Here is a 70,511-nt window from a genome sequence, read left to right as displayed (position 1 = left end):
TTTCACAGACGTCTGTACCATTACTCCATTATTACTTTTACGAAGGTTCTTGATACGATCTTGTATAGATGAGTATGATGATGTGTATGACATACTTATAATTCAACAACAGCAAAAAGTAAACATGGGCGAAATTTTTAATTAAAGATGCATATTCAAAATTTCTGCAAACAATTTTTTCCCTTTTTTTCAAAAAGGTCGTAGAAACACGCTATCACATTTGCTTCATAAAATTCACAAATAAATATCGCCAAATGTACTCAATGAGATGAGAGTTTTGCGAATGATCAATACAAAAAATCTGAGCGCAACAAGAACTTTAGAAATAATACTCCACGAAAACTATAAAACTCTTCATGTTGAATTCACTGTGAAAAGAGGAAACAGTGATATTCTTACAAAACAAGAGTGTCAATTATCGACAATATAAAAGCTGCTAACACAAACATTAAAGCAAATGAAAACAATCTTTCACTGTTTCTTTAAGAGTACACAAATGCGACAAGATTTGCATTTATTCGAAAACTAAATTAATCATTTTACTGTTTATCACTTGAATAAAATTTTGTGATTTTTTCGATAGCATATAATTACATTAAAACCTTTTTTTTTTTTAAAAAAAAAAAATAATAATAATAATAATAAGAAAACAAAACATAACAAAATAAAAAAAACAAAACAACCCACTAAAACAAAACGAAAATTAAATAGAGAAACGCTAAAATTTGTTTTTACGACTTAAAAAGCAAAACGATTCCAATTCTATACCGCATATAAGTGTCAATATAATTGATTCCACATTCCTTAAATATTTATTTAGTTAGTGGGAAAATATGCTCAAATAAACAGATAGAAAGCAAACAGTATCATAAAACTGAAGTTTTATTGGATTTCTAAAGCGTAGATAAACCTTATGCAAAGCATCATAGCTATTTAATATACGGCCCTCTTTATTTATTAACATCTAACCAAATTACTCGTCAATAAGTAAAACGGATGACGTAACTACTCGCCGTTCACTCATCTAACTTCCATAAAACATTTTTAATGATACGCAATGGTTGCATAGCAACAGCATTAAAACAAATACCCTTACTTTTTCATAATTTAGCAAATAGACCTAATTAAAAACTAAAATATTGTAACAAATAATAATCATTAATAAAACCAAATTATGAAAGCAAAAATTTTAATTCACTTTTAATAATAATTTTAAAAATGTATTATACTAAAAGCATAACTCACTTTTTCATTTGTGCGAATTCTAGATGGAACTTCATCCCTTTGATAGCGTGACAACGGAGTTGATTTTTTATCTGTATTGTTTTCAGTAGTTGACTTAACATCAATGTTATTTTCAGTTGCTCTTTTTTCCCTCCATGAAGAAATGCGACTAGCAGCAGAATCATTTTCATTTTTCTCTGTTTTCAAAGATGATGGTCGATTAGATGTCTCATTAGTGTCGACTTTTTCAGTTTTTAAGGAACGAGATGGGGTTTCTGCAGGGATATCTGTCTTCTCAGTTCTCCAGGAAGAACTACGTGTTGAATCTTCTCGTACTCTGTTACGTGATGAATAGCTTGAAACAGAACTATCAGTCTTACTTGATTCACTTTCAACTGCAATCGATGTAGATCTTGGAAGCTTTGCTGGTGCATTTCCAGTGTTTAACACAGGGTCTGAATTTTCTGATTCAAAATTTTTTAGTTCCTTTGTTTTCTTAATGTCATTAACTAAATTTGAACTACTATTATTATTAGTTTCTATACTCTGCTGCTGCTTACGCCCCCCTTTAATTGCAGGACGTGGTGCTTCTTTCTTTAACAGTTCAATGGCATACATTTCTTTTTCAATTGAAAACGAATAACTGAAAAGAGATCATGTTAAGCTTTCTGAAATAATTTGAAAACTATAAAAATTTAAAAGACATGAAAATAAATTACACAAAAATTTATACCTTGTGCCTTTAGATTTCTAAAAAAAAAAAAAAAAATGAGAAGGAAAAAAAGTACATTAAAAAAACCTTCATAGCAGATACATAAAATAATAAAAAAAAAACACTTTTTGTAAAATGTGTTTTTGGTTCATTAAAATGTTACACATCCTACACAGTTTTGTCCCACAATTATTGCAGAAAAGGCATTTGACACGACTTTTGTCCAGTTAATAACAGTTGAAGACCACATGTTACATAAATAACCTAATATTATGATAATGAATCTCCTAATCTTAGAAACAAGTTATAAAAGTACTTTAGTCAAACAAAAAAATGTTGAAAGAACTTTACTGAAACTTTTACAGTTAAAAACTATTGAAGCTGAACATTTTTCTTTTTCTTGCACATAAAAAATAAAGAGCACTGTGAAAGTTGTTTTACTCCATGTGACTTGGAAGCTGGTTTATTGTCAGATAAATAGCTTTCAGATTGATAATACAAACATAAGTATGATCATTCAAAAACTTCACACCCTTTCATACCTTTGTTTTAATAGATTTAGATTTAAAACAAAAAATAAAAAACAAAGTATTATAGGCTAAAGGTATCTGAAAAGTTAAACGATGGGTGTACAGCTATATATACAGAAAATTTTATTACTAAAACACAGGTTTTTAAAGAAAAGCGATAAAAAAATTTTAAAATTCTTTTTTTAAATTAGAATCAAATTAAGAAGATAAATTTGAATGAAATATTAAACAGAGTATGCAAATATGTCTTGCCTATTAATATTTTGATAGTTTATTATAGTTACCTTACCCACTTAAATCCTAAGTTATTTGAATTTTCTTTGGCTTTCTTATAAAACAACTGTTTTTTTTTTCCTCTTTAAATTACATTTAAATGCAAACTAATTGCTTATTAAAGTATTTTATTTTAAAAAAACTCTCTAACACAACATTAACTGTCTCTAGGTTGTATATTTAATAATAAAGACTAATACTACTAATTTAAGACAAAATCACTCTCCATCTATTTTAAAATTAATTTGGAACTGCAATTATAAGCAACAAGCTAAAATTATATTTCATTAGCTTTTAATAGATACTAAAAAATTAATTAAGGCAACAATAACAAAATGTGATTGCATCAAAATGCCTCTACATTAACCAAATCAACCTGTTTTTAAAATTTCAAATAAACTTAGATTTTGTTATCAATATGTAGTTTATTAAATTCACTATGGCAGTTTTTGGTATTTTAAAATATTTTTTTCAAAAAAATTTATTATCTTTATAAATTCTTCAATTTTTTATTAAAATAATTATTTTAGAAATTTGAAGAAAAAGAAAAAACTACCTTAAATCTAAACTCTATCTACTTAAATCTTCAAGGAGAATAAAGAGAATCTAACTTCTTCAAAATTAATAAAAGTTGCTAAACTATATATCAATAAATAAAAAACCATGAAGTACCTTTGCAAGACCAGCATCAATTGATCTTTTTTTACAAGCTTCTGCCGTTTTTTGAAACTCTTTGTCAGCCAAGTCACATGGGGTTTGACCCTAAACAAACACAAATAAAAATAAATAAACAATACACCAAAAATAAGCAATCTACTTAGCAAGGTTAAAATAGTGTAATAAACAGTGTACATAACTAACATTATTATTCATAATTTCAAAGTCTGCTCCAAAATCAGTAAGAACTTCACAAGCTGACTTAGACCCCCAATGTACTGCAGCATGTAAGGGTGTCCAGCCATCACAATCTTTAACATTCACATCTGCTCCAGGTATCTTCAAAATAATGCTAAAATTCATTCATAGAAAATTATGCTGTTAAGAAAAATACAGAAAAGATACTTAACTCAAGCTACTTATAAAATAGTCATTAACTCTAACACCTTAACAATAATAATTTATCACAATAATTATAAAAAATTTCAGAATAGATCAGAAATTTGCCAATAAAAATGAAGAAAAATTGTTTACTTAATAACTTTAGTGTATCCCTTTGATGCAGCTACATGCAACGCTGTTGCTTCTATAGAAAAATATAAAACTCAATTGTATTTATTGTGAAATAAAGTGTATCTTTAAAAAGAATCAGTCTAAAAGTATTTTGAACACAAAAAAGAAAAATAAAACACGATCTCTACCTTGCCAGTCTAATACTTCATCTATCTTCTTCTTATTCAACCAACTTGTAGCATCTTCAACCATAAGACGCTCTTCCTCATTTCGAGCCTCTTCAACATCAAGCTCTAAAGACAAATGATATTTGCCCATTTATGAAAATCATTTATTTTTGGTCACTTTTTTTTGAGAAAGTTGTTGGGTAAAAAATTTGACTTTTTACACAACAACTTTTTTTTCAACAAATCATCTTACTATTCCTAATCTTTGAATCGATTATTAAATTAAGAAACATAAAAACTCCATCACCTTCATGATAAAATTCGAGGTAAAGAAGAAACATGTGGCACAAGACACTAATTATGTTTCAAAAAGGAAAAATTTAACACAAAAGGAAACAAAATTTTAAAATTTTGTTTCCTTATATGTTAAACATTGAAAAACTATACAAAGAAAAGCAGAAATTTTTAAAAAACTTAATAAAAGATTACACACAGACACATAGTAAAAAAAAAAAAAAATTACTTTCATGCTCAAATTCAAAGTTTTATTCAATATAGAGAGTTTTTACTTTAGTAAATCTCCTTGAACAATTTTTTAAAAACAAATTTAAATACACATATAATGTCTTAACAAATACAAACAATTCTTAAATATTCTAAAACTTTCAAAGAACTTTTAGGTTTACTATGTTTTCAGTAAACATTGCTGAAAAATTAAGATATAAAAAATGAAAAAAGTGTTGATTAAATGTTGATTGGCACCTTGAACATTTTGAGATTTTTTTATAATGATCTAATAGCTTTTGTTTTGTTGTTTGTTTTGCTTTATTACAAAGAATTATCAAAAAATTGTCATAGTTTTGACCTGATTTTCTGATTAAATAATTTCTAATAATTTTCTAATAATTCAACTATATGATTAAATAAATGTATATGCATTAAAATAGCTAAATGTTATATTAAATATGGAAACAATAAAACAAATTCCAATTTTAGTAATCATGCATGAAAAATGGATGCTGCTGCTGCTGCAAAAAAAAGGATGCTGCAAAGATAATGGGGAGAAATTCTTTAGATTTACTATTAAAAATTTTCCTTCTCGTCTTATTAACACTGATTTTTGCATCCTCTTTGCAAATTTTAATTTTTCTTCAAATGTTTTACCAACCTTGACCTTCAATTTCCTCGGTTAAGAAATCCACCATCTCTTGTTCATCTGCAAGATCAAGTGGAACTTCCCCCTCATTATTTACAGCTGCAAGATCTGCACCATTTTCAATTAGTATTCTAAATTAAAAACTAAGTTAACACCAATAATAGTGACACAACCTAACTACTTTTTAATATTTTTAAATGAACAAAATCTTTTTAGTTCATTAAAAAATCAACATTGTTCATTTAAAAATACTAAATGCTTCAAATTATTAAAGCAATTATTTATGGCATTCAGCACTGATTAGCTTGAAAACATTACTTTGCTCAGGATATGTAACAGATGCTGGTAAAGAGATTCTTACAAAAATGTATACAAATTTCTTTATAAAATCAAAGCAAATAACTTGTAACAAGTCAATGTCAACAAATCTATCTGATGAATGATAATAAAATTTTGATACCAAAACATTTATTTTAATTGATTGTTTTCATAACACAAAACTAAAAAAATATTCCATTATAAAACATACTTTGCAATATCAACATTTCCTGCACTTGCTGCTGCATGAAGTGGTGTCCAGCCCTCATTGTCACGTGCTTCTATATTAGCACCTCGCTCCACCAGCAGACTAACCATTTCTTCGTTCTCATCAATACAAGCCTGAATTTAAATTTAATTAAATATTTGTCATTAGTTTCTAAATTAATCTAAGATTTTTTATTTAATATACAAAAAATGATGAACAGTTTATTTAACTTGTTTTCTTTTTACTACATCAAGTAACAAAATATTTGCAACAATCGTATTTATATAATAATAAGTATAATATATAGTATAAACAGTAATAAATATATCAAACAATATTAGTAAATAAATATTGCTCAAAAAATATCACATTTAGTTATAAGAGTCTAGTGAGAACTTGGATAAATAAGTTTTGCTTTCTAAATATTTCATAAACTCCAACTTTAATATAAATAAGGTGCTTTTGAGTTACTTGAGCATGATGCTTCACTGTAATAAAATTTTGACAACTTTGGCATTACAGAGGTTTTATTTATAAAGCAAAAATATGCAGGTCAGATAAAGTAGCAAGCTATATTTTTTAAAAATTTGCAAGATTCAAGAGCAATCTCAGCCTAGCTAATGGAACTGTTTACAACATAGAAAAACATAATTCAGCATTGAATAGTACATAACAACAACCTCAGAGAACTTAAAGTAATTTGATTCAGATTTTTTTTTTGAAATGATAAAATACCTCTGAACAGATGTTTTTCAAAAACCTCATTTTGCAAATAAAAATAACATAACAAAACACTTCATCTACTTGGTGTTATATAATATGTAATGATATGTAAATAATAGGTACTGTTAATATGCTAAAAAAATTTAAAAAAGCTTGTTAATTGGCATAATTACCTCTGAAATACAAGTTTAATTCTATTTTATTTTAATTTTTATATTTTAATAGTGGTACAATTTTTATAATTTCAATATGCTAATTCTTAAATTCCTGAATAAAACTTTCTGTAAATTTCGAATCTCTGTATGAAAAGTTAATACTTTATTATATTTTAATATATGTTCATATAAATAAATATATTCTAACACAACAACATTCATTTGAATATTTATAAATTAGTGATACAAATGAACATATACACCATTTATATAAATATGGTGTTAAATCTTTTTTTTCTTTCTTTAAATCTTATGCTGATAGCAAGTCAATTTAAATTAATTTGTTATTCTTAGAATATATATTTTTTTGTTTCAAACATTTTTATGTAGAAAATTCTTTTTTTATAGAAACATACTCCAACCCTTAAAAGATGTTCAATTGTAGTTTCACCAGTAATAAATGTATTTAGTAAATATTTCTTACTACAAATGGGTTTGTTATTTGGTTTTTAAAACAAATTCAACTGTCATATTTAAGACTGGTACAGCTAGTTAAATTAAAGACTGTGAATACAAATCCATTATAAGAAGAAATAATAGCTAATACGTAAAACATTACTAGGGTTCTTATTCTATGAAGAACAATAGTTAGCTTAGCTTCTGTATACCAGGTCATTGTTTGCACCTAAAACTTTTGTAGTATAGGAGTGAAATATAATAGCCATAAATCATATAGAAGTATTTTTTGCTTAAAATACCTTAACTGGTACTACTTCTATTTTACACCACAACACAATATACCCTAAACTTTTGGAAAATACTTAGCCTATTTTAATCTCTTATAAATAGTGTTTGGGTTTAAACTTCGTTTAAAAAAATATCAACAACTTTGAAAAAATAATTCTTGATATGTTGAGGTATTTTTTAAAATCATTTTTTTATCCTGATTGTTGTCAATTATAGGAGTAACCAATCAACTGAGGTTTAAGTACAGATATTTAGCTGACACAAAAAGATAAGACAATTTGAGACAAACTCATGGTTTAATATGAAATTGGTACCTGTAAGATGTCCATAGGTTAAAAATTTTTTTTTATTGGTTATTAATAGAGTGTAAGTGTTTGGTAACAATATCAGCTGAAACTTAGTTCTCTTACCTGATGCAATGCTGCAAGGCCATCTACATTAGTAAAATCAATATCAACTCCTTCATTAAGCAAGCTTTCAGTCTCTTCCAAATCACCAGATGAAACAGCAGATAGGAATAAAACTCCTTTATCAAATTTGATCTTAAATTGCTCTGGAAGACGGACATTTTTTTCCTTAGCTGTCTCACTTTTATTATAGTTTGAAATAGATTTTACTCGATCCGAAAGAGCTTTAGAGGCGCGTGAATTTTGACCAAGATCGCCTGACATTTTCTCAACCATGTTCTACGAACGAATAAAAGAGTAATTACTTCTGAATATCATAAACAGCTCCATATAATATTTCCTCATAAGAAACTTTCACATCATGGCGGCTGTTAACTTCTTTAATAGTAAGATTCTAGAGAGAAAGGGTCCGGCCGAATACTATTCCCTGATTGGTTTAAAGCTGAGAATAAAATAACATTACCTTATTGTTTTCATCAACGCAGAGGTTTAGAAAGTTACTTCTTAGAACGAACTTAAGAAAGTATTTATACCAAAAGATATTTGGACTGAAGAGCAAGACGTTTTTCTCATTTTAGTCTCTTTTTATCAATAAAGATTCAATAATAATACAAAATTCTTAAAACTCTAATATCTTTCCATCAAAAATGCTGCATAACAACGAAGCTCTACGAAGAGTGCAGGAATATAAAAAAAGAAAATCTAGATTTATTTAAGTAAATCCCAGACCAGACTAATATAAGTTGCTGTTTTAGCGAGCGTCATTAAAGTATACTTCTTTGCTTTTAAAAGATTAATTAGTCACTGTAAGCATATTAATCGTGCAACAAAATGAATTTAATAATTTACAGGCTGATTAAGCAGATTAATAATATTACAGAGAAAAATTAGATGGCAAGAATGTTAGAGGGTAAAAGTCTGTTCCGACGAAAAATTTACGGAGTTATAACAGGGGCTAAACGACACTTAAGAAGTACCAACAGTGCGGTCGGAACTACATTTGCTCTTAAAACAGGAAAAATGGAATGCTCAAAAAAAATTGATTAAAAATTCAGGTATTACTTAACATTAAATTAGTTTTTGGGATAAACGTTACAAACTCAAAGTCCAAAATAAAGTGATGCAAAAAAAAGAATAAGGGGAGAGGGTAATTTCAAATAAAGAAATAGCTATTTACTTAGGGTTCACTCCTTCTTTTTTGGTTTAATTATAATTTATCATGCACATAATTATAATAATTAATCACGCACATAATTATGATTTTTTTGTGCATATTAACTTTTGGTTAGTAACTTTTTGTAATTTTAAATGAAAGAGATATATTTAAAAATAATCTGCGAAATACTTGTCCACAAATGTTTAAAGGAAAAAAAAAGTCCGGTAAACTTAGACTATATTTATCATTGGAAATAAAAAGAAAAAGTTGGCATAATTTAGCTGTAGCTGCTGGAATACATTCCCATGAGACCAAGTCTTGTGTAACAGACCACTAAGCATTATAATAATCTGTTGTGTCTTTCACAAAATATCCTCCTTCTAATTTATAGACTGATAAAAACAATATACAACAAGTTAAAAAAAAAAAAAAAGAATGCGATAAAAAGACTTAAGTATTATAGAATAATGAGTCCTTTAAAAAAAAACGAAATATTAAAAAGATGTGTAATTTTTAAAAATCGTTAATGTGTTATAAGATTATTATCCCCTGTAATTCATTCTTATTATTGCAACGCTACTTCTTCACAATGTTTTTGTTTTTTTCACTACTTGTTTATACCTTTCTACATAAGGCTACCTAGGATCGCAGTTAGTCAATTTTCAAAGCTTGTCCCATATCCCAACTTGGCTGGTTCTCACAAATACCATTGCAGAAATCTCACACAAAAAAAAAAAGAAACCAAAAATGCAGTTTGATTTTAATAACTCGTGAAGAACCGCATCACCCTGACACAATTTCACTTAACTTTATAACAGATACTCCACAAAAACTTCGCTTCACTTTATAACAAAGAACTTCTCAAAAACTGTAACTTCAATTAGATTTAGTCCTATTGTCCGGTTACAAAAAACTGATTTAGGCCTTTTGTCCGGTTACAAAAAACTGATTTAGTCCTATTGTCCGGTTACAAAAAAAACCAATATGTTTTTAGTAATCAAAAATTCGAAATACAAAAATCGAAATCAAATGTAAAAATGTGTTAAAGTAAATAAGTGTTTTGTTTAAAATGTATAATGTTGCATAAATAAAATAAGGTAACAAAACGCAAACCAAGTAAAGGGAGTTTTCCGCATTTAGGAAATTTTCTATGGAACGCACAAGAAAACACCTTAAGACTTGCGTAGCTTAATTATTACTTCACGCAAGTTAAAAAAATTTTCTGTTCGCCCTTAAGAGTAAATTTATAGACGGCAAAATGACAAATTTAGTAACTGATAAGAAGCTGCGTTGATTTGACTAACGGATCGATAACAAATTTCCCTCTGATTAAGGGGAATATCATACCTTACAGTGAATGAAACTCAAATAACATAAACATGCAAATCTTGTAAATACTTGTTTTGACTAAAAAATGTTTGTCAGCAGGTCAGAATTAACTAACGTTGTTTAATATAACAAATCTGTAAATAATAAATAAATGTAAATAAATCTATAAATAATACTGTCTGAGAAAAAAGGTTTCTTATAATAATAAAACAAATAAATCAAGTTTTGTTTGAATCCGAACAGATAGTTTTTTGTCTAGGGTAACTAGCTTTTATTATTGCATTTGTAATAAATTAGTTGGCTGTTTTTTACAACTCCTTTATATGCGCTTCATAAATCAATAACTAAAGCTCACAGAACATCCGAATATATTATGTCTACAGGTTAAACTAGAATAAGTCGACATATTTTATGATTGTCAAATAGTTGTCTGATGCACCGATATTGTTAAAACCCAAACAAAAAGTTTGTCCTCTGAGTGTAAAAGCTCTGTAAAAGTATCATTTATGGCATGGGGATTAAGTTTTAGTGCGCAAAATATATTTGTGTTAATTTGCTACAGTGCAAAATTTTAATGATCATAGTTTAAGATCAAGCAAAGATGCACCATGCACGTCGATATTTAGTTTATTAAAATACAAAATTCTTATGAGCATAATTAAAGATCAAGAAAAAATACGTGATGCACGCTGATATTTTATTAGGATATATACAAATAATTCAGAATTCGTATGAACCCAAGATTAGATTTAAGCGCGGACAGTTTTTTCTTACTGTGAGCGTTTTTAACATTCCAGCCGGGAGTCATAGCATGACATGATATTTGTATGGATCGGTCTTCAACTCGTTTAACTGGAAGTTTATTTAAGACTTAATGTTTAATTCCCGTTTAATCGAGAAGTAGCAAGTTTTAGCTGACTTCGAGTGTGAAAAGGCACACCAAGTCATTTACTTTGAAACTACGCTCTCGTACATACATATTTTTATAATACTCATAATTATCGTACCCGTTGTGAAAAAAATTGAAAAAAAATCCGTTTTAAAAGTTCAATGCTTACTTAAATTTTGAATAAGTAAAAAAAGCAACGAGATGCCTTAACTTTAAAAACTCGTGTTTTGCCTGGCTGATTGACCCGCTGAACTGGAATTCTTTTTATGGTACTCGTTAAATTTGAAATTCTTTATTTTTACTGTGCTCATTAAATTTGATTGGCTGTCTCAGTTGATTAAGAGTGATTTTTTTTAAGAACACTTAAAAATTAAAGAAATTTAAACAATGACTAACTATAGCACTTATTTTTTAGTTCTGCATTTCAAGAAAATCTTTTTCATATTACAAATGAGACGGAACGAAAAAGCAAATATTACGTTTGAACTCACCAGCTTTATTAATACATGCAAGGAATTTTAAGTGCAAAATACTAATAAAATTGTGTTTACAAAATATGCATCATGATTTCAAATCATTTTAGAAGGAAGTATAAAGGCAAAATTTTACATATTCGATAAAAAATGTACTAAAAAACGCCATTAATTCCTATTATATTGATTGATATTATTAGTGGTAGTTACTCTCCTTCTCTGACAAAAAAAAACAACTGAAAAACAACAAAAAAAAAAAAAACAAAAAAAAAAACAACTGAAAAACACTCTGAGATTTGAAAGTAGTAAAAATCAACAAAAACTTAAACGTTTCAGGGTCAGTGAATCAAATTGAAATAAAAACAACCTAATCTCAACGTGAAATATAAAACACGAAGCAATCCATTAAAAATAATAAAGATTTAAGCATCTAATGTTGAAACAGTTTTAAAACCGAAGCCAACACAAATTAAAAAAGATTGTTCTTACTATGTTAATACCAAATTTAGGCAATTACAAATTAGAAAAATATAAGTTAATAAAAACTACATACAAATTCCCTGCAGTATAAAACCTGAACAGCCTGTTAACGTTGATTGTCTGTCAGGTGACAAGGCACGTAAAAATGGATATTCTGTGGATGTTTTTCAAGCATGTGCTTGTCTACAGGTGCGGTATTAAATAAACACAACAAAAAGAAAGCTTTTTGTTACATAGAAAAAGTTTTTCCTATCTTGGCCCACCATCCATTTAGTTTATTATAATCGATATATCCCCTAATGATTTCCTATTTACGCCCTCCATGCGATAAAGAACCTACCACACGAAGCAATGCACTATTTTCATCTTTCAAACGGGTGTTATCATTTCTAAGCGACTCAATTTCCTATTTAAAAAAATATAGTTATCTTAATAGACAACCAGAATGCTTTCACAACAAAACACACACAATTAAGTACCTTTTTAGCTTAATAGTTAAAGTGAATAAGGCACTTTCCTTTAAAACACTTAAGAATTAAAGCATTATGAAACACAGCAAACTGTATAATCTCTGGAATTATACAAACATTAATCAGCTACTACTTAGAAGTCTACCTACAGGTAAAATTGTTTTTGCCAGTTTCTGTATGTAGACTAAACATTAACTATGATAATAGATTAGCCAACTATCGGAACTTCTTCCCTAATATTAAAGAGAAAGATTTTATTAATTTACTTACTCTTTTTGCTTGAGATAAGGCATCTTTCCATTCTTCTACAACCTGTTCATACTTTTCAATTTGTTTGAGAAGCTCTTCTCTATCATCCCCAGAGCTAATGTATCAATTGTAAAAATTTTATCAACATTTTTACTAACGCTCTTTTTTTTTTTTTAAAAAAAAATAACATGATTTTTTTATGTTAAAACCCAAGAGTAAAATCCTAAAATTAAAAAACATACCTTCCGCCATCAACACTCTAAAATACAAAATAAAATATTTTTTGCACAAATTTATTTACATCCTGACTCATCTCTTACAATTAGGTTAGCAAAAACCACTAATGAATTTTTTTCTAATAGCTATTTCTTCATACAACCTTCTAAAACAGAACTATTATAGAAATGCTTACAGAGACAGTACTATCATGCATATTTTTGGCTGTATTCTCCATCACTATACGCTCTTCCTCATCTCTTGCAACATTCTATAAAAACAAAATTTCTTTGTTTAAATTGTAAATTTTAATTATTAAACCATTAAACAATGAAATATAAACAATTTGAAACTCTGCTATTTAAGATTTATAAATTGTCTTCTAGAAATAAATTAGAAAAAAAAAACAACTAGAAAAATGAAATAAATTGACTTAACAACTGATACTATAATTAAAATAAAATGATATAAAATGAGTATTTTTATTTCAGACACAAAAATGTAATTAGTATTAGTTTCTTTTTTTTTTTAAAGAAATGTTTTTTAAAAAACTTCACAAATAAACCAGTTTTAAGCATTATAATAAAAAATGAAAAAATAGTGCAGAAAAAATATTTAAACTAAAGAAAGGTAAATCCTTAGACTTGAACAGCTCTATGTGAGTTTGATTAAATAAATTTGATTTTTATATAATCTCCTTCATGCTTCATAACATTCTGTATAAACCAGCAATTTTACTTTTCAAATTTCAAAAACTTGTAAGAGAGAGATTATGAAATTCATTCTAAAGAATATATAAATTATACATTTAAATGTGTACTATAAGATTTGAAATTGCATTCTTAATATAAACATCTTTGTATTTATAATTTTATAAGTCCAAGAAATAACTGATACAACAGCAAATACCATGTAATTTTGAAATATTTAGTCATTATTGGTTCAAACACTGCTAATTATATGCTTGACCAAAAGTAGATCTAAATATCAGAAATCCAATTATTTTAAGATGAAAAATAATTAATTATATTCATATACTGTAAAAAATACCAGCTTTATCTTCAATAAATTTAGTTTCTTAAAATTTAAATGTTGTGAAAAGTGTGCATATATACAATAGCTTCTATAAATGACTTCTTTGTAACTAGTTTTATTTCCACCTCAATAAATTTCATGAGAAGAGTTGAAAGGAAAGATGGGAGAGTTAATATGCAGCATAAATACTATTGGATGATGGTCTTAAATTTCCATGCTACAAACCTTCAATGAGTGTTTGCTAACACTTAAAATATTTTAAAAATTTAAATGTAACAAAAATTAGTTGCATTAATTCTTGCTATAAAGTACACCCTCTTTTCTTAGAGTAAAAAAATTTACTCTGAGAAGAGAGGGTGTACTTTATAGCAAGAATTAAGGTTTTTACAACAGAACAAAATGTTACAATAGCTGACTTACATTTTCACTCACAAAAACTTTGATACTAAAATTTAGAAAACATAATTTTTACCAAAATGAGCGATTTTAGTTTGATAAGAATTTTTTTTATAATACAATCATGATAAAAACTTAAAATAAATTTTTTTTAGAAAACCATTTCTTTTAACTGCTTTGTGTAACATCTGTTACAGATTTAGTGTTTAAAGAGATGAATCCAGAAACTAATTGCTAATAAGAATTAATAATTATGAGCAGGTCCATGAGACCCTTTACTAATTGAAATTATCTTAAAGAACAGACCAAATTGTCAAATTTCAAATATAAAATATTTGAAATTTGACAATTGAATGATAATTGAATAAAATGATTATTATTACTTTCTGTTAAAATAAGCTACATAAAACTATTTATCTACATATAACTAAAAAAAAGAACTCAGAGAGAATTAGTAAAAGGGCAGAGTTGTAAACGCCAGTAGTCGATCTTTTTAAAAAAGGATCTAGACGAACACAGCTATTCTACAATAAATTTTAAAAAATTACCGGTTGTCCTGGCATTATAACAACACCAGTAGATTTTCTTTTCTCTCTTATATTTTTTTTTGCTCGGCGTTTATTTGTTGAACTTATGCTAGCACCTCCCCTGTCTTTTTTCATTGGTTTTGTTGAAGTATCTTCTTCTTGCTCTTCATCATCTCCTTTATCGTCTTCTTCATCTTTTACAGGAATTTTACTGATTCTTTCGTTTATAATTGTTTCATCATCTTGTTTACTTGGAGATAATGCTGCAGTGTTCTGACTAGAAAAACGACTTCCAACTCTGCTTGATGCTACACTGCTTGAAGCAGTACTTCTGGCTGTAACAGTGCTACTTACAGTAGTATTACTAGTTTCACTGGCTCCATCTTCAAACATTCGCCTTCTTCCAGCAGTTGTTGCAACAGTCCTTGGCTCCCTTGTTGTTGCTGCTGCCGGTTCACGTCTGAACCTTGATTTATACCCATCTGTTTCTGTGCTGGCCATAGTTAAAAAGTTTAATAGTTAAAGTTTTGTATAAAATTCTTGTTGATAAATTTTTGAAGAACAGTTTATAAAATACCACTGACTTGAAGATAATGTCGTTAAAATGGCCCTAAAGAGCCAACAAATTTATGCTGCTAGTAAACTTTTGGTAAACTATTTTTTTTAGCTTTATTTCTATTATTTCTCACTATAAAAATAAAGATAAGAATAAGAATGCAATAACGAAAAGATATTAATAACAGCAACAAATTTCAATAAGTTATTTTTGATTTAGTAACCCACAAAAAACGTAAAACGAATCCATATTGCAAACAAAATCGTATTTCCAACATTCCGACTTTCCCTTGACTGCTTGTGAAGTGTCCGAGCATGCGCACAAATGACGACCTACCCTTCGCGCTGAAGTCGTACGATTGGTTCAATAAAAACAAAAGAGATTTTACTTAAATGCAAACAATCAATTGGATTCAAAAACTTGTACTCGAAGTTTTTCGCTTCACCAAAACGCACTTTAAAAAGCTACTCTAAAGAGAAAAGCTACAAAAGGTTTTCTGCATGTACACGTAGATGGTAGTATTTAATATGCATACGATATTATGTATTTTTCGCATGAAAAATGTTAAAAATAAAGTGAAATGACATTTTACTCTGAGCGAATTTCAACGGAGAACGAATAAGAATGCAAAATAGAGAAGGAAAACCATTCGCTCCTGAAAATTTAATTGAATTTAATTTGATATTTAAATATAAATTCAAGTAAAACGAGTTCTTCACCAAGACCCGAACAACTTTATAAACGTTCAATTGAAAATAAAGATTTTCCGTTTAAACAATATGATTTTAGTTATCGGTATATTTGCTTTTATAGTAACACGATTGCTATTTTTCTATCGCTGAAATCACGCATTATTTATTGATACATTTTAACGACTGAAATTTCTGTGTTCAGATTGCTGACCAGTATATCGCCACATTTAAAGTTGTCTTTATGTCTAGATCGTCTAATTCAATAATAGATTTTCTTTTCATATTGGAAAGGTCATTTTTTAATATTTGACTGTATAAATTTGGTTGTATGAAGGAATAGCTCTCACTATCTTTTAAACATAATTTCCAATAAACATTTTCATGTTTATATTTTTTCCAAGTAAGCTACTAAAGTGGGATATTCATCAGAATGCCTAAAACTCTAAAGCAAAATAGTAATCTTTCAAACGTCCAGTTTCTTGTAATAATTATTAATTGCTTGTTACAAAGAAATCGTTGTTAACATAATTGTATTTTTCTAGCTTTAATTCTTCCTAACTCATGCGCAGGAGGAAGCACCGATATCGTTTGATTTCAATCTTACAGATTTAAAACCTCATACCTCATTTCGCATGACAATAATGAAACGGTTTTTTTTTTCTTTTCTTTATCACTAAAACTTAGCATGTCAATTTAAAGAGGGGTACTTTACAACGAATTCTGCCTTTTTAAAAACATTAGTATAGGGTTGACATAAATTCTGTAAATGCACAGTTAAAAGATGTTCACCTTAAAAAAGCTGATTGTAACCATTAAAAAGATGCTTGACTTTAGACAGCACTTTAACCTTTAGAGGACTTTTTAATTTTCAGAGCGCACATTAATCTTTAAAAAAATATCCTAAAATTACAGGTTTATATACTTTTCAGCAAAAAATTCTGATTTTTTTGATTTAATTAAATTAAAAAAAAGAGAGGTTATTTTAATAAATAATTAAATTAAATTTCTCAGTAAAAAGTTATTAGCAAATTTCTTCATTTTTAAATAAGTTTAGAAAAACAAAATTTTCGTTTAGAAATTAAAGTATTCATAGACTTTTATAAAAAGCTTAGACGTTAAAAATCATCGCCACTGTTAAAAAAATGCATATTGATGAACAATTTCATTACCCTAAAATTATAACAAGGAAAACAGGTTACAACATCTTAAACTTATTGAAGTTCGTGAAACCAATGCAACGTTCCGCTTATGATTTAATGAAATATTTCAAAAGTTGTTTTCATCGAGAAAAAAATAACGAATAGGTGACTTGTTAAAAGTTCATCGAAAATCATTTTCAATTTTCTCAAGAACCTATTTTAGTAATCTAAAGTTAAATTATAAATTTCTGGGATTTCAAAAACATAACTTAACACTTTAAAAAGACAATCTGCAATTATAAAAATTGTCTTAGATATCTCTGGTAAGGCAAAGAATCAGTGTTGATTCAAGTCAATTCAAAACAGCTAAAGTGTTAGATCTGTGATTGAACTTACGCAAAGGTTAACGCATCAGTGAGTTTTATTGACAATTTCGTTTGAAAGTTTTAGATCAAACCGGAACTTATGAGAGAAAGTAAAAAACGAACAGCAACATTAGGTCGTTAACTTTAATTGCTAAAACTAACTGAAGTACAAATAGATTAATATGTAACCACCTGTTGGTTTTACACTTTGAGCTGTTTCTTTGTTTATTGAAACATTCAAATATGGGTATTTCTACATAATTAAAAAAAATTGTCAGCTGAGAATGGAACAGCGTAAATTCTATTTATGGTGAATAAAGAACTAAAATCCATTAATTCTTTTCAGACAAAAAAAGAAAAAACAGCGGGTCTCCTCAACATCCCAGCTTCAGAAAATTAATAACCAATGAGACAATTTCTTTAGTTAAACAGCCTTTTTTTACTCAAATCGCCTTTAACATTGAAAAGCTTTATTAAGAGGCTGGTCTTAGCTTTGCAGGCAATAACGGTATGATTGGATTTCCTGCTTAAAAACATTTTTAAATACGTTTTAACATTAAAATTTAATTAACAAAAATTAAAAGATTAAAAGTAACGTAAAAGAAAAGATTTTTGAGTTATATTTACTTATACTAGTAAAATATGTATTAGTTATATATATATATATATATATATATATATATATATATATATATATATATATATATATATATATATATATATATATATATATATATATATATTTATATATACTTTTATGTATTAGTTATATATTTTAAAAATCAGCATAAAAAAAAAAAAACTGTTTATTTTGATTAGGTCTTTAACAGTATTTAAACCCTGCATCTTCAAGGCATTAAAGAGATTTGTTTTGACAGAAAATCATCACGTAATGAAGTTACTGTGTTTTTTTTCTTTCATTCAGACAGGTACCGAGTGTAATGGAAGTTAAAATTTTAAACGGTTATAAGATAAACTGATGTTACACTTCAAACGGGTTTTTTCCGTTTCGAAAGTAAGCTCATAAAAATTAAAAAAACAAAACAATTTTTAAAAATTTTCTCCCTGCCAGAATTGATTTCGATTTTCTTCCTCGACGAAGAGATTAAAAGATATTGGTTTTCTGGAATTAGTAATTTGATTTTCTATAATGACTATTTACATTTCTAACTTTTTTTAACTTTAAATATGAGAACTTTTGTATAAAAGAGATTCTATGTAAACAACATTTTACAACCAACTTTGATCATCACTTTCACTGTCAGCCGGTGCATCTGAAAAGCGGGATGTTTGAACTTTATCAGGACCAGCTGATGAAGCAGGCGAAGATACTTCATCTCCTTTATTACTGTACTCAAGCTCTTCGTCTAAACAAAGTTTATCAAACTTAATTTTTTCTTGAGATTTGATAAATTTAATTTTTTCTTGAGATTTGATAAAATCTTAGCTTAGCATAATTGTTTAGAACAACAACAACAACAACAAAAATCATTATTTTCAGTCGATAACATATTTAAAGAAATAAAAAAAAACAAAAAACGAACGCATAGTACCATCTGAAGGGTTTTCGGTTTCAGGTGAAAGCGGTGTTTCGTAATTTTCTGCATCTAGATTAGTTTCATCATCTAACGCAATGTCTTCATCGCCGTCATCTAATGGAATGTCTTCATCCCCGTCATCTAACGGAATGTCATCATCAGAATCATCATCATCTTCATCACTGTGAACAAGATCTTGCAGTAACAACATTCCCAGATCCATATTTTCAGAACCGTCTTGGTTGTTCGGCGGATTATCAACTGAGAAATTATCGTTGTACATTTCAGATCCAAACCCTGAAAAGTATAATTTTAGCCAAAAAATATAAAAGATGCTTTTCTCACATAATATTTAGATCATTTCTTAGATTTAATCCCACAAGATACCCAGTTGTATTCGATTTTTTGTATGTGCAAATTGGCTCAACCACGTGACTACCATTTTTTCTGGATTTTGTAGGCACTAAACAACTCAACATACGCTTAGTTTAGAGACTTAGCGTGATTAAAAGTTCACCCTTAAAGGATAAGAAGTTTTTAAAACCAAACACAGACTTTTTCAGTCAAACAATAATACCTTCATAAGATTCGTAGTTAGTGTTTTGAAAGTCCATTCCATCGTAAATTTGCTGATTGTCATAAGTAAGTTCTTCTCCTTCAATGTCTACATATTCGTCTTCATCACCTGCTGTAACTACTGAAATACATAGATACATACATAGATACATACATACATAGATACATAGATACATTCATACATACATACATACATACATACATACATACATACATACATACATACATACATACATACATACATACATACATATGCATATGGATGGATGGATGGATGGATGTATGTATGGATGGATGGATGGATGGATGGATGGATGTATGTATGTATGTATGTATGTATGTATGTATGTATGTATGTATGTATGTATGTATGTATGTATGTATGTATGTATGTATGTATGTATGTATGTATGTATGTATGTATGTATGTATGTATGTATGTATGTACATGCATGCATACATAAACTATTATAATAAATTTGATATGAGGACTAGCTTAATTCTATGCAAACTTATTTAATGCAAATTCATTTAAAAGTGAAAGTAAGTTTTGTTAAATCCATTTTCTTGTTCAAAGTCGTAAAAATGCTAGAAGTGATTTTTAGGAAAAAAATTTTCAGTTGGTTTTGTAAAAAGCTTATTGTTGATTTTGGTCAAATACCAAATTTAACCATTTAATCTTTAGAAAAATCTAAACTTGCAAACAAAGTAGTCACCTTGTTTGGTATCAACACTTTCTGCTAGCTTCCGTAATGGGTCTACATAACCAGATAAATTTGATTCCTCTTCATTTGCTTCAGATACACTTGGGAGATTAAAATCTTCTGGTTGTTGCATGATGGAGATTTCTAACTGTGACAGTTTTTGAGCATTCTAGCAATATTGTAAAAAACTTTTTACCAATAATCATGAAAACAAAAAAGTGAACAGATGAAGTAAAAATATATATAAAAAAAGAAAAAATTCTTCAAAACTTTCCAAAAGTTAAAGAAAACAACAAAAAAGGAATGCTTGTTAAATATTGAAACCAACACAGAATTTTTCCCCTTCAATTAACTAAAAAAATTTACCTGAATAATTAGTTGTTTACATTTATTGACTAACTTAAGAGCTGTTTTTGTAAACGTGTGCTCCATTCCTAATTGAAGAAAATAAAATTTTATTTCTATGAGATTTAGTAAAATTTATCAGAGAATCAGATTATATCAGGATTATATTCACCATTATAAGTAAGACTGTTTGAATATAACAAGTTTATGTCTGCCATAAAACTTTCTCGTGATTGATAGTAATGCTCTTGACAACGCTAAAAAAAATTTCAGGTATTTTCAATCAAATATTTGCATTACTTTAAATCATGAAAACATTTAATAAACAACAATAAAATGTTAAAAGACCTGCTTTATAGTATCCATATCTATAGGAGTTTGTATAACATCGTAATAATCTGGAACAACTTTCACAGGAACAGGTTGATGAAAGGGCCAAGACTTAAAAAAAATTATTTTCCAAAATTGCTGTGACTAATAGAGATTTTTAAAAATCAACAAGTATAAGTTAGATAAAAGTTAGATAAACTTACTTCAGGCAGTGCTTTCAGTTGTGAGAGAATAGTTTCAAATATCCAAGAGAGACCAACCTTCATGCAATAGAACATTAAAACTAAAAAATGCCTGATATTAAATCTTTGAGTTAATACCTTAAAAAAATTTCTATACCTGGGGATCATCGTCTAAAAGAGGATTAATTTCTCGTTCTATTTGGGTTAGTTCTTTCTCATTCTAGGAATAAAATCTTTGAGTTTGATTCTTAGAAATCATGAATGTGTTAAAAAGTTAACCAACTTAAATTATTACAGAAAATTTTTACCGCTTTTAATTCTTCATTTGCAAGGTTGACCATGTTCTCAGCAACCTTTGTCAAGGGATGATGCAAGCCTTCACGACCAAAAAATAAAAAAAACAAACTGCAATACAAGTTTAAGATGCATATAAAAAGAATATTTTTTTGTAAGCAATTTTACTGTAGCAATAAAAAGTTTAAAAGTCTAAGATAATAATAATAATTAAAAGTCCCATGAGCTAACCGTTATATAACACGCAATTTGAATGAATAATTGTGACATCTTGAAGAAAAGCATCACGGGTGCGATAACAATTCTTCTTAATGTTCTGTAAGGAAATCCAAAATATTTTTTTTAAAATAAAAAAATATCAAATTACATATAAAAAACACATACTTATTAAAAAAGAATAAAAAACCTCTCTAATAGTTTGTAAATCCATTGGATTCTTAACAACATTGTGGTAGTCAGGTACAATTTTCGGTAAGACAGGAGCATGAAAAGGCCAGCTCTAAAATAGATAGTCTTGTTTTTGCACTTGAGACAATGCAATTGAACATTATTTTTTAACTCACATGAATTTAAAATAATGAGTCTGTAAACATCTAATTGTGTTCATATTGTGTACATATTGTTTTCTATAAACATTTAATTGTGTTCATGTTGTGTATAATAAAAGTGAATTTAAAATAAAAAGTTCTTACATCAGGAATTTCTTTCAGCTTTGCAGCTATCTGCTCTAAAACAAGGCTGAGAGCAACCTGTTACAAATTTGATTAGTTAGGAAAACAATACAAAAAAATGTTAACTGGTTACAAAAAAAAACTACAGATAGGGAGATAATTTTATCTGAATAAAACATTTTATTGTGGAAAATAAACTTTTGTGAGCTATTTCACAAAGGCCAGATCAATTAACTCCAGCTTTCGTATTCCATTCCAAGTCATAGATCCCCACACCATAATATTGCCTCCATTAAATTTTGCTGTTTCTCAAATGCAACTGAGTTTGAAGGGTTTACTTTCCTTTTACTTTATGGTTTCTTGTGTGGAACTCTTGCATTAAATCCACCTTCTTTCAACCGATTTAGAATAGTAAACAAGCTCACTTGAATTCCTAGTTCTTTTTCAATAAGGTTTGACACTTTAGTGATAAAAATACATTTTTCATTTTGACAATTTGTCAATCAGTTTTGAGTGTCATTTTACGTTTTCCTTCTGATCTTCTGGATGATTTTTCACATGACCAAACCGTTTGTACTTTTTAATCAACTAACTGTTCCTAGTGCCATTCCAACCACTTTTTGTATCAATCTAAAAGGTTTTACCTTGTTTGAACAAGTCAATAACTAAGTTGTGCTGAGCTTGTGACCATGCCTTGGTTTTCATTCCCATTCATGATGATTTCAATTACAAATCAAATACTGTTGAAAAACAGTTGATTATTAGCAGTTACTCATTATTTAATAACAAAATACTTTGAATTATCATTTAAAAATGTTTTTTTAATTATCACTCTCAAAACTTTGTTTATGTTCAAATAATTATCTTTCACCAAGCTTTTAACTCACCTTAAAGATTCAATAAATTTTGGGCAAAGAAAGTTAACGCAAATTAATTTATTATCTGTAATCTTGATTAAACTTGCTTTCAGAATAATCATAAAAGCTTTCATCAAAAACTTATTTTTTTTCTGAAATAACTTGCCAAAGTTTATTTTCCACAATGAAATTTTTTATTCAGATAAAAAATCTCTAACTGTATGTTTAATGAAACATGTATTAACAAATCAAGTTTTAAAGCAACAGAAAATTAACTTACTATTCAACTGGAAAAACTGGAAAAATTTACAACAACAACAAAATTAACTTACAACAGGGTTAGTTCGTCTTCTGTTTTTACTTTTATGATGTCTCTGTTTTTTTTTTAAAAAAAAACAAAATCAAAGTATGATAAGAAATCTGAAACGACAATTCAAATCTGAAAAAAAAAGTTGCCTACCTTCAAGTAATCTGCATTTGTTTGTGTACTTGTAGTTGGACGCCTTTTTTTCTTAGGTGGAGGAGGTGGGTGAGGTATTACTAAATAATAACAGATTTGTGAAACAGATAAAACAAACTGATTGAGATAAAGAGCATTTTAATGTATCATATATTATTACATAAACATTTCTTTATCTAAACAAAGAACTTAACAAAGAAAATTTAATCAATATTTTTTTTAAACATCTATGTAATCTTCTTCATCATCAGGGCTAAACCTTTTTTTTTAATATATATAAAACTGCAGTAAAAACATTTCTCTTGGTGCTGCTCTCATAAAATCTTTAAAGCTTGTTGATCTGTCTTATCTAGGATTAAATTCTTTTTAAATCAAGATTTTTATACACTAATCCCACTTACAACATTTTAAATGCAACAAAAAATTACAAAAATTTTATTTTACCATTTTCCTTTGGAATTCGAATTGTTAATGCTTTCCTCCTCATATCTTGATGGCTAAATCATAAAGTTTATAATACTAATGTAAAATGTAGACAAGTTGTTTAGAAATAAATTTGAGATCATCAAGTCACTTACGCCTCAATTAGTGCTTTACCAAGCGTAATTTTTGTTCCCTCTACTTTGATGAGATCATCTTGAGAAATGTTCGACATTTCCTCTGAGTTTAAATCATCATCACTGAAGCTTACATTTTCAGAAGAGATCTCTGAGTATTTGGGACACATTTTATTAGTTTTCATATGTCCAACTCCACCACACGCACCACACTTTAACTGTAAAACAAACATTTTTTTAAAATAACTACTTTTTATCATAATTTCTCATATTGAAGACTATAAACACTGATCTAACAACTTATATTTACAAGTAAACTTAATCAGCTTTTAAGTAGTAAAGTTAACAAAAAGTAATGATGCTTATGAATGGTAACAATGGAAATGAGTTTTAATTATGACAACAAATTGTCAAAAACAAAAAATCACTACTGTAAAGAATTATTACAATGTTAACAAAGTACTTTGTGTAAGTGGCATGTGTTAAAACAATTTTATGAAAACTCACACTTTTGGTTGGTTTATCACACAAGGCATCCAACTTTGCTTGGTCTTCAGCAGTAGGCTGTATTGTTGCACCTCCATCTTCGGTAATTTGTTGCTGCAGCTGACGAAGTCGTTCACGCTCTTCATTTCTTTTAATACGACGCAATTGTTCTTGTATCCTGCGAGAATAAAAATACTTTTACTGTTTTTTTTTTGTTCCGCTCTTCCAGTTTTTATCCCCTGCAGAAAAATTCTTGAACTAGTAAGCCATGTACATAATTATATTCATCATCATCATTCATTCATCAGAGTGAAAAAGGTAACAAAAATGACATAAAAACAGGAACTACCTTCTTCGCTCCCTTCGCATATCTTCTTTATGTTTTTCATCTTGACTTGCAAACACTTCCCTGTATGCATTAATGAAATATATAATCACAAGACTGCTTTAACATGATTTAAAAATCAACATTTACAAAAATTGTATACAAATTTGGACAAAGATATCTTTTTCTACTCATTATAACCTGTAATTTTTCTCTCGCGTAACAATACGCAGATAAGAATCTATAACAAATTGGTTTTTCACAGTTTCTGAACGACTAAACTCTCTTCCACCTTCTCTAAAAGTTCTATGAATTATCAAACGCCTTCCTACCTACCAGTTAAAAAAATATAATACTTAAATAACAAACATAGACATAAAAGTATGCTTTTAAAAAGAAAAAACTTTATAAGAATAAAAATTAAAAAAAATTTAATTATGCTTACATGATGTTCAAATGATACTGGATCTTCAATTTTTTCAGAAAAATCTGAAAAGTATCAAAAAATTTAATAAAAAATGAGCAAAACATAGTTTTCTGCTTCTTACCAGTAATTTATTTCTGGTAAAAAAAAAAAAAAAAAACAATAAAAAGACAACATCTTATACTTGCTGATAGAGATCTGGTAATGTTTGAAGCAGCAGATGAAGGTCTACTGAGGTCTTTCTCTCCTTTCTCATGACTTAATAGTTTTTGAAGTTCACGCCTTTCAACTTCTTCATGCTCCTGAGAAAAAAAAAAACCAGTTAAAATCAGGTATCAGGTAGGGATAAAGTTTTAACTTTTATAAAACAAAAATTGAAGTGGTATAAAAAATTATAATTAAGTGTAAAACTTTTATCTATCATTTTTTCTCAGCAGACAATAATAATAATAATAATAATAATAATAATAATAATAATAATAATAATAATAATAATAATAATAATAATAATAATAATAATAATAAAAATAATTGATCAGAACTTTTTTTTATTGAGCGATTTGGCTGTTTTATTTTTATTTTCATTTTTTTTAACGGATAAAGTATGAAAAAATTATCAAAAAATATCGATTTGTTGCTGATCTTGCAAATGTCTATTTTTAAAAAGACATGTGGAAGCAACCAACTGCTTTTAAAAAAGATTCCAACCATTAAAAAGCATTAAAACAAAAATGTTATTTTTTTTCCCTCTTTGAGAAATGGTTTTAATTTAAGAATTCAAATTTTTTCTGTAGAATGAAAAATCATACTTTTATAAAATCTAAGAAAATAATTGGAAATAGAGTGAGACAAAGATGTTTGTTAAAAGAAAAGCAACAAACTGACTTTGCAACATCTAAACATATATTTGATGCATTTTAACTCTGAAGAAATTTTACCTCTGAAGAAATTTTTTTGTTCGACAACATACTTTCAAGATCTTTTCCAAGATCTTCCATATCACTCTCTTCATCCCCACTGCTTTCTTCGTCAGTTGATAATATTGCTTCAGATGATAACACTCTAACAAATGCAAATTAACTTATTATAGATAAAAAAAAATGTAAAAAAAAAAATGTAAAAACTTAAACTTATATTATTTTAGCACTATAGATATTTGAAGAAATGAATATAAATTGCTTTACTTGTTTTGCAGGTCAAATATTCGTTGGCATTCATCTTTATATCTTTCCTGATGCTCAGCAACTGTAAATCGTGAGCCACGAGCAAACTTGTTCATCGCTGCAATCAGATTCATTTATTAATTACATTAAAGGAAAGAAAAAGATTGTTTAACACTAAACAAACTTTTAATTAATGTATTCAAGTGGACCCCTGTTGTATTTTCACATACCTACTTCAGTAGTCCCCTGTTTTGCAGCCTCTGTAGACATTGTACGAACTTTATCTATTACTTCCCATCGAGAGAGTTTTTGAATCTGAATAAAAAACATAATAGCAAATTTTGAATTATCTAAAGATTATAATAGATAAAAACCATTTAGATGATTAAGTGCATTAAAAAAAGCAGTTTCTTTTATTGTTAATACATACAAATATAAAAATCAAAATTAAAACAAGAAAAATTTAAACTACTTAGCTATATTTGTTAATTATATTTATATATTTTAATTTATAATTTATATAATGTATTTACAGAAAAGTGCCAGTGGAGGAAAAAATATTCAGACAAGAAAGTTACTGAGTTATGCAATATATAGCTCTTACTTTTATGTATTCTGGAGGAGCCATATATTGTGTATAAAAAAACCAGAGTTTAAGTAATTCAAAGTTTGTTTAAGACCAAGGTTTTAACTAGTACAAGTATATTTTAAAGTAGATCTCATCTTTTGAAGTCATATCTGAATATGCTTTTAAAATTCACATACAAATTTTAACTAAAAAACCATTCTAACTGGACATTTTCATAATTCTGTAATTTTGTAGTAGTTTACAAAAGTAATTTTACAAAATTACTTTTGTAAACCACTAAAAATTAATTTGATAAAAAACTATATTTTCTGACAAAAGGGAATCAAACTTAAAACCAAACTTTTATAAAGATATAAAGAATAAGTATCTATATAAATGAAAAATAATCATAATACCTATAAATACAAATAATGAAAAAAAAAAAAAAAACAAACAAACAAACCTCTTCCTGGGGCACATTAAACTCTTTTAAAAGATTACGAGCCTGCTTAAGATTGAGCCTGCGAAGGTCAGCATCAGTTCCAGTGACAAGTTTCTGCTTCTTTGCTTGCTTTTGCTCTTCAGTCTCATCCTATAATTATTTTCATATTTCATCCTTTCAAAAAATATTAGTTAACATTTCAATACTTACAAAAAAATTTTAAGTTGAATGACTAAGCACTTTGGACCTAATGAGATCTGAATGATGTGGGATTAAATCAAATTTCAGAACTTCACAATTTACAACATAGTTTGTTAACATCTGAAGAAACAGAAAAAAAAAGTTGATAAAACATCATAACTGTTGAAAGTGCTTCCATAAAATGAAATTTATTTTACTTTGCCTGTTATTGGTTTATTAGGTATTCGTATATAAGAGAAGCCTTCGCCACAACCAGTAGGATCGGCTACTCCAGTAACTTGTAATAAACACTTTCCTTTCATGGCTTGTATGTATGCACGTGTAGTGTTCCATGGCGCAATTTGTATTTCATCATCTATCTTTTTTGCATCATTTTCATTATCATCATCATCTGGAGCAAACAAGGATTTCTCCCCAAAACCTGCATCCTTAATGAAAAATTAAGTTCATCATAAACATCAAACAAGAATTACATTTTCTAAAAGTTATAGTTTTACATTAAATTTAATCTGTTCAAAAAAAATCTAGAATTTTTCTACTTTAAGTCTTTGCTCAGCAGCTAACATCATATAATAGCAACATGTTTGCTCTGGTGTAACATTTGCACGCATTTCTTCTTCTGATGGTAAGCGAAATTCAGGTTTCAAAACCCACCAATTACAATCAGCACCTAGAAACAGCATTTCAATTAACTCTCCAAAACTTTGAAACTTAGAACATCTAAATTTTATTTTGAATTGTTTGACATACCAGTTCTTCTGAAATCAGCACATAGCTTTAATCTTTTACGAACACTACTCTCAGAGTGTTTCGGAAAAGCTTTTCTAATATCTTCCATTTTTATGCGTCGAGGCTTGTCAGGACTCTTCCAAAATAATCGATAAATGAAAATCTGAAAAAAAAATATCAAGAAAAAAAACGTCACAAAAGGAATTTTAACATTTAGAAATTTTAACATTTATTTTATTTTATGTTTACCTAAATTAAAAAAAGAAAGAATACATACAGTTTTTAATGTGACACTGACACAAAAGAAGGGAGTTTAAAATAATCTTTTTAATGTTTTATTTGATATTGAATTACAATAATGAAAAAACAAACCTGCAAAAAATCTCTAATATGATTGTTTGACCTTTTGGAGTTGGGTCCAGGTACTTCACATTTTGGACAAAGTTGACCAACTGTAAATATTACTGAAAGGTTCCGAATGTAATATCTAATTAAAATAAAATTAAAAACCAAAATTAAAGAAACTACAGAATACAAGCAGTACAAAAAACCCAACTAATAAACTTAAAAAAAAACTTGCCCTTGCGGTATTTTAAAAAGTAAAAAATCTGTTGAGTATATTCGATGTTGGTAGATTGGTGCACGAAATAAGTTGTTTTCTAAAGCCTAAATATGTATTCCAAATTTATTTTTAGACATTTAAATCTTGAAATTAATTAATGATAAACAGATAGAAATTTTAAAAAAAACCATACATTTTCTGAAATTTTAGCTACCTGAACAATTTGCCCTGGATGTAAATGACCAAGAAAAGGAGAATGATGAATATAAGAAATTTCTCCATAATCCAAAGAAGGTGGTTCTTTAGCATGTTTCTGAAAGTAAATGAAAAAATGTAAATTGATTGTCATTAAATAAAAATTCTATCAAGTAACATTTGATTACACACCCTGTTGAAGTAGTTCTTGATTCTGCTGTTCATACCAGCTTGGGAAAGTAGTGGAGGCATTTCTTCACAATATTCCATTAAAACAATATCACCATCCATACCACTTAAATCTTCTGGTTCACGCATGAAAAACATTTCACCGCCTCCAAATGTTTGTCTCTCCTTCTCACGCTCCTAGTATTTTGTTTAAAAAAAATTTTTTTTTTACAAATTTATTATCAAAGAAAAATTAGTTAATTTTATTTTTTTAAATTTCAACCTTAAAATATACCTTTGCCTTTCTTTTTATTCGTTTATACAAAGAATGTACCACATGAAAACCTTCTTTCATGCCAAGCTTCTTTTTACTGAGCCGGGGCCTATGAAATAGGCGCAACTCACTTGGTGGAAAGAATGTTGGAAAAAATGGTCTTTGAAGTTCAACAGCAGGTGTAGAATGCTAAAATTAAAAATGAAAAACAATAAAGAAAAAACAAAACTCAAAAAAGAATAAGAAGCAAAATTTACTAATTTGATTAAAAATAAATAATTTAAGCAATAAAAATTAAAACCTGAATACACAAGTTTCCAATATCTGCTTGTAACTGATTTTCAGCCAGATCTGTGTATAAAAATTAGTTATAAGTTTAAGCCATGTTATTGAGAGTTTTAATACAATATTTTTAAAGTAGGAACTGGGGTTAGATGCAATAGACTGATTTTAGACAAAAAAAACTTAATTTTATTTTAAAATATTTGATTTATATCAAAATTCCTAAAGGGGTTAGTTGGAATAATTATTTTGATGCTAGTTAGTGGTATTACTTAATTAACTGTATGGGGAATTTTTCTGAAATAATACTGTAAATATGTAAAAAAAGATATAAATTCTAGATTGTAGATTCTAAATTTTAGGCACATTTGTTAGGTTTATTTCTTTTTGGTACTGATAACCTCTTACAACAATCAGATGTTTATTTTGGATTGTCTGCAACTGAAGCACACAAAACTGCATTTAAATGATACATAAAGACACTAATCAGTTTTTTTCGCATCATTGCTTCTTTCAATTGCTGGTCTTAATTAGATGAGCATATTTTTAAACCTTCATCCCCAGTTATCCATTAGAAGTCCAGCTATGCATTTAGTCTGTTTAAGAAAAGTGTATAAAAGTGTAAAATTGCACAAGATACATTTATGAAGGATAATCTAAATAAAACTGCTTAAAAATCTAATTTTCATTTTCGCGTTCTCTATTACAGCAGAAAATAATTGATTTTCTAACAGACAGATTATACTTATTTAATTGGGATATAATTTCAGATGTAGGTTTTTCTAATCAAAAAGATACACAACTGTGTAGCCTAAACTCTGTATGCACTGCTGTCAACTGCATATTAAAAACAACATGTGAAACCAATAAAAGACTGCTATATCCTACAAACACTTCCATTGACTTTCTATTAAATTAATTTCCCTTCTATTAATTTCAACTCAATGGAATTTGATGGAAGGGTTATTGATGTGTAATCTATGAACTTTTGATTCTTTTGATTTCAAGACTTTCATCACTTTTATTTGACTCTTGTTCTTTGTACTGATGACAACTTTAGTTTTGTTTGGCTATCAAACAATAAGACAAATAGCAAACTCTTTCTATTGTTGAACCATTTTTCTATATTTTTATAAAATTACCTTACATTTTTTATATAAAATTGCCTTATGTTTTTTATGGCAAAATGTTATGCTATGAACTGTGCCTTTATGCAGTATGCTCATATTTCACTGTTTCATCATATTTTTTTTTTTTACTCTAGAATAAATAAAAAATATTGATATTTGTGTTGATGTAATTGTTGCAACTTCCCTGTTACTGGGTAAGTTACAACAATTTTTTCTAATTTAATTTTAATTATTGCAGGCTAACTACATTCTATAATAGCAAATGAAGCTATGCTATTACCTTACTAAGCACAATGCTATATTACCTTACTAAGCACAATACTATATTACCTTACTAAGCACTATGCTATATTACCTTACTAAGCACTTATGCTATATTACCTTACTAAGCACTATGCTATATTAACTTACTAAGCACTTATGCTATATTACGTTACTAAGCACTTATGCTATATTACCTTACTAAGTGTTATAAACCTTAAAACTTTAAAAAATGTTTTCAGGAATAAAATAAATACAAATTTATAAATTTTGCTACAACTAGCCCCAGTATTCTTTACATTGGTAAAAATTTTGTAGTTTTAAACAAATGAAACCTTGTTTAGGAAGATAAAACTCATCATTTGATAAGTTGAAAATATTTTTCTGTGAAGTTTGCATGACAAGCTCCTAAAATGTAATAAACAAGATTTTAATTAACTTAATAGTGGATGCTTAATACATTTTGAACATTACATCATACTTATAAAACTATTTCTCATAATAAAATAAACAATAGAAAGTATTATAAAAAAGTTGTACAGACACAACTAAGGTGTAAAACATATCAATAATAAAAGTAAAAAATATCTTAAAGTAAATATAGATTTTCTATTGATTCAATATTATCGATGAAATGATTCAAAAGTTTCTTTAAAAACTATTATGGACTACTTTTTGAAATAAAATTATTCATTATTTTCATAGGTTTAAGAATTTAGTTCTCAAGTATAATTTTTAAAATTTTCTATATAAACCTCATCATTATTTGATCTTTTAATCTTTGTCTTGCTTTTATATTCTTTTTTTGAAGTTGCCTCTTCTTGAAGCTCTAACACAGGTTCTTCATCCTCTGGAAGATTCAAAATTATGCTTTCATCATTTGGGTCAAGACAAAATGATTCCACAGATGGAATTTTATCAACAGCTTCGCTATCCCAAATTATTTTATCTTCCCATTTTCCATACACAAGTTCTTTATTTTCAATAGGAAATATACTATACCAGTCAGAGACTTTATGACTGTTTGGATCTTTATTTAACATTGGACCAGCAGGTGCTTCAAAATTTTTCAGAATGTTAGTGCAGATAAGAGATTCCAATGAATTATCTAAACAAACAAAAATGCTTTGTAAAAATAACAACTTGTGTTCTTTATTTTTATTTAATAATTTGTGTTTCAAGCAAACTATTTAATCATTATGAAAAAATCATCATGAAAGACTTAACCTGAAACATTAAAAATAAAAACTCGGAAGTTTACTTACTTTTATGAGGAAATTTTTTCTTTCATAATTTAACTTTATTAAGAGAATCATATTTTTAATGCTAGTAATAATTTGATCATATTCCTAAGACATTTTAGAAGACAAACAAACTTAAGTTATGGTGAATGAATTGCTAAAATTCAGGTCATGGTCACACTACATGAATTACATACTAAATGAACATGGTACTATTTTTTTCAGTGTGCATAAGAAAGGACAGTTGGGAGTATCTCTGTTGTATGAAAAAATAGGAAAAAAATTTTTTACAACCTAAAAATAAAAATCATTACAACCTAAAAATAACAGTAATAAATAAAAATATCTAAAAATTGCCAAGTTTTAAAAAAAGTTTAGAAAGCTTTTAAAAATAATTTTTTTAGACTTCTTTTAAAAAATTCTAAAAACTTTTTATGCATAATACTTTATTTCAAAATATAAGAAGCATGAAGAAAAACATGTTAAAATTCTAGTACAGAAATGCGAAACTTCTACTAAAGATAAAAGCAGCTATAATGATAGCAACAAAAGAAGTCTTTTTAAAAAATGAAGTTATGTTCAAAAACTCACTTAATTAGAACATTCCAATTTCACATAAACAATACTGCTTTACTATGAAATTAAAAAATAATAAAAAAAAACAACACTTTTAACACAATATATTGATATACAATATATCATATTAATATACAAATATGTATATTAATATAATAACAATTGATTGTAGTAGTAATTAATACTAATGTTATATTTATAACTTAATAACAATATGTAATATAATAAAAATAGTAAAAACAACACAACAAATAATAAATTAAATATTTTTACCTTTATTAGCAAATTGGTTAAGATAAGCTTGCATTGTTCTTATATTTCCGGATGGAATCCATCCTGCTTTCATTTGATTCCACCAAGTATTGCTCTCAGGATTATAATCCTGGTCAGTCCAGATTATTTCATCCTCCCAAGATTTTAGAGCAACCATATTGAAAAGATCATCAGAAGGTAACTTGATGCTTGCCTCTTTTTCACGTTCTTCTTTTTTCTGTTGTAACTAAAATGTTTTTAAAATTAAATACTTTGCAAATGATTTAATTTCCTTGCTATTTGAAACTTCTACCTTCCTATTCAAAGCTCACTTTAGTGATGTAGCTTTTTATGGTTATGACAAATTTTTAAAAAACCTCACAGATTTCTCTTTGTAGCCATAGTTGAAGGTGCCATTTTCAATAAGTTCACTGTGCTTTTTGTACCAATAATGTGCAGGTCCAGTCAACCATTCAGTAGTACATCCTTCTGATGATTTGGCTTCTGCAGAAGAACTTTGATTCACTTTTAAGTGCCTAAGATACTGTTCACCATACATGTGTAGAGGAAGAGGCTTAACATGAAGAATCTAAATTAAATAAGATGGCTGATTCAAATTAAATAAGATGGCTGATTCAAACTTCTTTTAAGAACTTTCATTTCTAAAATTAACAACATTAATCGGATAAAAAGAAAATTGATAATAACTTCTTAATAAGTCTTTTGTAAATTTATTATGCTGTTTTAACTAATTTAAAATCCTTTAGATAGAACTTAAGTAAATGAACTAAAAGGCACAAAACAGAAAAGAAGCTTTTTTAAAAGAAGGCTTTTGAATTGTTACTTATAGTTCTGATCCTAATAAATAAATGCTGCTTTCAGAAGTTTAAATTTTAAAAGAAGTGTTTCAAAGTAATCCTTTTGATCAAGTGTCATTGCTTTAACGTTTTTCTGTAACTGCTATCTTAATAAATGCTGTGTGCAAAGATTCACTTTTAGAAATAAGTTGACCGTCACTAAAACTAAACCTGCATCTTCAAACGAAACAAAGTTTGAAGCATAATTTGCATTATAGGTCAAAAAAACTTCAATTACAAATGATGCAAAATTATTCAGAGGTGTGAGACACTTAATTTTATAAATTTGAAGGATTTATGTACTGAAAATATAAATGTTCTTTGTATGTATGACTCCTTAATTTTTAATTAACCGTAATAGTCTATCCATAATTTTGAAGACTTTAAAAATAATTTTAAGCGAGAATTAGAGGTTTTAGTAATAAATTTATAAAGATGTAATATTTTAACAACTAAAAAAAAAAAGATTACTAATGATTAGCACTGGGCGCAAATGATAAGAGGCAATCAATCACAGTGATAAACGATGCTGATAGAAAATAATAACAGCAGTGCAGAATGATTTTTAAAAAAATGCTAAAAGAGTGGCAGAAAAATATTGACAATAAACAATTGTCACTATTTTTGATGAGAGGTGTTACAGTTATGATTATAAACAAACAATCTTTAATTACAATTTTTAGTGAACAATTAAAGCTTCAAGTTAAATCAAAATAAATTTAAAAATAATTTCAGGAATTTAGTAATAGTTCTAAGAATTTCAAATTTTTATTTTATTATTTAAAAAAAAAGGTTGTCTTTAAAACTCAATTTCATGTAAATAACATTAAAAAATTATATAAAACAAAATGTTACTGCATCATCAAGTTCCAGGTCTTCAGGTTTTGGGTTTTGACCAAACTTCAGTTCAAAACCTGTTGCTTTTTTTGTTGTCTCAATAGAAAGCAACTTTCTCTTTCTTTTCTTTTTCTTGTGTGCTTTCCATTGGGCAGAAACATACTTTCTTGGACCAAACAGACGAGAAAAGCGTAAAACTTTATTTGGTCTAAAGTCTGGAAACAGATCTGTAACAGACTTGCCTTCCAATGAAGCTAAACCAGTGACAGGACACGTTTCTAAATATTTGTTATTAAATGTTATTAAGAGTTTAAATATCAAAAAATTATTGATATTTCCAGTAAAAATATGACCTAATACTTGTAACAAAGCTATAAAAGGGAGTTTTAGAAAGCAGCTGATGAAAATTGCCTTTCATAATCACCACATGTAATATGTTGCACATTAGCCCGTATTTTCATAAAGAATGATTTTAAATATATACATTTTTAATTTTATGGATTGTCAGTTTAAATGTTTAGTAACATAATTTCTATTAGTTAAATATCTAAAAAAATCAATGCAATTTCAAAATTAAACTAAAAACATTCATATACAGTAGCAAAAACATTTCTATTGATTTAGCATAACTACTTTTTAAGCTGTGATTCTTCTCATACTTTTTTTTTTTTGTGTATGTTTTTTTGAATTAGAGGATTATGAAAATGAAATAATAAAATAACAGTTTTATAAGAAAGTTGATTATACAAATAAATTATTTAAAGACTTTTTTCAAAGAAGACATTCTGTTGCAGAAAGTTTGAAATGCTTAATTCATTTACAGAATTACATAAATACTGAAGTAAAAGTGTTTACTGTTCCGTAGGAAACCCCCAAAAGAAAAAAAAAGAGAAAGTTGCTTAAAAGTGTTTTCTTGATTTTGAAATTAATATCTTTAAAAATTATTTTTTTAACTACATAAAGTATTCAGTTGTTTTTTTTTTAAAAAAAGAAAAGAATTCTTAAGACTAAAAAGAAAAAAATTGGGAGTTGCAGAGGTACATAGTTTAATTTTTGGGTGCAAGCAATTTCTATTTTGTCATACTCTAAGAGCAGTAGCAGTACAAAGCATGCATTTAAAAATGCTTAAGCATGGTGTATTTTAAGCAAAAAATATAAAACCTTTGTAAATATAAAATTTTTTTGTTATGAAAGTTTGAATAATACCTAATTTTGAACCTTATGGAACTAAATAACAATTTTGATCATTCACTACAATGCATACATATTGTATATACATACAAAATAAAAATGTTCATTATGTAAAAAAATTATATACATATTGACATATAGAATAACCTTCATGTAGTACGTTTTCTGAGGAAGATTCATTTTTGATATCAATATGATCTAAAGGTTCTAAAGGACTGGAGGGAGAGAATAAATCATTGACTTCATCATTTTCTTCAACATCCAACGTTTCAGCTTTAGGCACAATTGATGGCAGAGGAATATGGAGCTGAGGGATTTCGCTCGAAACTGGAGAATATATTAACAAATATAAAAAAACAAGTTTGAGATATGTTTAAAAATTTTGTTCAAACCAAAAAAAATAAATTTTCATCCAATTAAAAACTTGAGTTGAATGGAGAATTGCATTTAATTTTACACTTAATTACAAATTTATTCTTACAATCATTGGAAGTTTCTTTTTCCAATTCATCATAATCATCATCATCTAGAAATAAGTAATCTTAAAATAATGAAGCATTAAAAATGATACTTTTTTATAAAAAAAAAAAAAAAAAAAAAAAAAAAAAAAAAAAAAAAAACAATAAAAATTTACCTTCTTCTTTTTTAATATTAAAAAAAATTTTTGAACTGGAGCTTGACTGCTCAGAACATTCATCAGCAAGCTCATCAATGTTACTGTAATCAATACAGTCAGATGATTTTTGGACAAACTCTATAAAGTTAAAAAAAAATCAATACAGTCAGATGATTTTTGGACAAACTCTACAAAGTTAAAAAAAAATCAATACAGTCAGATGATTTTTGGACAAACTCTATAAAGTTAAAAAAAAAATTGATGCAAAAAACTTAAACAAAACTTAAACAAAAACTTAATTTAAAAGACATCTTTAGTTTAAGTAGTAAAGCTATTTTACTAGAATTATCTTAATCTTTTTGTAGATCTTTGCCACACACACAGAGACATCCAGAATTTTTCAGGGAAATTTTTTTTTTTTCTTCTAAGATTGTCACTTTATTGTCACAGGGGTTAGGGCTAAACTATTTAAATAATTTCGACCAAAAATATTCCTTAAAAATGCTTTTAAACTTTGTTGGGACAAAAATGTTACTAAAATTTTTTAAAAATATTTTTAAAAGTTTTTTGTCAAATTATACTATAACTAGTGTTTGCTACAGTAGAAAATTTAGTACCTGAATTATATTTAAATATTTTTCTTCTTCATATGTACATTCTATTTTTTGTGGGTTCACTATAAAACTAGTGCTTATGGTAACTATTGGAAAAAACGGGCCTGGTTTTCACTGTTTATAACATTACCACGGAGATTGGCATCACCACCAACATCAAAAACACATTAACTTAAAAAATGGCTTTGTTAAATTAAAACCTTGAAAGTATCCAGATTCATCATGACTTTTCTCTTCACTGATGTCACGAACTAAACTCTTTAGAGCACCAAATTCAGCAAGCTGGCCTAGCTGACTAGCTGCATCCTGTAAAATTTGTTAAATCATTTAAATCTTCTTTTATAACCAAACATTTAAGACTTTTTTTTCAACAAATATGACAACTGCATGCTCCTCTTACAAAACATGACTATTGTATTGTTAATTAAAAAAAATCAAATATCTACTGATTTAAAAATGATCTACTGATTTACAAAATACTTGATTATTAATTTTTGAATATAAAGACTAAGCAAAATCAAAACAAAAGGAACTTTTAATTTACACTGTTCTTTACAAGGCAAAATATTTTGATCTTTTGGTGTCATTTTGATCAATTTTCAGCTAAACTTTTAATTTTAAGTTTCAAAATATTTAAATCTCAATTATGTCTACAGATTGCCATAGCTACTATAACTATAACAAAGATTGCAGAGATTACATGCTCTCTGCAATAGGAATTTTTGTAGTTGCAATCACTTAATTCCCTCTGAAGTTGAGTTACATTTATTTAGTAGCTTTTTATCCAAACTTATTATTAGATACATAGTTTATTACTTGTAAGTTATGTAATTAATAATAAGTTTGGTTGATTTATAACAATCTGTGAAATAAGCAATGTGAATATGTAGTCAATTTTTCTGGTTTGATTTTTTTTTTTTAGTGAAAACTGATATCACAACAGATCATCTAGTTAATTATTTTAATATGAAACAGATTTCTTTGAACTAAATCTAAGCCAAAAAAAATTATAGTACATTTTAAGCAAAGTCTACTTTGTTTAAAGACTTACTTGATCAAAAAAATCATTTTCCAATCGCCCAGATTCATCAATATTTCCAAACAAAAAGCCAGCAAGGAGCCCATCACTGCCCTCTTTGTTACCCTCATTCATGTTAAGGGAACTACCAAGATTTTTTTTTGCTTTCAGTCATTATTTAAATCTGAAAGAAACCAATTGAAAGTGTCAATTGAAACCTAAAGATATTAAATATTAAAGTTGGTCATAACTAAGCATTGTGGATTCATCAATTGTAGATTTAAACTTTAGCAAAGTGAAAGAAAATTTGCATTAAGGAAATCAATCTTTGTTAAAAAGTACACTCACATAAAATATAAACTTCAAAAATAAATTTTTTGAATATTTCCAAGCTTTGAAAACAAGAAATCATAAATAAGGAAAACAATTTTAATTTAAAAAAAAGGATCTGTTGAAAATTAAAAAAATTTCACAAGTTTTCATATTAATTCTGACAATATCCAAAGAAAAAATAACCACTATTATCAGGTATTATCAGGTAAATAACCCCCGTTACCAGGTACGTTATCGAGGTGTTAAAAAATGTTTAACATTAAAGACTACTGAAATCTTTAAACACAAAATTCTATTTTTCTTAAAAATAGAAAAAGTGGACAACTGTGGCTCTTCTCCTGTGGTCTTCATACCATAAAGTTATTGGAGATAATGTTAAATTTATATATTTAAGATTTATCTCCGACTTTTATAGATGGAAATGTTAAATTAAAATACTCTACAAAAGAAAACAAATTTAGAAATATAAAATTTACTTGTGTTTTCAAAATAGCGAACAATAATTACTTAATGGTCACAAACAGTTTCTCAAAAGGACTTCATTGTCTTCAAGCATTTTCAACATGGCATGTTGAATAACTTTTCTCAAAAGCTTTAATCAAATATCACCAAAACCACCATGCAGTGCTTTTTTAATATCAATTGATTGCTGAATTCACAATTTTAAAAAGCTTTACCAAAATTCAAGTGGTAATGGTTTAGCTGCTTTTAACATTCTGGCATGTGCCTAAAAGATATAAGAACTCTAATTATGGTTTAATGTTATTTTTACAAACATTCTTAGGACAAAGTTAAAAAAAAAAAAAATTTGATTTGAAAGTTAATTCTAAATATAATATTTATGTACTTTTTAACAACTTAAATTCTTTTTACTGATTTGAGAAAATTGTTAAGTAATGAAATTCAAAGATTAAAAAAAAACTTTGGATAAGATTTTTAAAATAAACAGTATAACAATTGTTATTGCCAAATTATATTGATTCTGATAATTTATTGACCTGTAAATCCAAGTTAGTTTATTATACTTTTGTTGTAGCTGTCTAATAACACTTTAAATTAAAATTAACCTAATTTGTATTATCCTTTTGACAGTATTTTGTTTCCTGCTGTAATAAGCATTCAGCATGCAAAGAAACACAACAATCTTGAAATAAAGGGGGGATGTTTACAGTTCTGAAACATTAATGCCATCAAGTTTATGTTCAACAAAGATGTTAGCAGTGCTCAGACTGTCCACAACACATTGTTGATAGACTGAAGTTATTAATCAGTCTTTATGTTCAATATAGAGTAGTGGCTGAATACAGTTATTGGCACCAATACTTCCTACAATGACCTACAGCTCTGGCATGATTTAAACAATTATAAGAAATATGATCACCAAGTTACTAACGCAGACAATAAAGATTTGAAAAGCATTTGTTTTAATTGAATAGTATGAAGTATTTTCTGAGTGCTCTTACTTTGGGTAGAGATGGAGACAGCCCAACAAAAACCTGAATCAGACTTAAGGGAAAATTCATGAACTGGTTGGAGAGAGACCATTCCTTTCTTAAGGAATCATAAACACATTTAGATAATTTAATAATATATTCTTTTTCTGTAAGTCAATCTGTCAATGTCCAATCTCTTTTTTTAAAATCTTCTTTTTCTAGCACACAAACTTTTTTTTTTTAAATTTGACAAGGTTTTTTCAATTTATCATTGGTACTTAAAGAGAAAAAGTTATCTTTAAAAATCTTATCAAGATTCTTTAAGGGCAGTAAGATCTCAGTAAGATACAATTCATAAGACAATCTAGTTCTAATCCTGGACTGCTACCTTTAAAACATAATGGAAGCACTGGACATTTGGTGTACATTTAAAAAACCTCTGCAGACTGTCAGAAGAGATTTTTTTTCTGACCTGTCCAATTTCAAGTGATATTTAAACTTGGGATATATTGAGGTTTTGTAAAAAAACCATCATTTTTTTTATTCAACAGGTCATTCTACAGGTTATATTTTAATAGATGAACGAGTAGAAAACTTTTATATTGGAGGAGTTAAAAACTCCTCCAATATAAAAGTTTTCCACTCTTAAATTAACTCTCCATGCTCTATGCTTGGAGAATTGCCTGCATCTGAGTAACAAGCTCCAAATTATAATGTCCCAAGCAACATTCAATGAAAAAAGTGAAATAAAAACTTCAAATATTACAGTACTTAAATTATACCTCATTTAATAAAAATTATAGGAATGTGCTTCTCTCTCCCTAACTATTGTTAATATAACTTGTAATTACTAAAGTAAAAAGCATAATTCATTTTAAGCTTAAAGTCTAAATCATTTAAAGCATTAAGAAAGGCTTCCAAATGGATAAAAAAAAACTGTAACTTTAAGATTTTATGTACATTTTATCAAGGGCTGCAATTACTCAATTGGATCACATTTAATAAAAAAAATTGTGGAATTCCCTTCTCCCATTCATAATAAATATGTCAGTATGTAATGAAAATATATTGCTTCAGGTTTTAACCAAATAAAAAATTTGTGCAAACTCATTTATTAACCAGTTTTTTATTCTGACAAACCGTAAAATTGTTATTGAGAGCTCTTTATGACATGGAGAATGTAACAATAAAAAAATTAAAGCATGTTTGATCTATTCAACATTTTATCTGGAATGTAAACCTTTGTTAACTATAAATCTACAATTTAAATACTGCTCAGCATTTTTCTTCTGCAGCTGGAAATAATTTTTCCATAAGAGGCAAATAAAATGTTTTTGCTAATTAAGTTTTTGTTAGTTAAACTTAATTGTACATTTGTTGTTTAAACCTTTTTCTATATTACCCCAAGTTAAAAGTTTGCATACCATAATATATTACTAACATCTTTGTGATAGAACTTCTCAACTTTCATTTTCATCACTGGACTCTCATTTCAATACTGTATTTTTCAGTTAGTTGGCGATTACCATTTAACAGATGAAATGGGTTTTCTTCATATTTTATCTAACCTAAATTGTTTTGATGATTATTTTAACTGAAGTGCAATTTAAAATGATAGAAACTAATAATTTGAAAATAAACCTAGGGAACGATCCTTTCATTGAAGTGAGTTGCTGACGAACTAAAAAACCAGCAATAATCTCTGCAACCTGCAAAAAAGAAACACAAATAGAAACAAAACTTTTATATTTTTTTAAAAGTGCAATCAACTAAAAGCAGCATTTACTTTATCAGGAGCATCTTCATGAACCATATGGCCACATTTCGCTAACACTTGCATTTGGAATTTGCCTAAATTTATATAAATACTTTAATACTTTGGTATTGTAATTTTTCCAAAAGGGTTAAAAGAGTATTTGTAAACCTTGCATCTGTCCGATTGTGAGTGCTTTATCAAGGCGATCGATACCTAAAGTTGTTAAAGTGATTAAATTGATAAATGATTTATTGATTGATCAAAGACTTGTGTCTTTGACTACTGATTGTGTAACAACTCAAAATTTACTAAAGCAAGAACAAAATTAAAATAAACTTATCTTTGGAAATTTTTGAAAAAAACAACATACCAGCTAATATAAGCAGCTTTGGTGTTGAACAAGACAAAAACAATGAAGACATATTCTCAAACCAACCTTATTAAAAAAAACCATTAAATAGATAAAAACTAGATTAGATAACATAGCCGTTAGTTAAACAGATTATTAAAATTTTATATACATTTCTGTACCTTTCCAAAATGGTTCTGTCTGCTTGAGATCTATTCTCCACTCATAAACATGAGTCTGAAAATTACACCAAAAGCATTGTTATCATTTAGCTCCCTGATTGTGTTTAGTAGAAGCTTTAAAATCTAAAAGCATTACCTCTTTTGTTTCTTCATGAAGCTCACTGCTTGGTTCTTCTTCTTCAGCCTCAGCTATTGTGCCAGAGAGAGAAGAACCCTCAAAAGAACTAACTGCTTCCCTTCTAAAAATATTTTATATCTTAGTGTCAATCATTGTTTAGAAAAAATAGTTGATATCTTAATATCAGCCATTATTTAGAAAAAGTTTAGATTTGTAGACAAAAACTTACTGTTTGATTTGTCCAGGCATGGAAACTCTTGCTGACTCAATATTTCGTAGGGTACCAGATCTCAAACTTTAAATTAGGATAAGCAGTTCAAAATGTAAAATAAAAATAATAATAATAATAATAATAATAATAATAATAATAATAATAATAATAATAATAATAATAATAATAATAATAATTAATAATAATAATAATAATAATAATAATAATAATAATAATAATAATAATAATAATAATAATAATAATAATAATAATAATAATAATAATAATAATAATAATAATAAGGAAAGTATTGAACAGAAACCTCCATTCAATAGCTTGTTGAATAGATTTAAATGTTTGAGGGCGGCTTCGCAGAAAACTCTGCATTGAAGAAAGAGCATCAAGAGCTGTCCCTAAAAAAACATAAATATAAAAAAATCTTTAAAAAATTAAGATATTCAATGATTTAGTTGGTAAATAAATTAATTGTAGTTGGTAAACTATTTTTTGGTTGCACCTAAGAAGGTTTTTTAAATTTTTTAAAAATTTATTTAAAAAAAAAAAAGGAAAAGATAAAAATTATCATTTCTAAGTTTGTTTTTTTTTAAAAAAAAAAAACACCTTTGAACTTCACCCAGCTAAAAAAGTAAATTTGAAAAATTAAGAAAATAAATCTATTACCTTCAACGACGTCAATAACAGCTAAACCAACAAGTGGTATGAGCTCTTTAACTGCAACATGAACTGCTATTGCTCCACCCATGCTGCAAATAAAATCTCAAAATCAAACTTACCTTTGGAAAGTATTTTTAAAAACTAGTTTCAAGGTTTTTTCTTATAAAGTAAATCTGAAAGTTTTTTTTAGGAAAGAAAAATTCCTTTTGGAAATATTCTTTAGTTTACTACTTGAACAATCAATTAATATAAAATTATTATTCAATAAATATTTAATATATAAATGTTTAATATACCTTCAACAAACAATTAATATAGTGACTGTTGATATATACAAGCTCTCTAAACTTATAACTGTATCAAGGTCATAAAAGCTTATTTTTAACCAAGTTACATATGTATATTTAGAAAAGAATTTCTCAAAGGAAAAAAAAAAAATTTTATTGATGGAGATTAATAAAATTTTTAAAACTTGATTTTTTTATAGGAATTTTTTACCAAAACAAAAAAAAGGAGTACTAGGATAGTTTTCAAATATATCAACCCCCTGACCCAAACAAATATATCAACCCCCTGACCCAAACAAATATATCAACCCCCTGACCCAAACAAATATATTAACCCCTGACCCAAACAAATATATTAACCCCTGACCCAAATAAAATACATTTATATTGCTGAAAAAGTATCTTGCATCTGGATCTAGAGAGACTAGATCCAGCTACAAGATACTTTTTCACATGACTTAGCAAAAAAGCACAATCACTTTGAATTTGGTACATGTAATAAAAGTACATGTAATAAAAGTAACTTATCATTAATCATATAAAAAATACTAACACAAGAATATTGAGCTGCAATATTATCAAAGACTTTTTTAAATCTTATTTTGAAGAGTTATTTACCAATCCAGAAGCTAGTCTTTAATAGAAAAGAATCTAGGACTTTGCTAAGAAAGAATCACTTTATTTTGACGCTGATTCTTTTATATACTGCATTGAGCTCTTTACTTCATAGATACTTGTACTGCATAGAACTTCTTTATTTGATTTGATTATACATCATTTCTTTCACACACAAAAAAAAAGATTCTGAAAAAAATGCGAGAGGGTAAGTATAAATGCCTAAAATTAACATTGTTATGGGTACAAATGATGTTATGGTGATATATGTTGTCAGCATGTTTTTATTCATTTTAATTTTTCAAATTATATTGTAGTTGCAGCATTTGCAACTTTTCTTTTTTTTAATTAAAAATTATTATTAGTTTATGCAGCAAAATGTTGAAATTATTTATAGCTGTGAGCCAGTAAAAGTACTTATCATGAATAAAAGTAAAATATCATGAATTATTAATTTAATTGATTATCATTTTCTTGGTGGTAAACATAAGTTAAGTACTTTATAGTGTGGGAATATACTATGGTGTACCACTTGCAACCTGCAGATATTTTACACTTAAACCTGATGTCAGTATTATCAATAGCAAAAGCATAAAAACTTAATTCATTTATCAAAATATTAATTATTAAATTTACTTATCAAATTTTTAAAAACTCTCTAACTGCTCTTCCAAAGTTTTATTTCTAACTAGTCATATATGTTGTGGCAGTGATCTGTGTTCAAGTCAAAACACTGTGTTTTTGATCAACACAGCTATGTGCAACAACCAAGAAACTCGTGAAAGGCCAGTACTGCTGAAATTCAAAGCAAATTTATTTTTACATAAACTGCCATATCTAAGTAGTTGTTACAAATAGACCAAATATCAGCATTGGTATACACCTAGCTAACTATTGACAAATCAGATTTCAGCTGAACTAGCATAATTTCACACTGTTTATTTGAACATAACAGAAATGTTTTACAGCAAATAACTTGTGATATTTTATTCAAACAAATCACTATCTAAATTGAACAAAAAAATATCTGGATGATCTTTTTGAAGTTTCTTTTTACTTTAAGAGGTTTTTATAAAACAACTTTATTTTATTACTTTGTTTTCAGAGATTAGACCATGTCAACTTTTCTTTAAAAGGTTTTTTTTCAAACTTCTTAGAACATTCATTACCTATGACCAAGCAGAACAATTGAAGGTATCTCTTTGTAAAATGCAATAACAATATCAGCAACATCTCTAAATTAATAAAAATTATTATCATTTAAGATCAAACAGAAGAATTTAAAAAAAACTCCTAAACAACAGCTAATTGAAAATATAAGGATGAGTATTTTTAAACTTCTACTTTTAAGCAATACTATCGGATATCTATAGACTTACAAGATCCAAAGCCCTTTTAGCAAAAAGATAAACTTACTGAGCAAGAACCTCAGCGGCCATATTTAAATCATCACTTGTAAAGGTAGAACCTAAAAAACAATCCACAAAAAAAAAAAAAAAAAACTGGAGTAAGTGCTTATTTTCTTTGTCTTTTAATAGCTTAGAAAAGCTTAACAATCTCAAAAAGGTAGATTGTTGTTAACTTATCTCAAGTTTCCTTTTTGCAGTTGTTAATATTGTGAGTAAAATGAGGCGAGTACGTCCAATGGTGGAAACTTTGTCCATGGGCAGTATATTTTAAGTTTTGACCAATAACTCATTGAAAATATTTTTTTTTAAACTAAATTTTTATCATAGGGAGGTTAATTCTGTATTGTATAACATAAAGTACAAATGTGCTGATGCTAAATGTATTCAGTCAGTACTAAAATATTGGCAGACCCAGAATTTTTGTTTTTGACAAGTTTTGTCAAAAAAGTAAGAAGTTATTGTAAAAAGCTCAAGCTTGGACAACCCTCCAAGAGATAACTTTGTCAACAGTCTGGGGTAATTTTTAAAAATAATTTTATAAAAAAATATTTCAGAAGGTTAGTTTGGGTGTTGCCCTTTTATTACAATGAGTTTTAGTGACAAATTTAGACATTTTAAGTGGTGCAATTAATGACATTTCGGGGATTTTATTATTGGAGCCACCTCAATTTATGGTAATTCATAAACTTACTTTAAAATTGTAAACATGAGAAACATGAGGTATAAGATATGAGGTTAATTGAACACTGTTAAACCTCTCATGTAATACTTAAAAATAAGCAATCTATTTCTTACCATGACCTCTAAAATCAATAGCCATAATTTGGCACTCACATATTGAATGAACATGCTTCTAAACATAATAATACAGACTTTTCCAGTTTTTAGCAAAAACTGTACATTGCTAAATGATTTTAGGGTACTTTAATTACAAATACTCAATTTACCTTAATTACACATAAATAATTAAATGAAATAATTAAACCTACACCAAAAGTAACCTACAAATAAACAACTAAATCATCATAAACATACGAGAAATTTAGTGTTGTTGTCCATTTTTATCAAAATTAAAAAAAAACTAAATCAAAATAAAATATTGAAATGTATTTTAGACAATTAGAAAAAAGCTTTAGATACTTATCTTCTAGTCATCAATAAGTAATCCACTTACTGTAAATAAAGCCCATGAAAGTGCAGAATGTCCACCACCATGAAGAAGAAGCAGCAGTGGGCCAGTGCATCCTCGCAAATACACACTAAAATGCTAAAATATAGTAAGTGAAGCTTTTTCTCTGAATAAAAGTTTTAAGAAATTGTAAGAAAAAAACAAGAACTACTTAGAAAATAATTACATTTTCCCTGACATTCACTACTTTGTGTTCATCAAAAAACTCTGTCCATGATAGTTCTGTGTAGTCCTTATTTTTCCGCTTTGGAATTCTAAATTAAAATAAAAAAAAAAACAACTTAGTACATGTAAATAAGCCAAGTACATTAATTAGATAATCTACGCTGATTCTCTGAATGAAATGCATTCTTCGATTTTTATTATTGGGAGTTTTAAAACCAGTTTCTTTTAATAAATTCATGTAAATGTTACTATTTTAACACATTTTTTAATTACTGCTAAGACATGAAAGATTTCTCTTTTATATCTAGTGTTTCTTGGCTGAAAGATTTTTTAATTCATTGAAAATGTCAAGCAAATGTCAATCAAAAATGTCAAATGTCTTTATTTTGTTTCATTTTAAACTGCTTAAGAGAACTTTAAGGTAAGTATGCTCTATCCAAAACCAAAAGATAGGTTCTTATGCTTCAAAAATAGAGACATTGATACAATAACAAACAATATTCAGAAAGTTGAAAAGGGTTTGAGGATGAAGAAATGGAAATGAGATTGAATGAAAAGCCATCTCAAACCTTCAAATTTTTGCAGAAAAATTATTGCCCCAGTAATTCATTTAAAAGGGATTCATTTAAAAGAGATTGATTTCAAAGCAAGAAAAATGGGTGACTCTTAAAACCAAGAGACGTTGAAAGCTGAAACCAAGAGAAGTTGAGTAAAGTCTTTTGACATTACTCAACTTCTCTTGGCTTTTTTTTTTGTCCTAAAATATTCACAAGAGATTGTAGCCTCTGAACATCATTTGTTTAGGTAAAAAATGCTAAAAGGCTTTCTGAGCATCATTTTCAATCTTTCGAAGTTCTTGAAAAGTAGCTTGATGAAATGATCACTAAAAGATGAAGATTTCTTAATTGAACTTCAATTGTAGAGTCTGTTTGTTGCCAAACAAAAAGACTAAGAACAAGAGTTGTGCAGGGAAATAATAATAGCTTGTAATCTTTGACAATATGATAGCTTGATAGCTATAAAATGATAGCTTGTAATCTTTGAATGAAAGTTATTTTGTTTCTTTAAAATAAACTTTTTTGAGCAAAAAAAAATTAATGAACTTTTTAAATAGATATCTATAAAAAACAAACTACATACAAGCCAGAAAAACGAGATTTCTGCCCACTTGATCTGTCAGTAGATAATTGGTTTGGCAAAGGTGGAAGCATTTTTTTTAAAACTTCACGTTGTAAAGAAGACATAATTGCTAAATTATAGCAATTTATTTAAACTAAGAAAACAAATGCACACAATTATGTAAAACACAATTTTTGTTCCTCTTTTTAACATTTTAGAAAAATGATTACAATTGTAAAATCAAAGCTAATATACAATCTTAATCTTTTAATAAAAGCTAATAACACAATGCAATAAATCAATCAGATAAAACAGATAAATTTCTTTTTTATTACTTGTTCTTAAGCACTATTAAAAAGAGTAAAAAAAAAAAGAACTTTTTTTGACCTTTGTATTAGCTTTTATACACAAATACTAATAAAAATTAATATATTTTCCTGTAGAATCATATTAGCAGTAGAATTTACCTGTAATGTTTTTACATCTTTATTTCCTAATAAATACAGATATTTTCAGGTACTAAGAAAATAAAGAACCTCTTTACATTACATTTAAACTTTTAAGAATATAAGAATAAAAAGTTGAAATATCAATAAATAAAGCTATAAAAGATTATAATTTAAATTTAGAAAGCACATCGCCGTTGATAATCTGGAGTAGAGTTTTCATACTCAGCAACAAAAAAGTCTTCAGAATTCTTCATCATAAAATCTAGAAACTCGTGTATATGTAGTACAACAAATTCCATACTACTTTCATCAAGACAGCTATATGATAGCACATTACCTAACATTATACATAGTCGTAACAAATGCTCACAACCATATAACTCACAGAGAGGCTTATTTGGGTAATCCTTTAATAAATCACTGTATTGTGTTCTTTCAAATTTATAAAGGAGTTGAGAGCCTAGCATAACATCAAAGTACTCACATAGCCCATTGCAGACTTCAACTAATGAACTGTGATTTTTTACATCATTATTTTTTTCCAATTTAAATTTCAAATACTTTTCTGTTATATCTTTTACTGAAAAACCTGGTGGTTTGGGTAAAGGAACTAATTGTCTTTGACGGGTAACAAAATCACAATCATCTAAAAGATATCGGCGTAAATCTTGTGGAACAATAACTTTAACATCTAGCTTTTGCACATATGATGGCTCAGATTCTGCATTAGCCCCTCTGCCTTTACGCTTTTTGGATTGTGTTGAGCCTTCATCTTTTTTTTCATCTTTTGCGCTTTTACTCCTGCCCTTCTTGGCATTACTAAAAAGATAGAACGTTAATTAATAGAGAAATTAAATTTTTATTGTTATAAGAAATTTGAAAAATTTATTTACTTCTGTTGAATGACGCTAAAAATTTGACAATGAGGAAAATGGTTAAAATAATTGAATGTTTTATGCAAAAATATTTAATTCATGGACATGAGGTCACTACATACACAAAATTAAAAAAAGGCTCTCTCTAAAATCTTTACATAGACAACCATACTGTTGACAGAGAATTGTAAAGCCTTTAAAATGATGCATTAAAAATAGCATGAATTGTATTTAATGTACACACAGTTAAAATATTTCAAACCTATGATGATGCTTGAGTTCTTTTTGCTTTTTTAATCCTTCTTCATTGTATTTCATAACACGACTCTCAGCGGCCCATTCATCCCATTTAACATTCCAACCAGCATAATGAACAAGATATTTTGTAACACGATCTTTTGTTCTTGTTTTTACTATCTTAGCTTCATAGAGTAATGGACCATGATAGCACAAAACCTTTTCACCATCAACAAACTTTTTTTTTTCATTAGCAGGTGCCATGATATATAGTTATTTGGCTTTAGATTTTAAATAATTCATTGTAGAGTAATAGTTGAAAAATGAATCAATCTTTTTTTTTAATAAAATTATGAAACAAAAATTCACATAAAATTTTACAGATAGCTAGTTTTTTGGGTGATAGATAGCTTTTTGGGTGATAGCTAGTTTTTTGGGTGATAGATAGCTTTTTGGGTGATAGCTAGTTTTTTGGGTGATAGCTAGTGATTTGGGTATCAATTTTTTTTTTTGTATGAGAAAAATTTAAAAAAATTTGCACCCAGTTAATTTGCTATTAAATCTTAGATAACAAATCTAAAATCATTTTATCTATAGTTAAGGGACATTAAAATCCATCTAAGAATATGAAAATGTATTTGTTAATAAATGAACTGCAATCATAGTTAATAAGATAAAAATTTCTTTATTACATTGAAGAGTTAAATAAAATTAGCAAGCGAAAACCTACGGCTAAAATATACTGATAAAGACAGCTAAAATTTTAGTAAATGTCCTAACCAAAGTAAATGTTATTTTAATTCTGAAATTAAGATTAAAAAGTTACTGGTAAAATGGAAGACAAAGAAAACGGTTTTCAGTTTAGTCAGATAAAGATTTAAAATATATTAAGAACTCATTTTTTGTGAAGAAAAAAACCACACAAATATTAAAAACTGTTGGGAAATATGATTTAGAGCAGGACTTATACATTTATTTCTTATTTACTAGCAAAAGAACTTAACATATAACGTGGTAAATACAAAATATTTGTTAACAAAAAGCGTCGAAAAAAGATTTCTTTCAGTCTTTGCAATAAATAGACTTGGGAAGTGGGTGCCGTAAAATAGAATAACCGTCTCACCCTCCTCTTACCTCTCTCCTCTAGATAAGGTTTATAATTGAAATCAAAATTTCAAAACTCTTTTTCATTTTCTTTAATAGTTAAATTCCAATTAGCTTTTTTTCGTTTTTTTTTTTTTGTTTTTTTTTTTATTTAATGATTGTAACTTTTTGATTCAAGTTTTACTATTTATAAAATTTCATTATATTCTTACTTAAAAATAACGAAATTGTAAATTAGTGAATATCCGGGTCCCGATAAGAACCAAACTCTACCCGACCGAACAGGAATCTGACCCCTGATTACCCGATTGAGCATTACCCAATAGTATTTATTTCATCTAGTGTTTGAAAATTTCAATAATCAACCCAATGCCTCGGGTAATAAAGTTTTAAGTAAGTGACCTTTATCGGTTCTATCGGTATCCAAACCCGACAAGAAACCGATAATCCATTACAAAAAAGGTACTCTCGTGTGGTAGTAAAGAAAACAGGGACGAGGGAGTCAGATTCGAGAGTAGAAAGTTTTTGGAAGGGATGGAGTCGAGAGCTGAAATAAAAATCTATTTCTGACCCTTTTTTTTTTTAATTTCAAAATGACAATAAACCAGATTGATGGAAGTACAATTAGCTAAAATGTTTTATTACTTATTGCTACATTTCTTTTTTTTTACAATATCTGTTTAGAAACATGCGTAATTGTAACTACTGTACATGGATTTCAATTTAGCAATCATTTAAAAAGGCACAACCGTCAAATAAATTGTATACTTACTCTGCCCCAAAATACTGTTCCAATTTCTGTAAAATACATGTACGTGTGTGAATCACATGTGTGTGCGTGAACTTATGTATGTGTTTAAATTTTTTATTCAATAAAAATAAAAAAGAAGATTTATTCATTTAAAACAATAAACAGCCCGGTTGATATTTCAAAATCAATATTTAGAGCGATGGGCAACTTTCCTTCATTCATTAAATGATCTTTAGCTATATGTGGCTACTTGTATTTGTTTCCTTTATTTGCTTTCAGTGTTTCAATCATAAAGCTTTGAAGTTCCAAAAAAACTTTGCGCAATGCGTCTCTAGGCAACATCTGAAAAGTTTCCTTAACAACATTCACAATCTCATCAATATTCGACGGATTTAAGCACTTTGTACAGCACGGAAGTAACCCAAATCTAGAATGTTCATGTCAGGACTTTTGGGAGGTTGAAAAGTTAATTATTCATGAAGTTTTTTTCTAGTTGCATATGAAACAAAAATCTAAATCATTTTCTAAAATATAAAACTTTAAGTTGAATCTTGTTGAACGAAAATTGGTTTACTTTTCTCAATCCGATTACCAGACCACTTCGACTTGATTACTAGGCCACTTTGACTTGATGAAGCACTTTTTCAATCAAAACTTTTCGATACTCATTTTTATCTACTACTACTGCAGTTGAAACCATTGTGCCTTTTTCGAAAAATTTTTTTTTGTTTCTTTTTACTGATTCTTATTTAATGAATAACCAAAATCCAATTTTCCCATCATACCATTCATTTTTGGAACGATCGTGCAACTGCTGAAAGAAATAACCTTTGTGATGAATCTTTTTAACTCAACTTGCCGATGTGATGATGATGTGGCTCTGGTTCTTCAGGCTTTTCGTAATATGGACTTAAGTAAAACCATTTCTTAAAACCGTTTCTATGAACAATATCGATTCTAATATTTCAGTCTTCGAAAAATTGCGAATGACAGAAAATAAGAGCAATTCTTTCATTTTTATTTTCAGCACGAATATCTGCAATTCATAAAGATTGCATCCAAAAATTTTTAATTCATAAAAGTAATAGTTTTAATGAATAAAAAATTAAAAAAAAAAAAATAAAAATAAGTTGTAAATTTTCAATAATCCGGGACTTAAAATAGAAATTAGATCAGTGTTTGGGGACAGAGGGATTATGAACTTTATTTTGCAAATTTATTTCTTTGTTCGCAAACTGCGTAAAATTAAAGGGGACACGAGCTTAACTTGACTAATTCCTGTTAAATATTTTTTTGATTAGCAGTACTAGTGAGGCATCAACTGTGGAACGCAGGAAAGTAAAAAAACTGACAATATCAAAATTCGGTTACCTAAGTGAGGTCTTTTTGATGGGTTATCAAGTCAGTTAACTGCAGGGTGAAGACTTGGCGAATAAAAACATGTCAATCGTAATAAATTGTAAATCCTTTCTCTTTATTACTCGAATTTAATTCAATAAATTTAAATTTGAACTTAGATCAACGATCTGTACAAAATTAAAATATAAGACTCGTAATCGTATGCAACTCAAATTTTTTTTTTCATCAGGAGAATAATAATCAGAGAATACTTTTACAGTACGATAGAAAAAAAACTCACCAAATAAAATTAAATTCAAATAAAGAACTTAATCGAAAAGTGAAGGAAAAAAATAGGGCCTGAGCTTCAGGCTTATAGCCTTGAGAGGTTAGAGCTTCAGGCTTATAGCCTTAAGAGGTTAGAGCTTCAGGCTTATAGCCTAAAAAAATATAACTTTTTCTTCTAACAAAACAAATAACAAATAAGTGAGAAAATATCGATAGTTATTATAAGGATTACGAAAGAAAGTTTCATAAGGTTAGTACATGAGTACTCCTCATTGGGAGTATTTAATTGAGGGAGTACGATCCTAAAAAAAGACCGGAGTATATTTTCACTTGTAGATTATTCGGGGAATGATTACTCGGAGAGTGATTGATTACTCTGGGAGTGATTACTTCCAGAGTCATTTTAGACTAGTGTAACTGTCTCCACTAAACAAAAAAAATTGAAATAAATCAATAAAAATATAAATTTATATAATTAGCAAAACTTTTATATATATAAAAATTTAAAAACTATTAAAAATTTTCATGAAAAAAAGCGTGAAACTCGAAAAATAGAAACCATTATTTACAAAACTTATTTATAAAACAACATTATATATGTCACTATGATTTAATTAACCAGCGAGAAATGTCTCATTCTCTCGGCGCTCAAATTTGATTCGTTAGTTGGCCTTCGCCTTTTTCTCCTAATACTTTCCAATACTTCTTGATTTGGTGGAGCGGGAAGATCATCGTCACGCCACGCCCAATTTGATTTAAAATGACCAGGTTTAAATGGGGCTCTTGCTATGTAATGTAATGCAGCTTCAAGCCTAGAATTGTTTAAGATTTTTCAAAAAGCAACAACAAAAATAAGATGAACTCTTCCGAAGAAGAACACCAGGTTTGAAAAACATTTTACTAACAATTAACTAACATAAAATTATCTATTACAACTAATAAAGCAAACAAGTTAAAATGTTAGAAAGGAAAAAAAAAACTACTTTCATATTTTTTTTTTTACTTGATATAATTTCAAAAACTAAATACCTGTGGATAATCATTGAGATGAACTGAAAAACCAAAACGACGCTATACACTACTAAGAACGCAAAACTGGCAAACGAAGTTCCAAGCACATTAAGAGATTTTCCTTGATCCATGATAGTGATCATAAATGTCAGCCAGAGTACGTTTGAGATTCCCATCATAAGTAGTGACGTGTCACGCAAATCACTCAGTTTCTCAACCAGCTCTCCTATCAAAAAAAAGAAACAAAAATCCATTAATCTCACGTGTTGCTTAACTACTTTATGTAAATATAAAAATTTTTAAATATTTATGTAAATAGTTCTTTGTGTAAATAACTATTTGTATTTTGCAAAGCGTCATACCGCTCGAATTGAATGCTGCTTGTTCAGGTAATAAACAAATACTCCTTAAAGTATCCCAGAAATAATACTCTGCCCCATCATCAGCATTATCATCTTTTAAACTCTTTGTAGTTTCTGATGAGATTGCTTTTCTTGCTTCACGAATAAGAGTTTGAGCTGGAAGAAAATTATTTTCAAAAAGCTACAGTTTATTGAGCAGGAGAGTTAGTCATCAGCATCATAGAAAAAGTTATAAATAGCGTTTTTTTAAAGGGAAACTTAAAGGGATTTTTTTAAAAAGAATAAAAAAAGTAAATATTAGCAAAGGAGTCAAGATTGTTAAGTTTCAAAAGTATTGCCATGCTCTTTTGTTCCCAAATTATCATAAAAAACATTATTTAGTTAGCCTGGATAATCAGACTCAACCTTACACAACTCTGAACATACAAAAATAAGAACAGATACCTTTAGTAGGATACTGAAGTGCTGACACAGCTTTCAACAGTCGTCTAATATGACCCTCTTTCTGAATATTGAAGAGAGACATGATTGCTTCACGACTTAAGTACTTGATATCAGCCAGGTCACGGGGTTCAGTGTAAGAATTTTCTGAGAATTTTTCCCAATAGTCTTCTAGACCCAAATTTGTCAGCCAATCCTCTACATTTTCCTAATAAATTATTTTTAGAACATCTTTTATTTAAGAGCAAATGAAACATAAAATATTTCTAGCCCAATACAATTTTTGAACAAATTTACTTAAATGTATTTTTAACTGTCCAGTCAATAACCAAACTTTCACCATTCATTCAATAACTGGATACTTGGGTACCCAGCCAAGTGCAGTGAAAAAAATAAAATTATTTATTTTGAAAGTGAGAAGTTTATTCCTTTACTTAAAACAAAATCTAACAAATTAACAAATTCTTTCTTGGAAACTGAAATAGATACCTGGGTACTCAGTATCTATTTCAGTTTCCAAGATAGAAATTTGATAATGAAAAAAATTTGTTGATTTACTTCATATAACTCATTTAAATTACAAAATTTTAATTTGTAACTTTTGTGTAATTAACTTGAAGATATGCGAAGATATGTATCATGTTCAAATTGCTCAAGGAAAACTTCACAGATGGAGTATATAAGTGTGGTATCCAAAAATATTATCAAACTAATAAAAGATGTTTATTATCAGGATCAGACATATTTAAGATATTGCACTAATAGTGTTCATCAAGAATTCAGTCATTAAAACAGGTAGAATCTCATCAAGAATTCAGTCATTCAAAATTAGGTAGACAGGAGTCAGACATCTGTAAACTGGTAATAATGCATTTTCAAAGAAGAAAAATTTTCTGGAGAGCTTAGATGACTTCAAAAATAACACAGGTAGTTTTGAAAAAAATGTGCAACTATATTAGAGTTAATACAGGACAAACTGCTATCACAAGCAGCTAAAGGATACACCTTTCTGATCAAATCAAACTGTTAGATGAATGCTATCATTTTAAAACTGAAAAGTTTGATACATTTTGCTTAACCTTTTTGTTTTATCATTTTGAGTTATGGTTGCAAACTGTGGATGTTATGAAATTTATCCAATTTATCATTTTGGTATTTTTCAAATAAAAAGTGACAATAACATAATAATCAAGCCTGCTTTAATTGCATTATTAAAAGCTCTATAGAATAACAAAGTCTTTGAAAAAACACAAAAAATATCTCACCGGAACCTCCTGTAACAGCTCTTCAGGAGGTAGGCTTTCTATAACACGTATAAGTCTTTTGCGATGTCCATGGTTAGTAATACCGATTTTTACTAAATCCTAAAGGAAACCAAAATGTTTCCAAGGTGCTAACACACAACAAAAGCAAATAAGGTTACTAGCCTGACCTGTTCTTTCATACAGCCTGCTATGAATGACACATTTTCATAGCCATGACTTCGAAAATTGTTCACATAGCACTAAAAGAAAATAATCAACATTAAGAAGTAGTCACACAGACAGCAAAATAAATGACAGTGAAAAATCATTACTTGATATTCAGAGGGTAACCAATCCTCAATAGACGATGAAGCATGCACACGAGGTAGTGCTCCCACAAACTTAACACCTTTGTCTTGAGGTTGGCCAGGGAAGCGAAATCCTTTTTTCATTCGAACCTCTACATAACATACTAGCTTTTTAATTCAAAAAGACATTGAAAAAGAGAAGAACATCTCAAATATGCAAGGCAATTAAATCTAACCTTCGGTTTTAATCTTCAAAATAGACTTTTGTTCTGGTTGATCAACATTTTCACTACTTTGTGTATTTCTGTCATCGCTGCGTGCACTGTCGCTATCATAACTCGTATCTGTTTCAGGAGACTTGTTTAAAAAGAATAACAACGATTTAAAGATTGGGCTTCATCAGATAATTATAACAGATATAATAGACCTTTACATACAAAAACATTTATTTGATGCAAAAAAAAAAACAAAAAAAAAAAAGTCAAACAAAAGTGACTGTAAATCCAGTAAAAATTATAAAAAGACCTCTTTAATTGATTTAGGCTCTTCTTCTTTCTCATTGTTCTCTTTTTTATCGAGTACTGAGGTTTTACGTAAGTGGGGAGGTATGCAACACCAGAATATATATTGAAAGTAATACTTTATTTTATCAAATGTTGTCATCCCCGAAACCTGACTTTGAGACTTGCCCTCTCTTGTCCCTTTACATGTAAAAATACAGAGAAGTGTAAAAACAGTTTACAAATACAGTATCAAGCATATCAACTCCTGAAAGCTTACCCCAACTCCTATCAGTAAGGTTGCACACAGAATATATAGTGAGAAGCAAATACCCAGATGGCAGACACAGTAAATACCAAACTCCATGGAAAACATATAAACCCTCTGAACCATGTAACGCTGCAGTAACGATAAATATTGATGATATAATAAATAAATACCATGTTGATGGGCTAAATATGTATGGATTTCTTAATGATGGAGCCATTGTTGTGTTCATAGGAGGAGCAGTAACATTTGGACTTGGATGCCAAGGGGTAGGTGGTGGTGGAGATGGAGTAGGAGGAGTAATGTAGTTGCTCACATCATCAACAATCTGAAAAAGAATAAAAACAATCAATTACTATAAGCAAAATATACTTAACCTTACAAAAAATACATTTAATCTAGTAAAAGTACTAAATACATTTATTCTAGTTAAACTAATTTAATAAACTTAAGTCAAACATATTTATCTTAAAAAACATCTTAAAATTGTTCTCATAAGAAAATCATTTGATTTATTTTGCTGATTTTAATCATTTGCAGTCATTAAAAGCCACAAAAGCTATAGATCAAATCAAAGTAATTCTTAGCAAACAAAAAAAAAAGCCTTTTTAGTGGATTATATGAAAATATGCGAAAACCAAACCTGATGAATAATACCAACAATGGCAACAGACATGATAATTGCAAACATAAGTGTCAGAAACTTTGCAACCATTAACTGGGTTTCTTGCTTACAGTATAAACAAACCACTGTAAATAAGATTGTTACTATTAACAACAATATCAATACAACCACCATGCTAACAGAGTAAGGGAATGCATACTGAAGCCCCCCAGCAACAACAAGAAGCACAGTTGAAGGACTAAATAAAAACATGCTTTAGTAAGGTTGGTAACTAAGTTGGTAGTTTTAAGCCTCAACCACCAAAAAAAAAGTTAAAACATTTACAGATTGTTAGACTTTGTTTCACAAGTAAGCCATTTTCCCAAAACAGTAAAACTTAAGAAACCATTTGTGGTGGCTCAATCAGTAAATCTTTAAGATCACATTTGAACTCTCAGTTTTCATTTCAGTTACCCCTTATGTGAAAGATAAACAAAACAAAAGTTCCAGAAAGAACAGAAAAAAGAAAAGAAAAAACTAAGCCATAATGACTCACCCAATTACGCTTGATATTAACAAAACTCCTTGATAGGTTATGAAAAAGAAGTTAATAGCATTGTTATTCTCACGAAGCCTTTTCTGCTCATTTATTACAACAAGTGAATTTGCAAGTGTTGATGGTCCCCATCTTCGTCTCTGTTTAAAAAACTCATCGAAATTATCCGGGCAGTAAGTAGAGTTTTCAGCAGTGGCACAGTATTCCAACTTCCAGCCTGCCTCTATCATCAATGTGCAGAACCAACGATCCTCACCTAGCATCAAATTTTATTCAAATTAACACAAACTTTCTTAAACCAATAATCAAATGTGACGAACTAACACATTCAAATGTAATGTTACACTCAAATGTAATATTACCAAACAAAGTTAATTGAACAGAAAAACTATTAAAGAGAAAGCAAGTGTACCCATGTCTTTCATTAAAAAATCCATGGCACAATTTACACCGGTTGCATACTGAGGAAGAACATCTCTCACAGCAGTAGCACGATAAACACTGAAACATCCAGGAGAACACAAAACAGAGCCATATACATGATCAGCAACCTAAACAAAATCTTTTTAAACAATTGTGCAAGAAGTTTGCAAACTTTCATGTTTATAAAAAGATCTTTTTAAAGAACGTTTCTGAGCGAGATTGTGACTACAGTGTGCAAAATAAAAATTGCTGCAAACGATTTTTATTCTTTATACTTGAACTAATAAAAAATAACTAACACATTATTTTTTGTGAAAAGGTTTTGAATTAGAAAAAAAAAGCTTGTTCAATATTTTATTTTGTTTTTACAAACTCTAATTTCACAGCTTTTTTCTTTCCAATAAAAACTGCTGAAAGTTAAAGTGTTAAATATGAATTGGAGCAATGATTTTTTACTGTCAATGACTTTTTATTAAAAAACTCCATCGGCCCCGAAAACAACTTTTGAACATCTTGACATAGATTCCACCAACTTTTTTGTCACAACCATTTTTTAGTTTAGGTTTTCACAAATTGTTATATCAATCCTAAATTCAAATGAAGTGATGACAATATTTTCTTAGGCACAAATGGCTCATGATTAACACTTTAAGAGAACCAATTTGTAGTTTATTTTTTTATGGCTATTCCATTCTGCTGTAATATTCTCCTTTAACTCAACTGTCCCTTTTAAACTAAAAAAAAATACAAAGTTTGTATAGCCTGCTTAATCTGCACAGAATAGCGACTACTTTAAATCCAGTACAGATTAACCTATGATCATTGTTTTTATCTTTACCTAAAGTATAATCTCAGTTATCATAAGTCTCTTTCAAAATAATTGAATGATTGTCTGAACCATTTCTTAGTTTCTTTGACAGAGTTCTTTAGAACATTATCTTGTTTAAATACAACTTTTTTTGTCACAACTTACGAGCTTCAGATTACTTTTGAGAACCTCCCTACATAAAGCAGCACCCACTATCAAATCTAGGAAAGCAAATTTACCAACTCCTTTCCAGACCTTAGAGTTCCAAAGCCTTATATTGCCCCTGCATCATTTTTTCAAACTTTTTTCCAGAAACTTGCAACCATTTTTCTGTATTTTTTTGCAAACTCAGATTGATATCTCATATGGCATTTTGTCAATTAGGGCTTCTTACATACATGTTATCAATGGAAATCAGCTTCCCTGATCCTGCAACTTATTGTTTGGGAACATCTTGCAGACTAGTATCCATCCTTCTTCATTTGTAAGATAATATTAAGGAGTTTTTTTGTCTTTCTTATTGCATCTTGTCCTCCTTAAGAAACTCTAAATTCAAAACATTTTGAACCTTCTCATTATTCAAGATCCTGTGCAGTTGGCAAATCTGTTACTAAATTACATTGGACTACAGTCCAGTGCATCTCCCCTTCCCATCCTTTTATAAAATGTGGAAAAATTGTTAACTCGTAATTCTGTATCATTTTCCAATTTCCATTGATTTAAAAAGTAAAAGTTCATGAAACATTGAAAAAAGTTATTAAAATTACACTGTTTTTGTTTTGCAATTATCTTGGGCAGCTATTAACTTCAAACTGTTTTAAAACAGTAATACAACAATTTAAACTGATTCTCACCTGCTTTTTGCAGAAGATAACAGGATTTTCAGTTCATCCAATTATATTACATAAAATGTGATCAAAAAAAAAATTCAATATCTATTGCTATAAACATCTTTGCAATTTTAATTTGGCACACTGTATATCTAGAGCTGTTCGCTTAAACTGCAAACAAAATTAAAATCCGTAAAAGTCTTTTTTATAAGCATGCCTTTAACAACCAATGACCAATTGCATAGTCAAATATTTGGTACCAAACCATTGGTCCTGACCCCAGTGGATGAGTTCTTCCGCAAACTGCTCCAACTTTTGGATTTCTACTCATAAAATCCATCAGTGCCATTACATCATTAGGAGTAAACATTACATCAGCGTCTGTTGCAAGAATGAATGTGAGATCATCACTGTTACTTGCTGCAAAAAGTAGTTTTTCAACATTTAAATAATACAGACAAAAACATTTTTGAAAACTAAAAGGAAAAAGTAATATTGTCTTGATTACCTTGATTGATTTTAAAATCAAGTACATAAGACATGTACATCACTTGACTCCACCTTTTTTTGGATTTTACCTAAAAACATAAGTTTTTCAACTTTACAATTTCTACATGCTGTAGTTGCTCACAAAAAAACCCTTTTTACTAAAGTAGTAACAGTAGGCAGTACTTTTAGTACCAAATTAGAAAATTTATTTGCACCTTTGTTTCACAAAGTATCAAAAGCTTTATTCTAAAAAATCTCTTTTTTACCTTAAAATTGTCTTTCAAATGAATAATAAACGGCATTCCATTAGGTAACCGCCATTTTAATTGAAGCCCATAGGGTGTTTCCAGCTTACATGCCTTCCCAGGTTCAATACCCATGGTTCCCTTTAAAAGCGACAACAACTGCAAGGCATAAACTTTCACAACATCGCCTATATGTAAAGAAAATCTTAAATTTCAAAAACACCCTCAACACATTTAACTCATTCAAATTCTTCTCAACTTCATTATGAAATGTGTACCTCGAACCCCGTCGTCAAAAAAAATATGTGCCTCAAACTGCCTTTTACAATCACCGCTGGCTTGATCAATTCTAGCAAGTGACTGAAGTAGCTGTTCCATTTCGTAATCAGCCTCATGATACATTGTAGTGCAAATGAAAATATGACTTTGTTTGACAACCTCATGATAATTCAAATACTGCTCATCAGTGAATTCATTTTTGCGGTTACATAGAACATGTTGTTCTAACAGACAGCCTAAAAGTATATTGTGAAATCATAATACTAAAAAGTTCTAATGTTTACATTGTAAATTTATATAAAGAAAGATATTTAAGGCAACCTTTTTTTTTTTTTAACAAATAAAACAAAATATAATATTTAAACTCAACAAAATAACAAACATGTATCATTTATTTTTTTAAAAAAAAGTAAGATAATAGAGTAGGGTGTCACTCAAAAACAAAGTTTATAACTTTAATCATCATCTCACTCTAGAATGTAATAAGAAATAGGAGAACAAATTCAATGTAATATAATATCTACTAGTTAATACAAGTAAATAAAACTATTACAAAACTTGTATGGGGCCTGTTCTAATACTATAACATAATCAGTTTGACGCAAACATCAACTGAAAATGTCACAATCTCATTTATTTGTCTGATGTAACCAGGCAATAAACACTATGTAACTAGAATAAATAATGATAGTTTTTTTTTCTAAACAAGAAAATCCAGTCTGTAAACAGATAAAATGAATATGAACAAGAGCCAAAAGGGAACATTTCTTACTGAACAGTTCATTTACTTTGGCGAAAAAAACTTCTATTACACAATATTTTATCACCACAAATGCACCCATGGAAATAATGTTACCTATCAAGCTATTAAGAAATCTGAATAAAACTGGCATAGTTAACATAAGTCACATAGCAGAGTGAGAGAGTAGAACCAGGAAAAATGAGTGAGAGAGTAGAACTAGGAAAATGGTTTTGTAAATATACTTTGGGTCATTGAGTGTCACCCTAACTAAGATATACCGTTATAGGTTGGCAACCAAAATAACGATTGTTCTCTTGCCATCAGAAATTCTTGTGACTTCAACACTTGTATATTTATGATCAAAACTTGTGACAACCATAACAGAAGCCCAATAATGATTGTTTCTTGCAGGTTTTTTTGGGAACTCTCAAAATGACAAAGCCCTGAAACAGACTCGCACATTCCGCTCAAAACCAAGCAAATAGAAACTGGAGTCGAGAAGAGCAGAGGAGTAAAAAAGCAAATCTTCTGCAAGTTCATTGAACACGACAAGTAGCAAAAAAAAGAACCAACAAAACTTGTTACTAAGTTTGTAACAAACATAGCAAGCAGTTTGTCTCCGGCATCAGAGCCAAAAAGCTTGAAGCCTTGCTTTAAGCTTTGCACTGGGTCTTGAATATTTGTAACACCAAGTAAGTAGTTGATCAAAAAAGCAAACAAAGGTGTCAAAACTAGTTTCAGGGCTGATGAAATAAGAGTCATCCGATTCCTTCCATTCTGCTCAACTGACAAATTTTGAACTGCTTCTCCGGGAAAGGTACTTGAATTATTGATCGAGGAGCTTCCCTGTTCTTCAATATTCGGCATGCTTTCCATGTGTTCTGTTTTGTGTATGTATGCCATAGTTTGGAGTTGAAAGATTTTTGGAGACCATGCGATAGACAAGAGAATAATGCAGATGGGGAGTGTTATTTGCAAAACCCTTGAACTTGACTGCAAAAGTAAAACAAAAAAAGCAACTTTAAACATTGGAAGTTTTATTACTTTTTAATGATTACCTTAAATTACTGAACTTCAAACATGTTGAATGTTTGCATTTGGCGTTTTAAAGATAACTTACCAAACAAACAGCATAAACGATACCACCTACACCGCATAATATTCCTAAACTATAACCAGCTATTTTCCCCCATCTAAACTGTTTCGCTTGTTTTGTTTTAACCTCTTCACTTTCTAGATACGTGTATACTTTAAAAGTTTTTTTCTTCGCTTTTATAGATGAAGTAAGGAACTCCTTGATTAACTGTCGACCCCCCTGGAAGATAAATATTCCGTTCATGAAGAGAGTTGCCTGACCCAGATCTTCACTCGACGAAACAAGTACAAGGGTAAACAGAGAGATACCAATAACTTCAAGAACTGCACTTAAAATACCCTAAACAAATGGAAATCAATTTTATGGACCAGCTATTGAAAATTCAAAACAGATAAATAAACTTTCAAACTCAAAGATTACCCACAAAACAGCTGAGCATTTGGGCCATACTTCTTCATTTGAAAACGCTGAACTAAAAAGAACTTTTACAAATGTTATACCATGTGGAATCATCATAATCAAAACCACCATTACAAATGCAGTTTCTGAAGTGCAATTGTCATCTTCGCAAGAGTGCTGTGGATGATCTTGTGTTTTGCTAAAAAACTTTGCTTTTTGTAATCTTTGAGAAATAAACACTAGGGAAAGTTTGCTTCCAATTAAGCAAATTAATGTTCCAAAAAACAAAAACACTGTAAAAATCCACTTAATTATTGATAAAGAAACAGTTGTCTTAACTTTTTTTCTTTTTTCTTCTTCAATTTGTTCAGCTTTGGGTTTGGCATTGACCGAAAATTGATTCTTTATTTCTGCATCATTCAAGCTTTTTAGTTTCATGTAATGATTTGGCATTTTTAAAGTTCTTTTACAAATCTGCATTGTTAAAAAAATGTCTTTATTACTAATTTTTATATTTATTTTTATATCACATATATAAATACTATGTATGTATACACACACACACACACACACACACACACACACACACACACACACACACACACACACACACACACACACACACACACACACACACTATCAATATACTCTATGTCAATAAGAATCTTTAAAAACACAGGCTAAGGGAAATAGTGATTAACTACTAAATCACAATGACCTAAATAACATAAAATACAAAAAAAAAAAAAAAAAAACAGAAATAAATTCATCATATAATAGAATTTGAATTTCACAAAAATTTATATAGTAACACCCATAAACAGTTTTTTAAAAGATATGATGTATTAAAATATTAGTATTACATTTGACATTTTTCACATGCTGGAGGATAGTAGCATTAATACACAAAAACCAATAGATGCTGATATCAATATTAATGATTGGGTATTAGAGAATTATTTTGGAATTATTTTATCCTCGGAAAGATAACTTATCTTAAAGGTCATGGTTTGTGTTAGCTGTTTACAAAAAGCTGGCAATTATTCCAAGTGTCCAATAACAGCAGATATGCATTGGCATCCAGTTAGTGACATTATCACCACATTACATGAGCCTGAGCTCAATAACACTAGAGAGTTTTATCTTATTAAAAAAAAAGATGAAATGAATTGTCATATATATTTGTTTTCAATTATCAATGACATTATTATGTATTATCATTATAAAAGGAAAAGTTAATAAAAATCACTATTTTTAAGACAGAAATATCCAGAAAACAGTTCTAGTAAAAGTGAGTCACTTGTTGAAAGTTAGAAAAAAAAAAAGCCTTTAAAGTTGTCTATTTTTACCATTCAAGAAACCAAGGAGGGCCACCCAAGAGTGTTTGAAAAACTATAATTTCTAAACCGCTGCATTTGAAAAATGAAATTGCAAATTTTACCTATTTACATAATGTAGATAATGATATGTAAAAAATAGGAAAATCAAAGATGGTGCCCCACAAAGTTTTCTTGAAATTGGTTAAAATATAATGATCTGACCCTTTAATCAACCAAGGTTTGTAAGGGATATATTTGTTCAAAATGCAATCAAAAATTTTGATTAATTTTTCATTGAATTATTAACTTCCTTGTCATCTTTTACATGGTTATCCCATTCAACATTCAAAATATCTTGGATAAATTCAGCTTTCTTTAATGTTTGTAAACCACCTCCATGATTCAAGTGAAGTTTGTGTTTGGTATGTGGCATTTTCATAAACTGAGCAAGATGATCAGATATTGAAGTGGTAAGATTGCCTGATGAACAAAAATTTAGAAAGTGATTGTCAATTAATTTCTCAGAATGAGTGGTTATGCATATAGACTGTATAATAAAAGAAAAAAGACAATTTGTGACATCCCTGCAAGTGTGGTAGTTAATTCAAAATCAGAAATATTTGAGTAAGGAATAAATGTTTTTGTGTTAGGCAATGCCAAGTATTTAAAGTTTTGACTTTTTCATGTGTCAGTTTGTCAACTTGATTACATTTTATGTGTATCCACTTGTCACAGAGATCATATTGCTACCACTACAAGGCTGCAAGGTTGTTTCACTACCATCATCTAAAGGTTACAGAAATAAGATGACAAGAAAAATAAAAAAACTCCATAAAGAAATAAAAAAATCTGAGTAACAAAAGAATGAAAACAAGAACAAAGTATATGCATAATAAGTATATATATACAAGTATATTATCTAAGAATGAAAATAAAGCATTAACTCAATAAAATATTATAGTTTACTGACTATTTATTAGTATACTATCATCTAAACTTATATAATAAAATACAATCTTAACTAATACAAAAGTTTTAAATTTCATATAAGTCAAGCTAATATTTTTTTATACAATATTGTTTTCTTTTTTATGCTCTTAGTTTTAAGACAAATTAAGATTCGACTTTCTTTTCTTTTAATTGACAGCAGTTTAACCTTTATTTGACTTTTAATGGTATTTTTGCATTTTTTTTTTTTTTTTTTTTTTTTTATTTAAATTTTTCTTCCTTTTTTTTGTCTTTAATTTTAGAATCAACTTTATCTTTCGACTTTCAATATCATTACTTTTTACTAATACTACTTAAGTAGTACTTTTGACGAGTGTAAAATGGATTTTTTGTTACAATACTTCAAGAAATAAAAAGTAAATATTAAAAACAAAACATTTTAGCTATTTTTAGAAAAAAAACTTTTAAAACTGAATCAAACTTTCTAAATTAATAATAAGTAAATAAAATATACCTCATCGAAATAATCATGTCAGTTCCAAATATCCGTAAACCACTCTAACTATTGAGAGAGATCATCGTTTTTGTCCCAAAATAGTAGAGAGTGAGAGTCGCATTAAAAAAAAACTCCTTTTCTAGGAAAAAGAAAAACATGATCGAGCGCGTAATGAAAAATCCAGATTTACCCTAACCAGTTCTAGGCCCAATCCTAAAAAGCTGAAAAATGAGTAATTTAAGCAAAAAACATGATTTTTCTTACGCAAAAAGCATGATTTTTTTCTTACGCAAAAAAAATTTCCGTAAACAAATCTTCCGTAAAAAAAAAAACTTCCGTAAACAAAACTTCCGTAAACAAAAAATACTTCCGTAAACTGCGATTTTATAAACAAAATTACACAGAATTTTTGAGTAAATTACGCAAAATTTCTAACACAAAAAAATCTGCTGCAAATTCAATATTGCGCGCAGTTACATAAACTTTTAACCAAAGAATGATTGTGCAGTGCAAAGGTTTGTTTTTTTCTTCAAACCACAGATGTCTATTTTTGTAAACAAAAAGATTTGTCCTCACAAAACGGCGAGTTGAATAATTTTTTAAAATTTTAGTGGATATTAAGTGTTTGAATAATACTTTTGACATTTTTCTAAAAGCATACTTTTTTTGGGTGAGAACCATTGGGTGAGAAGTATTGTTTAACTTTATTTAAAATATTTTAAAATCCATTAACTTGAAATAGAAATTCTTATCAAAGTGGTAAGTTTACACTAGAGCAAATTCACGATTGATTGCAATAAGACATGAAAGACCTAATAATAGGCGTCCGTTACTTTACAAAACAAGAGGTTGAAAGCTTTTATTTACTTTAAAAATTTTACTTATTTTAAATTTTTTTTTTATTTACAAAAATGAATGAAAAATATTTTTTTGCAAAACATATTAGCATTCAACCCCTTGTTTTGTTGAGTGACGGACCTCTATTCAAACACTGGGTTATGTAATTTTTACCTATGTGTAAACTTATATAAAAGGAGCAAATGAGCTAATGAAAAGTAATATGGTATTACTAATATTAGTGAGCAAGAGGTTAAAAAGTCATTAAATAAAAAACTTTTTTGTTTACTGCATGGAAATCCAAATTGTGATGTTATTTGTAGGGAAAGAGCATTTCTGGAAAAATTGTTTTATTGCTTCACTTTAAAAAAAAACTTAAGCATTTTAATAATCTTACTAAGACTAGTTACAATACTGTAAGTTGAAAAATAAGTTGCATTACTTCCAAATTGGAAAAAAACAGCAAAAAAAAATTTAAGAAAACCTAATTTGTAAAGTTTGTCACTTAGCAAAAGAACAGCCTCTTCTCCACTAATGGTGGAAACTGATAAATTTTAATGCAAGCACACCAAATTTTGTCTGTGTCTATATGCACTTATTGATTAAACCTTCATCATTGCATCACATCTGGAATTTTCTATATATATCAATAAAGGTTTAGTATTCTAGATATGACAGCTTGTTCATCAGATGAAGATTTAGAGGTGGGTATGTTTGAGGAACTAGAATTACAAGAGCAACAGCCTCGTCAGTACAATGAAAGAAAATTTGATGAAAGTATTGATGGCAAAACTTTTCGTGAATGTTACAGAGTCCCTTGACAAGTTGTAGATTTACTAGGAGGAGGAACTGAATGATTGTTTAAAGCCTAAAACTGGTCAAAGAAGAGCCTGTCAGCCAAAAATCAAATCAAAGTTTTTCTTCATTTTCTTATGACCAATACTTTCTATTGTGTTATCCAAGACTGTCACTAGATTAGTACTGACATTGTATTCAGGTGAAATGTATTTTTTAGTTATATACCAAAGTTTATGTAATAAAATTATTTGTTTAAAAATTCAAATTTTAAAAAGACATTTTGGTTCCATATTATTGAGCTTGTATAATAACTTTTATAATAGAGTGGTAAGATTTAAGTTCACACTGACAAAATTGTTAAGTGGCGTCATTGGTATACACTGCTTAAAGTTTATAAAATTTCCCGTTTGATGATTTAGTGATTTCAATTATCTAGTCTTTGAGATTAAATTCAAATCTTTAACTTTTTTCTTAAATTAAGTCACAAACACAACCTTTAACATGTTTAACATGTCAAGTCAACAATTTATCAAGTAGTTGTTGTTTTTGTTTTTTGCTATGCTTACTATGTTTTTTGCTTCTGCTTAAGTCTTAAATCTTGAATAAATTAAAAAATCAAAATTACAAATAAAGTTTTGTTTATTTCTTTTTTAAATTAAATGGTGCATTTGTCATTGATTTTATTACAGTTAGTTAGATTAAAAAAAAAAATTTTTTTGTTCGGAAAAAGTAAAAAATATCGTAATTTATCGGTACGTATCGTTAATTGTTGTATTTACGATATGAGTTACGATATTTATCATAAATCAACGATAAATATCGTTTCCAAAAAAGACTTACCATAAAGTTTCGATATTTATCGAAAAGTCCACCCCCCCTCTCGGCGGCCGTGAGTGTGGCAATTCTGAGGGGATTGGTCCAAAAGAGCTAAAATCTTGCACATAGTGGTAACTTCACTCCCTGAATTTAATGGTAACATCCTTTCTTGACCATAAACATCCCAAAGTCAGTTGCCCAGTCCGGTAGGACCACAAATTTTTGAATAACAGAAAAGAAATATTTAAACAAAAACAATTTGCATATCTTCAAAACAAAAAAATACATTTTTCATTAAACAAACCTCCGTAAAATGTCCCATTTTACTATGAAATTTATGAATATCCAGCACTTTGCGCCGGGTTTTCCTGCTTGTTTTTCAATAAGTTTAAAGAACTTGCGACGTTGGATCGCGCAGAGCTACGAAAAGAAACATAACGGCATCCTTTTTCGATCAGTTAAAAATAGCGGCATCTTTTTCGATCTGCTAGGTTTTTTAAAGTCGATAGCATCAAGAGTGAGAACAATTCTTCAGATGCTACGTAAAGATGATAGTGAGTGGAATGAAATCGTGATTGGAGATATTAAAATAGAGTTAAGAGCATTTTCAAAAGATACAGAGTTTATAAACAAAATTAGAACTACGAAAATTGTGTATGTACAGTATGAGAAGTATGCACAGTTGGATTTTTCGATTTAAATCAAGTTCATTGTGCAGTGGTTTACCTAGTTCATAAAGACGAAAAAGTGAGAGTAAAGTTTTTAATTTCTAAAACAAAAGATGCTCATTTGAAAGAATTATTATTTCTTCAAATGAGCTACTTTTATTAACATGTGTGTTAGTCAACTGTAAAACGAGGTAATAAGAATTCTTAACGAGAGAGTGATCATTGACGGGTATGATTCTGAAGAAGTATGTTGAATTAAAGGGAAAGGAGAAATCATGGGAACCATGGGTTGAAAAGAAAGTGAGTGTTTTTTTGAAAGGTTGTTAAAACGAAACCATATTGTTGATAAGTTAAACTCTGCTGATTTTCCTACCCAAATGAACAATTATGCCGGGGATTAGATTTTTTGTTGAACAGTACTTGCGGGGATCAGATTTTTTGTTGAATGACGAT

The 70,511-nt window shown here is 28.3% G+C and overlaps 6 protein-coding genes across 15 annotated transcripts in view; all 6 read right to left on the bottom strand.

The window, feature by feature from the left end:
* LOC145194624 (uncharacterized) overlaps positions 1–8,218 on the bottom strand; it is an 11,417-nt gene extending 3,199 nt beyond the window's left edge. For all 4 annotated transcript variants that reach the window (XM_080072293.2, XM_080072301.2, XM_080072309.2 and 1 more), the window contains exons 1-9: positions 7,794–8,218; positions 5,762–5,892; positions 5,245–5,363; positions 4,098–4,202; positions 3,931–3,982; positions 3,601–3,748; positions 3,412–3,501; positions 1,958–1,974; positions 1,246–1,867 (exon numbers count right to left, since the gene is read on the bottom strand). In XM_080072293.2, the coding sequence (XP_079928419.2) occupies positions 1,246–1,867; positions 1,958–1,974; positions 3,412–3,501; positions 3,601–3,748; positions 3,931–3,982; positions 4,098–4,202; positions 5,245–5,363; positions 5,762–5,892; positions 7,794–8,066 (1,557 nt within the window). In that variant the 5' untranslated portion in view covers positions 8,067–8,218. The remainder of the gene's footprint in view (positions 1–1,245; positions 1,868–1,957; positions 1,975–3,411; positions 3,502–3,600; positions 3,749–3,930; positions 3,983–4,097; positions 4,203–5,244; positions 5,364–5,761; positions 5,893–7,793) is intronic.
* A 3,421-nt stretch (positions 8,219–11,639) lies between these two features.
* Positions 11,640–15,884, bottom strand: LOC145182880 (uncharacterized). Of its 2 annotated transcripts, none has more exons than XM_090079472.1 (6): positions 15,745–15,884; positions 15,032–15,520; positions 13,249–13,323; positions 13,079–13,095; positions 12,858–12,951; positions 11,640–12,523 (listed from the first exon to the last, which is right to left on the bottom strand). In XM_090079472.1, the coding sequence occupies exons 2-6, from the start codon at positions 15,509–15,511 to the stop codon at positions 12,425–12,427; spliced, it is 765 nt and encodes a 254-aa protein (XP_089935598.1). In that variant the 5' UTR covers positions 15,512–15,520; positions 15,745–15,884; the 3' UTR covers positions 11,640–12,424. The 2 variants fall into 2 exon arrangements, with proteins under 2 accessions (XP_089935598.1, XP_089935599.1); XM_090079473.1 differs by having other exon boundaries at positions 15,032–15,512; positions 15,745–15,875.
* Positions 15,885–18,881: 2,997 nt separating this feature from the next.
* On the bottom strand, positions 18,882–38,877 carry LOC145198444 (transcription initiation factor TFIID subunit 1-like). Of its 2 annotated transcripts, none has more exons than XM_090077067.1 (45): positions 38,722–38,877; positions 37,871–37,976; positions 37,075–37,194; positions 36,922–36,966; positions 36,588–36,767; positions 35,268–35,527; positions 33,938–34,144; positions 33,577–33,802; positions 32,242–32,594; positions 31,822–31,894; positions 30,115–30,164; positions 29,835–30,002; positions 29,564–29,737; positions 29,391–29,489; positions 29,195–29,280; positions 28,987–29,101; positions 28,636–28,777; positions 28,425–28,555; positions 28,083–28,313; positions 27,706–27,834; positions 26,905–26,989; positions 26,696–26,792; positions 26,450–26,573; positions 25,696–25,813; positions 25,533–25,576; positions 25,289–25,419; positions 25,112–25,171; positions 24,784–24,940; positions 24,298–24,494; positions 24,164–24,216; positions 23,720–23,799; positions 23,592–23,633; positions 22,424–22,480; positions 22,138–22,230; positions 21,963–22,047; positions 21,746–21,813; positions 21,595–21,657; positions 21,459–21,515; positions 21,274–21,366; positions 21,098–21,182; positions 20,947–21,014; positions 20,593–20,749; positions 19,878–19,997; positions 19,316–19,597; positions 18,882–19,129 (listed from the first exon to the last, which is right to left on the bottom strand). In XM_090077067.1, exons 1-45 carry the CDS (start codon positions 38,821–38,823, stop codon positions 18,993–18,995), a joined length of 5,550 nt encoding a protein of 1,849 aa, XP_089933193.1. In that variant the 5' UTR covers positions 38,824–38,877; the 3' UTR covers positions 18,882–18,992. The 2 variants fall into 2 exon arrangements, with proteins under 2 accessions (XP_089933193.1, XP_089933194.1); XM_090077068.1 differs by having other exon boundaries at positions 19,878–19,994.
* Positions 38,878–39,477: 600 nt separating this feature from the next.
* LOC145183040 (protein phosphatase methylesterase 1-like) lies at positions 39,478–49,196 on the bottom strand. Of its 3 annotated transcripts, none has more exons than XM_090077070.1 (17): positions 48,997–49,196; positions 48,551–48,659; positions 47,412–47,499; positions 47,231–47,323; positions 46,852–46,909; positions 46,064–46,115; positions 45,817–45,882; positions 43,752–43,834; positions 43,393–43,483; positions 43,089–43,154; positions 42,878–42,980; positions 42,742–42,796; positions 42,581–42,646; positions 42,379–42,423; positions 42,241–42,305; positions 42,096–42,163; positions 39,478–39,748 (listed from the first exon to the last, which is right to left on the bottom strand). In XM_090077070.1, exons 2-17 carry the CDS (start codon positions 48,652–48,654, stop codon positions 39,730–39,732), a joined length of 1,122 nt encoding a protein of 373 aa, XP_089933196.1. In that variant the 5' UTR covers positions 48,655–48,659; positions 48,997–49,196; the 3' UTR covers positions 39,478–39,729. The 3 variants fall into 3 exon arrangements, 2 of the variants coding, with proteins under 2 accessions (XP_089933196.1, XP_089933195.1); XR_016449415.1 differs by lacking the exon at positions 48,997–49,196 and adding an exon at positions 41,896–42,022 and having other exon boundaries at positions 39,677–39,748; positions 48,551–48,780; XM_090077069.1 differs by lacking the exon at positions 48,997–49,196 and having other exon boundaries at positions 48,551–48,780.
* On the bottom strand, positions 49,155–50,411 carry LOC145194612 (mortality factor 4-like protein 1). Its single transcript, XM_080072283.2, has 2 exons — positions 50,116–50,411; positions 49,155–49,797 (listed from the first exon to the last, which is right to left on the bottom strand). Exons 1-2 carry the CDS (start codon positions 50,352–50,354, stop codon positions 49,155–49,157), a joined length of 882 nt encoding a protein of 293 aa, XP_079928409.2. The 5' UTR covers positions 50,355–50,411.
* Positions 50,412–53,969: 3,558 nt separating this feature from the next.
* On the bottom strand, positions 53,970–67,101 carry LOC149891533 (uncharacterized). Of its 3 annotated transcripts, XM_090078743.1 has the most exons (22): positions 66,958–67,101; positions 66,205–66,281; positions 64,198–64,650; positions 63,802–64,116; positions 62,960–63,674; positions 61,939–62,175; positions 61,682–61,848; positions 61,435–61,504; positions 61,144–61,346; positions 59,278–59,416; positions 58,866–59,121; positions 58,349–58,568; positions 57,718–58,033; positions 57,463–57,638; positions 57,174–57,294; positions 56,962–57,089; positions 56,818–56,889; positions 56,651–56,749; positions 55,389–55,593; positions 54,945–55,100; positions 54,601–54,808; positions 53,970–54,383 (listed from the first exon to the last, which is right to left on the bottom strand). In XM_090078743.1, exons 3-22 carry the CDS (start codon positions 64,627–64,629, stop codon positions 54,182–54,184), a joined length of 4,437 nt encoding a protein of 1,478 aa, XP_089934869.1. In that variant the 5' UTR covers positions 64,630–64,650; positions 66,205–66,281; positions 66,958–67,101; the 3' UTR covers positions 53,970–54,181. The 3 variants fall into 3 exon arrangements, with proteins under 3 accessions (XP_089934869.1, XP_089934868.1, XP_089934870.1); XM_090078742.1 differs by lacking the exons at positions 66,205–66,281; positions 66,958–67,101 and having other exon boundaries at positions 61,435–61,496; positions 61,674–61,848; XM_090078744.1 differs by lacking the exons at positions 66,205–66,281; positions 66,958–67,101 and having other exon boundaries at positions 64,202–64,650.
* Positions 67,102–70,511: the final 3,410 nt, after the last annotated feature.

This window comes from Hydra viridissima, unplaced genomic scaffold, assembly GCF_058129835.1.
Source record: "Hydra viridissima isolate aposymbiotic clone 2 unplaced genomic scaffold, HvirCarnegie_v1 scaffold_2, whole genome shotgun sequence".
In the NCBI taxonomy this organism is placed as follows: Eukaryota; Metazoa; Cnidaria; class Hydrozoa; order Anthoathecata; family Hydridae; genus Hydra; species Hydra viridissima.
Note: the sequence above shows the minus strand (reverse complement) of the source record. Positions and strands in the feature narration are given on the sequence as shown.

Bases quoted from the DNA above. Each gene is read 5' to 3' on its own strand.
- LOC145183040 (XM_090077070.1), bottom strand. From the start codon at position 48,654: ATGTCTTCTTTACAACGTGAAGTTTTAAAAAAAATGCTTCCACCTTTG. The intron at 46,910-47,230 runs GTAAGTGGATTA...TATTATGTTTAG, and splicing joins TTTCATGGGCTTTATTTACA to AAGCATGTTCATTCAATATG. The intron at 42,306-42,378 runs GTTTACAAATAC...ATATAAATTTAG, and splicing joins CACAATCGGACAGATGCAAG to GCAAATTCCAAATGCAAGTG.
- LOC145194612 (XM_080072283.2), bottom strand. From the start codon at position 50,354: ATGGCACCTGCTAATGAAAAAAAAAAGTTTGTTGATGGTGAAAAGGTT. The intron at 49,798-50,115 runs GTTTGAAATATT...CTATCTTTTTAG, and splicing joins GAACTCAAGCATCATCATAG to TAATGCCAAGAAGGGCAGGA.
- LOC145182880 (XM_090079472.1), bottom strand. From the start codon at position 15,511: ATGGCCAGCACAGAAACAGATGGGTATAAATCAAGGTTCAGACGTGAA. The intron at 13,324-15,031 runs GTAATTTTTTAA...TTGTTTTTATAG, and splicing joins TTATAATGCCAGGACAACCG to AATGTTGCAAGAGATGAGGA. The intron at 12,524-12,857 runs GTAAGTAAATTA...TTTTTTAAATAG, and splicing joins CCTTATCTCAAGCAAAAAGA to GAAATTGAGTCGCTTAGAAA.
- LOC149891533 (XM_090078743.1), bottom strand. From the start codon at position 64,629: ATGCCAAATCATTACATGAAACTAAAAAGCTTGAATGATGCAGAAATA. The intron at 59,417-61,143 runs GCATGCTTATAA...GATTTTGTTTAG, and splicing joins TTGGTCATTGGTTGTTAAAG to GTTGCTGATCATGTATATGG. The intron at 57,090-57,173 runs GTTAGATTTAAT...TATGTTATGTAG, and splicing joins TTTGAAGATTAAAACCGAAG to AGGTTCGAATGAAAAAAGGA.
- LOC145198444 (XM_090077067.1), bottom strand. From the start codon at position 38,823: ATGAATGAGGGTAACAAAGAGGGCAGTGATGGGCTCCTTGCTGGCTTT. The intron at 36,768-36,921 runs GTAAGAATAAAT...TATATTCTCCAG, and splicing joins AAAAGAAACTTCCAATGATT to TTTCGAGCGAAATCCCTCAG. The intron at 22,048-22,137 runs GTTTTTTATTCT...ATTTCCTTACAG, and splicing joins ATTTACAAACTATTAGAGAG to AACATTAAGAAGAATTGTTA.